Here is a 60,948-nt window from a genome sequence, read left to right on the forward strand (position 1 = left end):
TTCGGATCCGGTGAAATATCTAAGACTAAAAAGAGTTATATAATAGTGTACATACAAATTCAGAAATTATATAATTTTAAACAAGTGCCCTTCTTCGATATAATGACTTTGTAACAAAATAATGTACACTAATTCTAAAATACTGATTCACAAATTCTGTTTATAATCCAATGAAGAATCCGCGCTTCGAAATCTAGTTAGATTTTAAAAGAGAAGGTAGAGAGAGATAGAAAGAGAAAAGAAGAGAGAGAATGAAGATTTTGTTATTTTCTTAATTTTTGTTTTTTCTGTTGGTTATAAGGTGCAATTTCTCTCTATTTAGTTAATTACAAGCTGGTGCATGTATTAAAAAAGAGAGAGGGCGACGTCTGGCATAAGTTCCCCTTCAGTGTTCATAAGTTAGTTATTGTAATGATTACAATTTACTATTTTCTGTTTCGAAAAAAATCATATTCTAAATATATTACTTTTGAGATATATATATATATATATATATATTAGTTTTATGATTTACAATTTCCACAATTTTTGGCTAATAAAAATTCAATAAACAAAATTAATTTTTTGAAATTTACAGATTACCAATATTACTTAATAAAATATATTTAAAATATAAAAATTCCATTTTTGAAATAAAGTTTCTCTAAAACAAAGATATTTTGAAATGAATGTAATAATAAATAACTAGGTTAAGATCAGCGTCTTACGCGGGGTGAACATTTTATATATAAATGATTTTTTACATATTATTATTTATTTTTTGTTCATTTACGTATTATGTATATAATTAAATTAGAGTAAGTACAAAAATTAAAACAATACCGCTTGTTTATTTACAATAAATTTTAATAAATAAATAAAAAAAATCATTTTATTTGGTAGACATAGATATATAGTATATTTTAATACAAACATTTTTTATTAAGACTTTGTACTCATATGATTTTATTAACATTTGTATATATTCTGTAACAGAAATCTAAAACCATTAATCACGAAATTTTAAATGTGAGATTTTTTCAATACAAATTTCAAAAAAAAAGTATTAAGCTCTCGATATTTTTCCAATGCAAATTTCAAAATTATTTATTTATGTATTTTTATCAGGTATATAGTTTAATTTAAACTATATTTAAATAGATAGATATATAATATATAAATATTTAATATGAGTATCTATTAAATGAGACTTCATATTATACGATTTTATGATTATAATATCAACCTAGAATGGTCGGAACAACAAAGTGTTTAGCAATCTGGATATTGATCAAGGGAAACACTAAAAATAGCAGAATTGGAATCAACACTTTGGACCGAGGCATATGTAGTAAATGATCAAACGCGGGCACATCAGGTACATGGCAGACCCATACTAGCGACTCCAGGAAGATGGTGCTTCATAGACGGTTCATGAAAAGATAAGGTCTTATTTTCAGGGCAAAGCTGGTATAACACTTTACCGGGTTTTGATTGTTGGTTAGGGGCAAGGAATGTAAGGGCATGTTTCTCACCCCTTCATTTGTAGGTGGATGTATTAATTTGGGCAATGGATTGCATGAAAAATTTAAGACAGTTTCAGGTTAAGTTTGCAACGGATTGTTCTCAATTGGTGAAGATGATTTTGGAATCAGAAGAACGGCCATCATTTGAAAGTTACCTGGAAGACATTAAGCTTTTAAAAAGAAGCTTCCTCAGCTCAGACATCGTTCATGTACCTCGGACGGAGAAACTAAGGGCATATAGCTTAGCACGCAGTGCTATGAAACAACCGTCTTTCGTCGCTCACATGGATGCAGAGTTACCGATTTGGTTTACAGAGTCAACATGAGTCTGTGAATGCTTGTTGTAAAAAAAATGATCATAATATCTCGTTAGAAAAAAAAAAGTTAAACCATTGATCAAAATTTTCAATGTTAGACTTTTAACATTTTTAGTCATTTATAGTCGTTTTCAAATTTTCAAAATATAACATCTAAAACAAATTCTGAATTTTATTATATGATTAATGTGATTGTTTAATTTATTTTAATAATATAAAATTAAACAAAAAGGAGAGATGATGTAAATGTTCTTAACAAATCTTTGTATATTTATAGTAATTTCGTACCTTTTATTTTTTTGAAAATTGAGAATTTTCTTTTGTACATTACTAATTAATTCGATAGTTAGTTTAATAAAAATGTATAATATATGTTTAGATGGATCAACTTGTTTTTCTAAGGATTCTAAGAATCATCATCGTGATGATACATGACTATAAAAAAATGTTGTAATGCTTCTCAATTAGTATATAAGAGATTTCTAATGCACTGTATTCTTCCTATAATGATATATAATGGTGTATGTTTTGGAGTTTTCAGACATATAATAAGAACTTATTACATTTTGATTTTAAGTGCATTATTTTTTATGATTAACTATTTTTCACAATTTTAATTCAATCAAAGTTAATAAAAATAATTAATTTTTCAAAGTTTGCAATTTATGATATATTTAGTTAAAATGTATTGAAATTGATTTTTTTGAAACGTAGAGTATAGTTGATAGTTTTTTTTCTTTTTGGAAACGGTAGTTATCTTATCGAAAATCATCGACTTTTGCAGTTCTATTAGCATTGTATTTTTGAACATTCAATTAGAAGTAGAACTGTATTTGTACACATTACACTACAAGAAAACATATTTTTTACGAGGGCGGTATTCGTTGTAAATTCGTCGTAATAGGGGCTTTACGACGAATTAACATCGATACGCGTTTCGTTGTTAAACGCTCGTCGTAACGGAGGTTTCGTCGTAACGGAGGTTTCGTCGTAAAGTCCTAGTTACGTTTACGAGGAAGTCAATTCCTCGTAAAGCGGAAGGAAACTATTCGTCGTAATGCCCTCGTAAATGACGATGTAAATACCTCGTAATAGTTCGTTGTAAAAGCCACGTAAGGCTTCCACGTAAAGTCGATGTAAATTTTACGAGGACTTTACAACGACTTCATGTAAATTCCTCGTAAACGTTACGAGGACTTAACGTGGAATTTTACGAGTACTTTACAACGACTTCATCTAAATTCCTCGTAAACGTTACGAGGACTTAACGTGGAATTTTACAACGAATTTACATCTCCATATTTAAAATATTAATTAATTATAATAATTATATAAATTTTATAAAACAATAATTTTAAAATTTAAAATATTTGAAATAAAATTAAATATGAAACCAAATAATTTTTTTTAAAAAACTATAAATTCATTAATTAAATAGAATTTAAATTTTTTATACAAAACAAAAGAAATTAAAAAAGGAAACTAAAGGCCAACATCATGGTCATCGAAGTAGTTGGCTGAGGGGTTCGGGTCTGTAGACGTTCCTGCTTCGGGATCCGGCTGGCTCATCCCGAGAGCTGCTCGTCTCTCCGCCAAAGCTCTCTGCAAAGTTGGATTTCCCACCGCCATCACATCCAGCAAACCCTCGAGAGAGTCCAAACGCTGCTGCTGGGTATCCATGCGAGCCTGCATCCGGTCGTTGTCCTGGTCCCGTCTCGAATAGTATGACGAAGTCGCCCTTGCAACTTCGTTAACGGAACCTATTCCAACCGTCCTTCCCTTCTTTCTAGGAGCCACCTATATGTATATATATAAAACCGTATTTAGAGTTAATAATAAAATAAAGAAAAAAAATTAAAATTATTAAATTTTACCTCCTCGAAGATCCGGTCGACCTCTACGGTTGACAACTTGACGGGTAATCCATCTGCAGACTGTTGGGTAAGTTGCGTCTCTTGCTCTTCAACCCGAGACGCCACAGCGTTGAAGAGTTTCTCGGATGCAGGATCCACAAAAACCCCATCTGGTGAGGCGTGAGTCATCTTGAATAAGTCCGAGAGAGATGGCAAAACTCCCGTCTTCTCCAACTAATAAACAACAATAATAAATAAATTAAATATAATTAATAAATACAAGTTTAAAATAATGAAAATTATAAATTTAAATAAAACTTACAGCTTCGAGACGAATTCCGGCATGGGGTTTTTGGCCGGATCTATGAACCATGGGCAAATGGCCATCTTTATCCCTCGTTCTTCGGGAAGCGGAGCAGGAGTTGGCTTTGCGGATGGAGCTGGGTTCGTTCCAATAGGTGATGAGGCCATCCCATGCTTCCTTTGTGACCCCGCTCGGCTTCCCCTCATAGCCGTAAATCTCCCACTTGTCCTTCCAATCGGAGACGGTGTTGCAAAGACGAGTTTTCGCCTTTGCAATAAATTCGCTCTTCACCCTCTCGGTGATTCCTACGGACCAGTTCCACCTTTGCTGAAAAAACAAACATTTTAAAAGATTAGAAAAAAAAAATAATAATTATTTAATTAACAATATAAATATTAATAATATGTAAATATAATTACCGCAAAACATTTAAACCACGTCGTCTTGACGTGATCGGGAGTCATGGTCCAGTTGGGATAAGGGCCGTCATAATATCCCTTCATCGTCTCTGAAACGCTCCGGCTAACACGGTTGTTAGCCCCAAACCTGCAAATATAACAAATTTGTTAAAAAAATTGATCAAAGATTTTAAATTTAAAATTAATAATTTTATGTACTTACCAATAAGTACCCGGGGGTCTATCGGGGTCCAGAACGTGTAAACCCTCTCGTCCGGGCTGGGCAAGCAAATCCTCGACGGTGTATCTTGCGAATGGTGCATGAGCTGGCACCCGCAAATCGGGATGAACTGCAGCCGGTGGGGCAGGCTGATCCGGGGCGACAGGTGGAGCTCGTGGGGGAGGCATCTGAGATGGAAGAGGAGGAGGGGTCGAAGGAACTCTCCGAGATGTGTGAGAGTCTGGAACTGTCCCGGAAGAAGACGATGGACCGCTAGAGGAAGATCCATCGCCAAACAAATCCGCATACGTAGGTGCAGGAGCTGCTGGTCTCGGTCTAGGAGCCATCTAGAAAATTTAAAAAAATTAAATTAATATATATCCTAAACGAATTGTTTAAAATAATTTTCTAAACTAATCATCTAAACTAATTCCGTTAACTAATCACCTAAACTAATTCCCTAAACTAATCACCTAAACTAACAACCTAAACTATAAAAAAAAAAAAAAGATAGAGAGAGAAAGTTACCTGAGAGGGGGAGAGGAGTTAGGGAGGAAGATACGAGCAGTGCTCGTATCTTCGACTTCTCCCATATATATAAAAACGGTTTCCTCGTAACTTCCTCGTAACATTACGACGAAGTTACCAGGCCCGTGTTTTTTAATTTACGACGAAGTTACCAGGCCCGTGTTTTTCGATTTACGACGAAATTACGTCGAAACATTGGTTTACGACGAATTTACAAGGCCCACGTTTACGACGAAGTTACCAGGCCCGCGTTTTTCCATTTACGACGAAATTACGACGCTTAACCCTAAACACCGAGAATGAAATCCCTAAACCCCAAAGTCACATATCATCTAACATCATATCTCTTCTTCTCTACTACTTTGTGCTCTTTCTCCAACTTAAACTCTAAAACCCTAAAACTCCAAATAATTTTTTTTTTAAAATTAACACAAATACATATTATATAAAACAACATTTGTTACACATACATTAGGATGGTAAAAAAACAATATTTCTTTAAACATACGTTACAATAGAGAAATACAACATCAGAGACATATATTACATCACTCTAAATCGTTTTCGTTCTCATCAATATTACATCACTCTAAATCGTTTTCGTTCTCATCACTATCATTACAATCATCATCGTCGCTTCTCTCGAACTCGTCTTCACGTGCTTCATCTGTCGCATCTTCGGGAATATCTTCATATTGAAAGTTTTGCGGGTCGATCAAAAGGATTTCATCAGTTGGTTGTTCTGGTACCTCAACTTCATTGATAGCGTCTTCTTCTTGCAAGGGCGGTTCTTCTCCAGCGACAATGCGTCCACGAGGTGTAATTTTGATAGCAGCTAACCAGTTTATCCCGGAAGTTCGAAGCCGAGGATAAGGAAGGAAGCTTACTTGCTCGGCTTGTGAAGCTAAAATGAAAGGCTCAAATTTGTTGTATCTTCTCCCAAAATTGACATCCACAACACCAAATTTGTTATACCGAATCCCTCGGTTCACAACAGGATCGAACCATTCACATTTGAAGAGGACGCATTTTAGCTTCAATAACCCCGGAAATTCCACTTCAATAATCTCCTGCAAGATCCCGTAAAAGTCCGTTTCACCTTTCACACATATTCCGTAGTTACTCGTTGCCCGATGTCTCCCATACTCGTATGTGTGAAAGGTAAATCCTCGTGTGAAATACATAGGTGATGTGGTGACCTTTGCAATTGGACCTTGAACCAATTCGTGAAACCATACGGGATAATAAGGATCGTCGTAATCAACCTGCAAAAAGCAGTTATTCTTAATTAATATTGAAGTATCAAAACACTTACTTAATCAATGTATGAGATATATTACGTACCTGTGATTTTAACCACTTGACAAAGTGCTTATCTTTACGTGTGTCCACATCAGTTGCAGATATTCCTGGTATTGCTTCTTCAACTTGAGATACAAACATGCTGCAAATTAAACAAATAATCAAGTCATACATAATTAACTGCAATTCATATAATTAACATTCACAAAAATATTTACCTTTCAAAGTAACGGGTCATTGCATCCTCGCAGTTGAGCAGAATATAAGTGTGGGCACTATGTTTATCCTCTTCACATGACCACCATACTTCTTTCGTTTTACCACCAAACCTTGCAATTTCGCATAAAATGTCAGGAACACCATCAATTGGATATGATGTCGGTACTCCACCATCATCATATCTTCTAGGAACTCTTTTCCTCGTACGAACAGTTGGAGCAAAGTAGTATGATGTGAAGTTAGATGTTTCGGCTGTCAAACTTCCCGCAACTATTGAACCTTCCACCTTTGCAAGATTTCTTGCTTTCCCCTTCAAATGTTTCATCTGTCGCTCATACGGATACATCCATCCGTTGTGAACAGGTCCACGAAGCAATGCTTCATATGGTAGGTGGACAACTAGATGCTCCATGACGTCAAAAAATGAAGGAGGAAATATCTTCTCCAGGTTGCACAATATGATCGGAATGTTATGATGAAGTTGTTCGATGACTTCTTCCTTGAACGTACGTGTGCTGAGATCTCTGAAAAAAGCGCCGATGGCTGTATATTGCAAAAGTAATCAAATTAATAACATTTCATAACATATGTATATATATTAACGTTTTATAATTACCTGCAAGTGCTTCATGGACATTTGCTGGAAGGAGCTCGGCAAAAGCAAATGGAAGAAGTCGTTGCATAAACACATGACAATCATGACTCTTCATTCCGGAGAACTTTTGACCTCGTTCAACACATTTTGACAGATTTGAAACATAACCATCAGGAAACTTAACTTCTGATGCAACCCAGTCAAACAAGGTTGTTTTGGCTTCTGATGACAACCGGAAGATGGGAACAGGAACGTTTCCATTGCTCTTGATATGTAACTCACTTCTTGAGCAAATATCAGGTAAGTCCATCCTTGACTTTTTGTTATCTTTTGTCTTCCCAGGGACGTTAAGTAATGTATTCATGATGTTCTCAAAAAAGTTCTTCTCAATATGCATGACATCCAGATTGTGGCGTAAGAGAAGATCCTTCCAATAGGGTAGCTCCCAAAATATACTCTTCTTATGCCAATTGTGAGACACACCATATCCATCAGGCATATTTCCAGGAACATGCCAATTTCCTCCAACTTTAACTGTTTCCTGAGCTCCGTAATAATCAATGTCTGCTTCGATCTGCTGGCCGGTGAGATATGGAGGAGGACCGTCTCTGACAATTTTTTTGTGCCGAAACAATGTCTTATTTCTTCTGTACGGATGGGCAAGTGGAAGAAAGCGACGATGACAGTCAAACCAACAACTCTTCCTACCATTCTTCAGTTGAAAAGCATCCGTCGATCCAAGACAATATGGACAAGATAATCTTCCATGTGTTGTCCAGCCAGACAACATCCCATAAGCAGGGAAATCACTTATCGTCCACAGCAGAACTGCTCGCATCGTAAAATTGTTTTTCAAGGAACAATCGTACGTCCACACCCCTTCTGACCACAATTGCTTTAGCTCTTCTATCAACGGTTGAAGAAAAACATCAAGAGACCGTTTTGGATGCTTCGGCCCAGGGATTAATATGGTCAAAAATAGAAATTCTTGTTCCATGCACATATCCGGCGGTAAATTGTACGGCGTAAGAATGACTGGCCACAAAGAATATTGTCTACCAGACATTCCAAATGGAGAAAATCCATCGGTGCATAACCCAAGATAGACATTCCGAATATTTGTAGCAAAATCTGCGTGTACCTTGTTGAAATGTTTCCACGCTCTTGCGTCTGATGGATGTGCAACCTCACCATCTCTCTGGACATGTTCCGCATGCCACCTCATCGATGCAGCAGTCCTCTCAGATTGATATAATCTTTTCAATCTGTCTGTAATTGGTAGGTACCACATCCTTTGGTACGGTACCCTATTCCTCCCACGGCCTTGCGGTTTGAATCGTGGTTTTTTGCAGAATCGACACTCTTCTAACTTGTCATCTTCTTTCCAGTAGATCATGCAGTTGTCGATGCAAACATCAATCATCTCCGAAGGCAACCCAAGACTATAAACCAATTTCTGAATCTCATAATAAGATTCAGCAGACACGTTGTCTTCTGGCAAATACTCTTTAAACAACTCCGCCCATGCATCCATGCAATTCTCAGGTAAATTATGATCCGTTTTAATATTCATCATCCTAGCTGCTAGAGACAATTTAGAGAGACCTTCTCTACAACCAGTGTAGATTGGTTGATTTGCAGCATCTAGCATTTCATAAAACCTTTTTGCATCCAAATTAGGTTCTTCTACATTTCCAGTTCCATCAGCTATTGTTGTAGTTGTTTCTAAAAATGCATCACTAATCATATCTTGAACCCTATCATGATCTACCATCTGCTCATGATCTTGATGATAATTATATTCATTATGCAAATGATTCGGTTCTTCACTATGATGACCATCCTCAAAATTATTATTACTACTACTAGCTTCATTTCCCCCATAACCCTCTCCATGTTGATACCAAATGTAGTACTGTGGTGTAAATCCTCTGTTTACTAAATGCTTCCATACAGTTTCACTACGTGCAAATTTTGAATTCTTGCATTTCCGACAGGGGCAGAACATCTTACCGCTTTCCTGTGTGATCGGTGTACAGCCCGCCTGGTGCATGAATGTCTCTAGCCCGCTCAGAAATGCGTTTGTCACCCTCCCGTCGGAATCTTTGTGCAAATACATCCAACTCCGTAACTCGTAAATACTACCGCCACCGGCCATTTTTTCTTAGATTTTTTTTTCAAATCTTTTTTTTCTGATTTTTTTTCGGATTTTTTTTCTCCCGTTTGTGTGTTGTGAGGAAGAGAGTTGTGGGAAATGACATATATATAGAGAAATTTTCGAGTTGGGTAGTTGAAAAATAACAACGATTTTACAAGGAATATTTTACATGGATTTTACATGGTTTTAACATATTATTTACAACGAATTTACGACGAAATTAGGTAAGTTAAAGCACATTGAATACACGTTTTCACCTAAATATAACGGTAACATGATTCGTTGTAATGTCGATGTAAAGTTTACTTTTCGACGTACTTGCGTCGTAATATTACATGGCGTTTACGACGAAATTTGGTTTCGTTGGTTTCGTCGTAATTGCGTTGTTAAGCCACCAGTTACTATTTCTAAGACGACGATAAGGAACCTGTGTCGTTCGTCTGTCTGCCAATTCAGTGGAATGACAAGGAGAAAGTGGACGGAAGTGCAGCTGGTTTGTACTTGAGAGGAACCTTTGACGATGGTTGGAGGTTCCTTTCAAGTATAAACCAACTGCACTTCCGTCCACTTCTCCTTGTCGCTCCACTGAATTGGCAGACAGACGAATGACTCATGTTCCTTATCGTCATCTTCGAAATAGTAATTGGTGGCTGAATGAGGAACATAGTCTAAACGCCATCAGGTTCGAGAGGAAGAGAGTTGTGTGTTGTGAAGAAGAGAGTTGTGGGAAATGACATATATATATATAGAGAAATATAACAATGATTTTACAAGAAAAGTTTTACATGGATTTTACATGGAACATTTACAACGACTTTACAACGAATTTAGGTAAGTTAAAGCACATTGAATGCACGTTTTCACCTTTATATAACGGTAACATGATTCGTTGTAATGTCGATGTAACGTTTACAACTATTTCGCATTCCACGTACTTTCGTCGTAAACTTACATTGACTTTACGACGAAATCCTTTCGTCGTAAATTACCATGGAGTTTACGACGAAATAATGTCTCGTCGTAATTGCGTTGTAAAGCCCATGTAAAGTTACGAGGAAATAATTTCGTCGTAAACCGCCGTTGTTACTGCTACGTTTTCTTGTAGTGTTATATGATTATTCTGATAATCTAATCTCAAAGTTTTGCATACAGATTTGTGATAATCTTTGTAGCGACATAGTTTGTGAATAATTGTGTTCATTGAAAACTCATCCCAAATCAATATTTGTGACAAAAGTACTAAGATCTGGGACGGAAAATTGCGTCTTTCTGATGATTCTGTGTGTTTTCAAAATTACAAATATTTTATATGACTTGCTAAAGCAGTTATAAGTTATATCGAACTTTGAAAAATAAGAGAATGAAAACATGAGAAATTAGAAAAAGTGCTAATTATAATAGGGAATTACCTTATTACACAGTCTCTAAATAGCTTGAAATCACCAAATATCATCTGGAGTTCCTCCAAACACTTCAGTAATAAAAATTATTGACAGTTTTTTCAGTGAAGTGTTCGAAGGAACTCTTGAGAATATTTGATCGAGGTAACACTTTCGTGTAACTTACTAACTTATACACTGTTTTAGAGGTATTACAGATTTTTACCATATATAACTAAGAAAGAATTAAAGATATATTTGAACACAGACTTGACTTTAGGGTTTGAGAATATAGTGGAAGAGTGGCATTGTATTTATAATGAATCGGAGCCGTGATTAGATGTGAGGTGAGTTCTGAACGTGGACGTAAATTGGGACTTAGGAAGTTGGAGAAAAATAGAATCATATCGCAACGAGTTAAGGAATTTAATCTCTCTCTCTCTCTCTCTCTCTCTCTCTCTCTCTGTCTCTCTCTCTCTCTCTCTCTCTCTCTCTCTCTCCCCCCGTAAGATAAGTACCACATCTCGAATATTAAGTGACTAACGTATACGCCTACTGCTGCCTAAACTTGTAAATATGTACATGTAACATGTTTGTTTAATTTCCTCGAATGCTGCTTTTCTTCATGTTAGTTCGATATGAATGGTAAACTTATATATTAGCGAAGATTTATAGTTACAGGACTAGAGTCTGAGGTGAAGGTCTAAGGATGCTGATTGGTTATGTGATGAAAGACTATACTGGTAAACTAGGTTGACATTTTTGTTCCAGTAAATAGGATAAGCTTTATCTTTCTGTTGTTAGTAACTTGTCTCTCTCGTAGGAGTTGCCACAAGATATAAAATGGAAATCTTCATGGCCGAAGGATAAGTCTTGGAATGATACAAAACCAGGTTTAGAGATTGAAACGATGAATAATTAATAGCCTAAATAGCAAACACCGTGTGAAGCTCCCATCTATCTTATACCCGTTTTTTGGTTGATTCCACCAACTTTCAACTCGTCCTTTTTTGTAACTGAGTATATTAGAGACCCAACGGATTTAAGCAATTACAATCGGAGTTATGCTCGACAATAAAACGATTACAACCAGAGTTATATTTGGTAAGATGACCAACAAAAGTTGAAGAAATATAAAACATGGAATATAAATGCTCAAAAGGAGAGACTTGCTTATATGTAAAGAAACATGTGGAGAGACTTCACTTATACCCCTGAAGTTGTTGCTCCAACGAGCTTGATATAGTCAAAATCAATGTTGATGAATACAAACGAAAGAGTTTGAAAGAGGGCATGGGGAGAAGCTGGATTTGGCTAAATAATCTTTTAGACAAGCAAGATCAACGATAACATCGACAATGTTCTCTGGAAATATATACTAGGTGAATCTCAAACGCATCAGAGAACATATTGATGGCCGGCAAAAGTTAGAAAACTCAAGAATCGTAGCCAAAAGGTCTTAGATGCCCGGATCTGGAAATAATATTCAAGAACCATAGCCAAGAGACTTTAACTCGTCTTTAATTGTTTTTGTTTCGTTTTAACATTGGAATCGTTTGTCCGTTCAAATACTTTTAAATTGAGTGCAAAAGAAAAATCACTGAGCAGCTGTGCTCACATAGGCATCAACTATAACAGTCATGGGTTATTTATTTTTATTTTTGTTCCAAAACAACATTAACACAATTTGTTTTTTTTTTCTTTGGTCACTCCATCAATTTAAGCGTTCCTATATGTTTTATCATTCGTTTGGATTTCATTTCAAAAAGATGTAGTCCTTATAAACCATTTGAACCAGAGATGTGAGGAATAAGTCTTCAGTCATTCTTGGCCATCTAATTAAGCAGCATACATTTTTTTATAAACGTGGCCATATTTTTATAACATATGGTCTAAGGCCAATACTTTACATGCTCTATAAAGGGCGACGATGATTCTTCACTTCACTTCACATGTTAGAATTTGCAGTATGTAAGAGCTTTTTTGTTTTCTGATCGTACAGAATCATGAAATGACAAGTGTAACATTAAAAAAAAACAAAGTTATCTTGATAAAACTATAAAGAGGGAACACGGCGCTAAGCAAACGAAAAGAAGTAACATCGAGAGAAAAGCAGATAGAGATGAAGCATTTTTATGGAGGAAGATTGATCATTGCAAGGATACTGGGAGCCGGAACCCACCTAGGAGACGGTTGACGAGGTTGGTTGTTGCGTGCGTGTTGATGGAATACCCCCAGACCGTAATTTTTCGACTCTATCTAATTTGAGTAATTATTGAGATGATGCCTAAAATAAGGTTTAAAGTTATGAACGCCAATGCTCTTACATTTGATCCCTACATACTAAGAGACTAACTGGTTATCCTAATCTAAAACATAGACTATTCGAGGAATGAAGGAAATTTATACTAAAATAGACTAATTACATATCAAAAACAACAGTTCAGTTCATGCTTAACTGTTAATCGAAGATCAAACAGAAAATTTCCAAAAGAAAGAATCGAAGAAATTGCGGCCAAATTAAATTCTACACAAGAACAAAACAACTAATATTCTACGTATAAAATTATGTATATGCTGTATGCATGCACCGACCTATATACTTTTAAGCCATTCAAACAACAGTTAAAGTCTTAAACATCTAAAAATGTAAGATATGCTGTATGCAATGCACCGACCTATATACTTTTAAGCCATTCAAACAACAGTTAAAGTCTTAAACATCTAAAAATGTAAGATAAAAAACAAAAAAAATTAAACCAACATAATCTCAACTTAATCAAATTGAAATCCGTTGAATGGGTCCTAGAGTTCCCCCAAACACTTCAGTGGGTGATTGTCATTAAAAATGTATCCCCAATGAAGTGTTTAGAGGATCTCTAGGAGACATCCAACCAAAAATATTGATTCTTGTTTTATATATAAACATTTGCATTGCATGTAGATATGGGTAGCAATATGAATACAAGAGATTGATATAACTGAAGTTTAGAAGATGGATGTAGTTACATGTCAATATATAGTTAAAGGCGATGGGGATAAATTACAAGCTTCAATGAGAAAGAGATAAAGAGACAAATTATAGACGATGGCCAAGAAAAGCATTTTGAATATTGACGCAAATTGGGGTTAAAGGAAAGAGTAAAGCGAATAAGCATTTTGAAAAAAAAGGTCTTTACGGCTTTTCACAAGATAGAAAGGATGCATACACGTAGAGATTCTGGTTTATACATTATATGCTTATAGCTAGTGCCCATACTGGTCTTGCTTGTCCTCACTACATTCTCCTGCTCTTCAATATTTGATTTGTTATATTGTAAATTTGGAGAAAGGGTTACTGATGATGATATAAATTCCTACAACAAATCCATGATGTCCGCGCTGGTTAAAAAATGATGAAAAACCAGATCCATTAATATTTGTATACTACTTAACTAGCTACGTACGTGGCGCATCGCGTGATATGTACCAAATATATCGCATTGAAACGTCGAAAGTCAAATAGATGATGTCAGATACGATTAACAGAATTATGTGCATGACGGAAGAGCATAATACATATATTCAAGATATTTGTAAAGGTTCGCATTTACAGATTTATATCTCAGAACAAATTGATGATGACTAGTGAGCTATGGTCTTTTAATTTCTATATAAGTTTGGTGTTTTAATTTTTATTAAAACACATATCCAAATGAACATTAGTTTTTAATGAGAATACAAAAGGCTTATGTATATTTAATACAAATAGTGATTTCTCAATTTTTATGTTTACATTGTAAATACAAATAAAATTTCTCAGTTAAAAATAGGATTCTTTGTTTCAAATACACAAAAACTCAGTATAACGAAATGCATACTACCATTTACATTTTCTGTATGATCTACCACAACCCCACCGCCTCACTGGTAATCCAGAGCAGCGCCCACAGACCTCGGATCTACACCCCGATAGCAGATCTGGACGAACCTTCAGCGGAGCTCCGACCACAACACCAAGCATGTCAATGGCAGGACGGAAGAAGACAAAACGGAGAAAATAATAAACGGGAGAAAGTTTCTGACGACCACATGTGCAGAAGGTGGCTGGTTTGGAAGATAAGAAAGAAGTTGGAGGTTTGAGGAGAGAGATAGTTTGATACTTCTTAAACTAGATTTTGTATCTTTTGGATATAAACTCAATATTCTAACATAATGGAAATCATTTGCATTAAAGTTCTATAAACTAACTATTTAACATAATATTATTCCTTTTCGTTGAGTAACCACAAATCTTAAGTTTGGGTAATATCGGTACGGTGGATGGTTCATAGGTCCCTACATCTCAATATAATAGATGCGGATGAGTTTGGATGAATAGTTTGGGTAAAATTCAACTCATGGAGACGCGGAACTTAAGAAGGCGAGAGGTTGTTTTGCATATAGAATTAGAGGTATTGAAAAAGACTATGAAAAGCATGCTCTAACATTCAACATGTCAAATTTTTTGGACAGATTGCAAAAACATGATTACAATGATAAAAGAATCCCAAGCTTGGCCAAGTTTTGCAACATAATTGGAGACGATACAGACTTTTCAGATATGCTTTTCGGACTTCAAGATTTTTCACATTCCAAGGGCCTAGAATGGAATTGTTGATTCTTTATCTAGGTATGCACGATCTTTTTTATAGAGAGCTTTATTACATTGGTTATTCTATTCCGGTTTGGTTACCCAGACCACTTCAAGTTGAATAATAGAATAACTATTTGTCGTAAAAAAAACAATAATCCTTTTCACACAATTTGGAAATGTAAACAATCTCACACTCTATATTGTTTAGACGCATTTTGCATGGGAGACTAAATGGACAATAATTGTTCAGGGCAGCAATTTGATGAAGGGATGTCAATAAAAAAGAAGGAGAAAGACATCTCAGAGGAAGAGTCCAGTTCATGCAAGGAATACTTCTGTCCAAAAAATTTCAAGCAAATGGAAGGCCAAAATAAAATATTCGGTCAATTATTTAAACAAGGACCAATATTTCGACTCGATTCATCTTTCACATAATCAAAATTTTCGCACGTTCTTTAATTGTATGATTCGAATATATGATTATTGGTCCCAATATCAAAATTCTTATTGGAAAATTAAAAGTAAGAATTGGAAACCCTTTGCACAGATATATAAAATAAAGCATGGCTAGTGTTGTTTATCAGGGAAAGAGCTAGAAAAAGAGAGTCAAATGTCCCCATGAGTTCCCTTTAACGCTTCATTGTTAATACTCTCTTTTCTTAGTCATTGTTAATACTCAAAAACCACATTTATTTTCTTAAACGTTTGGTCAGTTTTGTATGGCTGAAGGGCTGGGTACAATTACTCGTTACTTAGCTCGTATTCGTTACTTGGTTGATACTTGACTCATAAAGTCGAGTAATTATAATTAAATATTAATCAAAAATAATTTGTATAAGTAAAAAAATCATATATAAATAATTTGATGTTTGATTTAAAACTTTTAATATATAAATAAAATTTTATCATACTGATTTTTCTGAATTAATAAAATATAAACTAATAAATGTTCACAAAAAGATAGGTTCACATGTTCGGGCAAAACACCTAGTTATTAAATACTTGCAAATTATTTACAAGTAACAAGTAATGAAACAAGTCAAGTGCCCGGCTCGTATAAACCAAGCCGAGTACCAAGTATACCGAAAATACTAAGTATCCGGGTTGTGTACACCCCTATTTGTACGTAACACTGAAGTGTTTGGGGGGGGGGGGGGGGGGGGGGGAGAGGGGACTCTTGGTGCCATTATGGCCTTCCTAAGGTGGACGTTGCAAAGGTTTTATAGTTTTTTTAAAAGAAAAGGTTTTATAGTTTCTTTAAATTGCTAAATTCTCTTAGAGTTTCAAATTATTTCATGGATTTTAGATTTCAAATGGTGTTGTTTAACATATATTTACTATATATACTTCCTTTTCTTTTTATATTTAGTGCTCAACACTTTCTTAACTATATAGTTAGCATACACATAACCCATAACTGAAAGTGGATGAAATAACACCTGAAATAATCAAACCGAACCAAACTATGTTCATACGTTCAGGCAATTTGGAAAATAAAGTCTAAATTTCATTACAAAAAAATATTTATATTCTAAGTTTTATAAAATATAAAATAAATATTAGAATGCAACTAAATTTCATAAAACATAAAACAAAAGATTACAGTGTGGGAGTATATTCTAAACTTTGAGAACATCAACCAAATAGTAAAATATTTATTCTTGACTCCGTATAACACAGAAAAAACAACACAATATATAGTCTAAACATCGTAAAAGGTTTTATTGTGAATTAGTAATGTATTTTATGGGAAATTTAATTTCCTTTTTCTATCTTTTTAAAATTTTGACTATTAAAATATTATTTTAATATAATAAATTAAATTAAATTTTGTATATTCATAATTTGGAATAAGTCAAGTTAAATTATCTTAATTTTCTTGTACCTGAAAACCTAGTTCTCTATCTTTTATTTCTTAAAATGTAGTTATAAACTTTAAAATTGTGTTTGAGCAAAGGTTCATTAATGTTTCTACAGGAGGTCTGAGTTTCAATTCCCGGAGAAAAACGGAATTATGCGAATTAATGGAAAAATAGCATACAATAGATTTGCAGCATGTCGCAAAGAGTACCGTCGAGCATGGATCCGATAGAGCGGTTTAGGTGTTGCAGTCAGGCGTGAATTTTCATAAGGCAGGTAAAATTGTCGGCTGTAGAATCGTCTGTAATATTTCTCAGAGCTTGTAATAGCATATTATATCCGACGTTAAAAAAAAATAAAAAACTTTAAAATTGTGTTTAAGATCTATTTTGGAACTTTATAAATTTTTATTTAATCTCCAAGAAAAAAAACCAAAACTTCGGTTTCCACCTCTTAATACCAAAATTAAATTCGATTGCAGTCTAAAACCTCAACATACCGGCGACAGTGTGTAAACAGTCGGAGCCGTGGCGATGCATGCCGAAATTGGCTTATCCGTAGCAGGTATCTAACTCGCTTTTCTCTCTTCTCTCCTTTCGTCTTACTGTTTACCTTCTCCGCGACTACTAAGTATGATTGATCTGTGTACTGTTACATTGATTGTGATTTTGATCTCCTTTGAACTTATTGTTCTCTGGATAGTCTCTGGTAAAGTGAAGTGAAGTGTGTGGAGGGTTCTGAGGAAGATTTTGATGATTCCGATGATGCCATAGCTTCTCAGGTCAATTTTGAATGGAGTTTCTAGTGGTATGTGAACTTCTTTAATGTGGTTTCATTGTTGTAAACATTTTCGAAGGGGACTCTCGTTCATGGCTAGTGCCGTGTGGCTAACTTGACAAAGAATCTGGAGCAAGTTTCTGGTGATGTATTAAGCTGCAGATATAAAGGTTGGATCTTGATCAGTTGGAACAGTTTTGGACTAACGAAATGTAGTTTTTGTTATGAGGAGAGCATTGTTTGAACCGAAAATGGTGTGTTTGTCGGATTCATACAATGAAGAATTTAAGAAATAGATTTCTTAGATTCTTGAGGCTAAAGAGAAATCAACATAGAAATCAAATGGAAAAAGAACATCAAAAAGAATTTATTGATTAAAGATTATATTATATGTATGATTACAAGTGTCTTTAAATCTAAGAATCAATAAGCTCTTTGTATGAAGTGTTTAATATCCCAAATGGGAGAAGAGAGACCCTCAATCAAGAGAAATATCTCTTTATTTATACAATGATATGTGTAGGATTTTCTAGCCAAATGGGCATAGTACATTGTCTAATGGGCCTCGAGGGAGGATGTAAATCCACCCCCAACAGTAAGTCCCCCCAAGTTCGTTGAGAGAGATGGAATCGATCTCTGCGAAGTTTACGAATAGGGTTTATTAGACAATGAACTAGACACATTCATGCCTATGACGGTTTAGGCGAGTTTATTTCGAACTTGTGCCTAGTAAGAAGCGAGTTTGCTTTAAACTCGTGCTTAGCAAAAGACGAGTTTACTTGACTCATGCTAAGACAGAGGCGAGTTTACTGAGAGCTCGTGCCTAGTGGAAGGAGAGCTTCTGTAAACTTATGCCTAGCCAAAGATAAGTTTTTGTAAACTCGTGTCTAATAATAAGCGAGTCGACCGCAAACTCGTGCCTAATAAAAAGCAAGTTCAATTTAAACTCGTGCCTAAAATGCATGTTTACCGAACTATTGCCGACCCGAAGTCTCGTGTTGAGATTGTGTGTGTCGAGCAAGTTGTTGGCGTGTATGCTCGTCAGGCTATGATGACGTGAGAAAGCACCGGCCTGTGCTGTTTCCGATAAGCTCGTGGCTGAGAGCCATCTTTCGAAGCATGAGGACATATGGTGGTGGCAACTGCTTGTTGGCTCCGTTTTTCTCTTTGGCTCTGGTTAACAAAAAGCATGATCATGATTAGACCAATATAAACCAAAAGAAATGACCAACTGTTGCATAATTAATATGCAAGCTATCGAACTTGTTCTTGCTTAGTGCTCTCAAATGCATATGATGATATAATAATTGTCCACCAAGAGCAAACCAATCACAAGAATCATCTCATAAAAGTTATATGAGTGAGCAGCTTAGAGTGTTTAATAGTTTTAACCAAATTCACAATCTTTACCTTAACACTAATTTAAAAGTGATTAAAGTATGTGGTGATTTAGTAAAATAACTTATCTTTAGTGTGGAGAAGAAACAAACGTCCGAGGTTGTCAGAGGTTGTCGAACTTTGTTCGTATCTTGGTGAAGAAGATTCAAGACCTTGGTGCCGTCATATCTTCATTTCGAGTTGTGGCTTCTCGGGAAGTGGTAGCCGAGAAGGAAATAATGAATCAAACTCTCCTCATCCCTGTGACTGCAAGATTTTGGAGTTGGAAGATAATGCACCAGAGCTCGGGATGGAGCCTGAGAACATCGTCACTGATAGAGCCTAAGACGTTGCGCCTCCTTTTCACTTTGATGAGAAGCTTTTGTGACGTAGAGGCAAGAGCTTGATGAGATCGTGCAGAGATCATGGTGCGATTGGTTCCATTCCATCTGAGCTAGGAAACATGTTACGCCTCAGCTACTTGCAACTAAACCGAGAAAAGTCTTGATCTTCCCGTTACACCACTTATTGCCGAGAAGGACGTTCGTCGGGCTTCGATCATCATTGGGCTTGTTGGTTCAACGATCGTGTCTGATGCCTCTGGATGGATGGCTAGTTCTCGACCTCGGTGAGATCGGAGATCTCGAGTCAAACTGATGCTTTGTCTGAACGGAAAGCTCAAGCTCGATGCTCTCCACCAACGAGCTCTTCTTGGACATGAAGCTCGTGCCTTTGAAGATCTTTGGTCCGTTGATGAGCTTTCACTGTCAATGCGATGAACTGACCCACTCGCTGGATGTCAGGCGGAGGCTAGAATGGAGACCTTCACGACGTCAATGCTGCTCTTGTTCTTGTCTCTGCGGTTAGTCATGGTGATGAATCAAGGTCTTGAGGTCAGCTTGCCGTAATTGGCAAGAGCTTCTCAAACTTCTCATGAGACATCATCATGGCCCTTGGCATTAAAAAGCTTCTTGAGGCCCAAAGGCTCTCGCCATCTGGTCTCACATGATAAAGGAGGAAGCTTTCTTATGTAGCCTTGCTTGATGTCACCGAAGACCCACCGACGAGCCTGGAACCGAGCCGAATCTCTGAAACCACGAGCTGGAGGCACAGAGGGAGGAACCGAGCCGAATCTCCGCGTTGTATCTCGCCATCTGGTCTCACATGATAAAGGAGGAAGCTTTCTCATGGAGCCTTGCTTGATGTCACCGAAGACCCACCGACGAGCCTGGAACCGAGCAGAATCTCTGAAACCACGAACTGGAGGCACAGAGGGAGGAACCGAGCCGAATCTCCACGTTGTACGACCATCTCATTGTCGGTTGCAGTTGAGTGGAGCTCGACGGCTCTGAGGAAGCAACGACGGCCTCGTCCATTTACAAACTCGCCGGAGATTAGAAGTTGTCTGAATCTTGTCGGCTCAGGAATTGACCCACGACAGCCTCTGTTGCCTTTGTCGGAGCTCTATCTGGACGGTACGGCTACTGCAGGAGAAGCAGGCCGATCTCTCCTCCCGTCACATGCTGGTTTGTCGTCGGGACCATCGAACGGAACTCAACGGATCTCCGTTTTGACCGGCGACTCCGAAATCCGATAATAAATTTTTTTTTTTTTTAAATCGTTCCCAAGTTTGATATGCTATCAAGATTGTTCTCTTTGGCCCCCTCCTTCTAGCGCCAACTGTTTGAACCGAAAATGGTGTGTTTGTCGGATTCATACAATGAAGAATTTAAGAAGTAGATTTCTTAGATTCTTGAGGCTAAAGAGAAATCAACATAGAAATCAAATGGAAAAAGAACATCAAAAAGAATTTATTGATTAAAGATTATATTACATGTATGATTACAAGTGTCTATAAATCTAAGAATCAATAAGCTCTTTGTATGAAGTGTTTAATATCCCAAATGGGAGAAGAGAGACCCTTAATCAAGAGAAAGATCTCTTTATTTATACAATGATATGTGTAGGGTTTTCTATCCAAATGAGCCTAGTACATTGTCTAATGGGCCTCGAGGGGATGTAAATACACCCCAACAAGCAGGTAACCTTGGCTCGTCAGGATATCAACTCACTTGAGATTTGAATTGAGAGCATTGCAAAATTCGATTACTGGACTGGTGGTGAGTCCTGAGTTTTATTTTTGTTTCAAGGCATATATGAGCTGACGACCACTAGCTGTTTCTCTTGGATCGATTTGATCTTTTGCGTTTATGTGACATTTCCTTTTTATTCTTTTTGGATGCAGACTTTAATCGGACAGGAGCAGCTTCAACTTCCCTGTAAATCAGAAAGCTCGTAACTTGCTTGCAGATGTTGAAACCAAGGTGGTCTTTTCTTATTTGAGCAGTCACATCAGCTTGAAATTACTGTGCTTATTCACTTTAAGTCCAACGGGTTTAAAGGGCAAACTTCTTCTCTTTCTGTTTTACAGTATTTCGTGTCCAATCTTTTGCACAGGTGGTTGAAAAACTTTGCTGACTGCCTGCTTGAAGGCAATCTCACAGAGGGAGCGAGCAACCACGGTGAAAATAATCGGTATAGCTAAGGCCCATGACAAGTCGAGGCCATTGTTATCAAGGTTTGTTGATATTTCAAAGCAATCTTGTTCTGTATCTATCCCTCTTGTGAGTTTTGTGATATATAAAGACGTGACAAAGGAAATGTGAATGCAGGGTTGCTTTTAGCTAGCTGTTGTTGATTTGGGAGTTTCCTGATGGCAGTTGCCTTGCGGATGGATGTATCATGTATATATATAAACTGGTCTCTCTTATAATTTATTAGCTGGCTTGGTTTGTTTGTTCTTCCCCACGTGGGTCTTGTGATGTTTTGTTTTTACTTAGGAGGGTCTTCCGTGAGGAGTTTATTTATTGACATGGACATTTGCTTTGTTCGGATTTAGACTATGAACCAATTAAAACACAAAGTTGATGCGTGGGGAGAATTATGTTATATACACATGGGATGTAAAAGTGGGCAATACAAGCCAAGTGAAGAGAAATAATATGGTTTGAGAAACATGTTTAATTTTGTCAGTTTGATGAGATTTGAGATTAAGATTCAAGGAAAACATATTGGACTGGACCACTGAGACACTAAGATGACACAATTGTATTGCTTTTGGAGTGTGAATTGTCACGGGTTCGTCATGCTTTTGATTTTGGATTCTGCGTGCGAATCATAAGATGATACAGTTGTATTGTGGGACTGAATACCATAAATAAGAGCACAAAAACATTCTCTTAACAAACATTTTTTGCTCAAAAAAACCCAAACAACATTTAGTTATATGTAGCTAAAATTCATCAAAATAAACCATTATTGACGAATCGCGATGGTCCATACGCATCTAGCGCTTAAACCATTTAGATAGTCTTTTTTTTTAACACTAAAATATTCATCGTAATCAAATGGTGGGGTGCCTACGACATGCCACACCGAAACCAGAGTATAAAGTACAAAAGAAAGAAAAATAACATGAAAACAAAGACAGAAAGTAGAAGCCCGATACCCATAGGCATCATAACAGAGGGCAAGAAATAGTAAAATTCGGAAAAAACCAAAGCTGGTTATTGACCATGTCTCCCTTTTTCAGTAAGCACATGATTTAACCATTGAATACCCATAGGCTATATAGGATTGGGTTCGGTTGTCTTTCGTGGCACTTTCTTCAATGCGAATTGCATGCATATTCTTTGACGTATTGACATGAGAAAAATTCCAAGCCTCCAGATCATTCAGAAATTGTAAGATAGCTCTTGTGTTAGTCATCCAACTCTGGAAAACCATTCAGATTGAGAAAAACCTCTCTAGCACGGAAAAAAGACGGTTCAAAGATGACGTTTATCTGTCTTGTGCTTCTCATGCAATCCACTGCCTAGTATATAAACCAGAGTTCTGCTTCTCGTAGAGATGAGATCACAGAGTAGGATCTGCGGCTATGAAGCATTACCGATCCGTTGGATTGATGTAGGATCCATGAAGCTCCACTTGGTGTGTGAGCTATTTATCCACGAGGCACCTAAATTAATTTAATAGCATCCCGAGGAGGGCGCTTCCAGCCTAATGTTGACCCTCCATTAGGACCTGTCAAAGTAACATACTCTGTATCAGAGCAGTTTGTTGACTACCACATGTCTGCATCCTCCTTTGCACGAACTAAAACTGATGCAGATTCATATCTCATTTGTTCAAAGACTAGTGCATTTTGGGCCTTCCAAAGGTGCTATAAAATCCAGGGAAACGCTCTCAAAAGAGTGGCATTCTCTTTCTTGTATTGATAACCACAAGGTGGAACAAGTTCAAGAAAACAGACCCTGGCGAGAAACCATTTGCTGGAAAAGGAATTCCTGACGACGACCACGTATCGACTGTTGTGGCACACTGAAACAAAACATGACATATGCTTTTAGAGTCAGCTCCACACGCAACACAAACTGGGTCCACTGGGATGCACCTAGACCTTAAGCGCTCTTTAATCGCTAGAGCTCCTGACAACGCCTTCAAAGGAAGTGCTTTAGTTTTGCGGGACATTTGGTTTTCCAGATCGCTCTCCACAGCTGTTTCTCTATGGGTGGAGTGGTTACAGCTGGGGGTGATGATAGTTTTGCAATGTATCTAAGAAACGGCAACCAATCTGTGATGTATATCCATGTTTGGTAAAACCCTAAATCACCTTATCTGAATTTCTCGAGGATGGCTTAATGCTGAGAATTCTAACTGCATCTTCCTCAATAAAGGCATCTCTCACTCGCAAATCATTCCATCTCCTTGTGTTGTTATGCATTAGATTAGAAACCTTAAGAGTCAGATAAACAAAACTATCTTGGGGTTACATAGGGACCTTGGTATAGTGTCAAGGATCCAATTATCATGTCTGTGGCACCCCCGGTCGTAATTGACCGGAAATGACATGGTCGCTGTTCCCCGAAGGCCGACCCAAGGTTCTCGGATTCTTCCGATCACCTTAGACCAACATACCGAGAACACCGACGCTCCTATCGGATATCACTCTAGGCTTTTCAACCCGACAAGCAATACCCGATAGTTGGTTCGTCCCGGACAAAGACTATTAACTTATGAGAACTCGTAATTTATAAACATTATTTATACATTATTTATTTATTTTAAAACATCTTACAAACCGTTATAGTTTTAACCTACGGTATATCACCCAACAACGTTTTACAGTAAATGTACAACAAAAGATTCGTTGCAAGGACAACAAAAACTACCGCTGATTACGCCGTTCCTTCAAATCCAAAAGAGTAAGTCTCCCGCGTAACGGTTACCAGCACACACGAATGAGTCGTGAGTAATAACATACTCAGTGAATCTAGAATCATGACACATTAAATCATCAACACAAACAATCACAATAATAATAATGCATAAGTATGATCACTCAAGTACTAGTACATATTCCATCCTTATGAATCTCGTCCTATACATCACTTTATATCACCCGTCATGGGTTCATAATTTTATTTTTATATATAGGCATATGCTAAACCCGAAACCACAAAAGGCTAAGAGAAAATAATTAAAAATGATTAAAACTCATCTCCTCCGGATAATCGCTTTACAAACACCCGAAACTGGATCGTCACCCAGTACACGGCCCTAGTCTGCAATAACGTAACTCTGTGTCTTCGTACATCTTGATACGTCACGTGAACCACGTACGAACAAGAGACAGCTCTTCGTATTACGGGGATATTTAAGTAGTGTGTATTGACTAAAACTTCATATGATATTACTTCCATGAATTATTAACTATATGAATGCATATATAATTATTACTTGGGAACAAGTAATAAGTCACAGATGAACCTCCATGATCACTTAAGAACATTTCCTAAGAGTTCACATGAGTTTAAGGCTTCAAGAATTTTCAAGAATAATAAGACAACACTTAATCATTCGTGACTATTCACTGCAGCTAAATCATGCTACACTCATACATGATTTATTCATTCATCCAACTGTCTAGACTCACCTTGATACAAGTCTTGAAACCGAATTTAAGAAGGCCTGAAACCAGTGGCGGATGTAGGATTTATATTCGTTGGGGGCAAATAAAATATAAACTTAGAAAACAAGGTTAAAAGATAATTTTAGTAAGGGGCAAATCAAATATAAACATAGAAAACAAGACTAAAGTTCATACATGTTATAAAGAATTAGAAATTTTCATGGGGGCAAGTGCCACCAACTTGGCTCACCTACATCCCCCACTGCCTGAAACTGATCTCGAATGAGCTAAAACGATCCTGAGAATGGACAAGGTATTGAAGCCCAAAGAAAAGCCCAACCTTATGATCCGTTAGAAGCTTTTAGACTAGGGTTATAGACTCATATATATATGTTGTTAACAGTTCTGAAGTTGTAACTTTGGCTGCGCTTTCTAGCAGCCTCTCTTCTCATCTTTATGAATCATCAATACAACTCTTGAATCTCTTGCAGACAACCCAAAGTCTTTCACTTTCTGTTCTTTATATTTCAATAAAGCTCATTGAGCTATCTTAGTTTATGTTTCAATAAAACACAACTCTATCTAGTTCTCAAATGTTCACACAAGGTTCATGACAGTTAATAAGGTTCTCTGATCACCACATCCAAACCACTTCACTGCAGCTTACCAAAACAACTAGAAGGCTTGATCTTGGCTGAACACTCCTTTCAAGCTAAGCTCACAATCTGACTATCATCAAAACAGAAACAAAACTTGGTTCAGAACAGAGCAAGGCTGGTGATTTGATCTGATCAGCTTAATTACCTTTCTTCTTCCACACATCAACAACAACACAGCCTGGTTGAAGAAAACAACACCCAAAACTCTCTTGATTTTTCTCCACTGATTTTTCTCTTCTTTCTCTCTTGAATTCTCTAAAAATGCTCTCTGTTTTTTTTTTCTTTTGTTTCTCACGATAGGAGAGAAGAAAGTGGTGACTAATTATCTGATGGCTAAGTTGAGTTTCTTCAGTTTACACAAGTCTTGGTGAGAATAAGTCAGCTGGCTTCCTGGTTCATAATCATCCACTAAGCAGCTCAGTAATTTTTTCCTTTGAAGAAATCTCTCCCAACCACATGATTTAATTAAATTTTTTTTTTTAATCAAGCAAGCAACCAGACTGCTCACCCCTCCGCCGCTGCCTCTCTTGCTCACCCTTTAATTTTCGCTTCCTCTACTCAGCCTTTCATTGCCGTGATCCCTCTCGATATGTGTAGAAACACCGTAGCTGCTGAGATCGAGGAAAAACTCACCGGATCTGCTCCTCCTCACCTCCTCGATTCGATGCTTCAGTGGCAAGATCTACCGGCGTCTATGTCGTTGCCTTCGTTTCAAGTTATTTTTGGACAAGAGATCGTCTCTCCGCTACGTCGGCACGGCCCTCCGACGTCTTCCCTCTGCTCTCTCCCCTTCCGACAGCCGTTACTCTTCCGTCGCGTCGCATCGCATCGCTGAGCCCCACCATTCCGACACAGATTCTAGACTCCCTGACAAATGCTTTTGGTTGGGCTTGACCCATTTATGGGTTTGCGATGTCTTCTACCCAAGGCCACTAAAAAATCATGGCACAGTAAGATTTTATCTTTGCCGGATGATTATGAACTCGGGTCATTGATCCTTCTCCCAAGCATCTTGCTGGTCTACGATCTGTCATCTAGATTAAGTCTACAGGGTTCACCTAGCCAAAGTCGTGATGATGTACTTAGTTTTGATCCACGATTTCTTCAGCCTTCACAGGTCAGTAGAGATTTGATAGTCTCTGCTCTATTGCTCATGAGTACCACAGTAAAATTTAAGCAAATGAGGCATTTTTTTACAGCTATTACCTACTGTTCTGGAATCACTCACATTTTCTTGCCAGCTATTAACTTTCATCTTCGACAAAGGTCCTTTGGGAACTCAGTACGAGCTCATCCTCCACTCCTATCAGATACATAAACTTTATTTGAAGCTAAGGAGACTTTGTCATCATCAGTGTTGGTGTCTACCAACCGTTATCAAACCCTCTTTCTAGGATTTCCCGTCGTCGGTTCTTGTACCGACTTTAGCACTTTCTTCTAACATCAGTTTCAAGGTTTCAAATGAAGTATCTCTACGGGTTTCTTCACCCCTTTAACACTTCTATCTTTCATATTGCTGTAACTTTAGTTTATCTTCTAGCCGTCGAGTATACTTCCTGTTGTAATATTTAACTTTTAATTTAATATAAATTGTTGTTAAAAAAAATGATGTACCAGTGTTAAAAAAAAATGTTAAATTATTCCGTGGGACATTAACAGAAACAGAGCCAGGTTTAAAAAAGCAAGTACGTAAAACTCTCGTGATTTGTCAAAACCAAATATAGCGATGATTTGTCAATTTGGCCCACTACCACTAGCTTCATAACATTTATTTCATTTTTGTCTGCTAGTAATCATTGTGAAACATTGTGATCTTGGTCCGTGATTCGACCCATACTTTTTCTAGGTAATAAGTATATTTTCTTATTTCGAGATAATTTATTATATAAGAACAATCGAGCAAATCTGTTTCTCATCCACATCTCAAGGATCTTTCCGCATGGGTACTCTCGATTTACCTCATGTATCATTGTTCAAGGTTCTTTTTTCAACTTTGATTTCTATGAAGATAATAAATTATCACTACCATAATATATAATTTCGATGCACAGGGAGGAAGCGAAACATTTCTTAGGAACGTGTTTGAGAATATACTGAAGACGTATTTGAGGAAGAACCCGACCGCGAAGACGATATGGGAGCTCGTTCAGTCCGTGGACAATGAGAAGATCTGCTATGACCACTTTACTTTCAGGACACTTAAGGTACGTACCAATAATAGTCCTCAAGATTTGTTGAAACTAGTTGTAAAAATCGTTTTTCTTTGGGGTTGTAATTGACATACCGTATGTTTTATAGGTAGATGGATATGGAATAGATTCCTTGTCGAGTTTTTTCATGGATTATGGATATAAAATTGGAGGCGGACTTGATTTTCCTAAGAAGAAACTGCGAGTTCTCTGGTTTTCTCCACCGGATGCTCAAGTTCCAAATGACGGTCACGGTCTAGCCAATGGTCCTTTGCCACGACTTGTTATAGCTGAGGTTCTTGTGGACGAACTAAGCCTTGAATCACAGGTATTACTTGTTACAAGGGTGTTGTTATTCTTTAAATTAAAATATCTAAAGGCTGATTCCAGATATGTGCAAGATTACAGGTTTAAGGTCTAAAATTTTCACTGTGAACAAACTTTGAAAAAAACTGTGGTTTTTTTTTTTGGGACAAGAAAAAAATTGTTGTTATGATAAACCATTAAAGATATATAATTTCACACTCTCCTAATTCATGGCTAACTAGGGGATAATAAGGAAGTATTTGAAACCACTAGGTGGTAAACAAGCCGTTCTTTCAAGTACTTTGGGGTCTTTAATTTGGGAGAAGCCTACATGGGCCGACTTCACGCAACTTGCCAAGTAAATGTTATTACTTTCTGATCAGTAATATATCGCTTATAACTAATACAGTTGGTGGTCAGAGCTAATTTAATCTTGAATTGTATGCATGCAAGTAAAGAGAAAGCGAATTTGCGGCATGGACACTTATCCACGGCTATACAATGAACCATCTTGCTTTTGCGGTTCATCGATTTAAACACCGTTTCAAATGTGTGTGTGTGAGTGTGTTTTTCTAGATCCTTAGAGCACCTCCATCAGAGGTTATTAAGCAAGGGTTCTTAAGAGAAAAGCCCTAAAAATAAATCAAAAAGGAAAAAAATGACAACAACCGGTTCCTAAAAAAGAGGTTTTAGAATTGTTAAAAACCTCTAACGTGTCTGTTTTTTATTGGTTCTTCTTGTCTCTCTCTCTCGCCTCTTCCTCTCTTGGTCGTGACTCTCTCATTCGAATCTGTCTGGTAAATCATTCTTCTACACAGCTCCCAAACCTTGATTATCTATTCTTCATCATGTTTGATTTCGTGGGTATTATCTCAATTTAGGGATTTTGATTTTCTGATTTGGGAATTTAGGTTTCTTCCAATTTGGGAATAAGTCTATGAAAAGAGACATTCACACTTGTATTGAGAGGATCTTTGGTGGTTTCCCTGAAAATCTTCAGAAAAGAGATAATTACACTTGCCTCTGCAAGGTTTCGATCAAGGCACCAAGGTTCGTCTACTTCATTCTCTCTCTTTCTCTGTAATCAAAAATCAAAATATGTCAGCTTTATTTTCTAAGAAATGAATCTGCAAAAGGTCTGGATAGATAAAAGAACCGGTGGTGTTTACTTCTTTTCTGCCTAATATGTGTGTTGGTTTGATTACTTTATGTAAGCTCTTCAAAACTATACTCTTTTCCTCCTGAATTGGTTTGTTGATCATGTGGTTTTATATAGACCTCTTTTCAGTCAAAGTTAACATTTTTTTCTTTGGGTCAATCGATTAATTTTGAGTGATAGATGAGTATTGAAGTACATAGTCTTGTGGTTGCTCTTGTATTGCATTGTGTTTGTGTTTGTGTCTTGGTCAATCGATTAATGTTATTGTATTGTGTTTGTGTCTTGGTGTTGTGTATATGTGGCATTGTAATGACATTGGTTATGCAAGTTTAATCACACAAATCTCTTGTGTTTTTCTATTTTTCTTCAGATAGAAGCCATTGGTCTCGGTTAGGATCTGTGTAGTTGATTCCGGTTCATGTTTGCTGTTTTAATTATACAGACAAAGGAACCAAAACAGGTTCAAGGGCGAGGAAGAAAAGGACATGATGTAGAAGTAGAACATGAAGAAGATGATGCCACGACATCTGAGCAACAGCCAATTGAGAAACAAGCTGAGGAGTTCTCTGGAGAATGGGATACAAATGTGCCTGAGCAGGCAGTGATAGTAGTAAGTAACACACCAAATATGTTCTCGGGTCTTTGCATTGTTTCTCCATGGATGATTCCTTAACTTTAAGAAATAACAGGGAGAGGAGCAAGGGATGAAGGGAATGAGAAAGCGGGTGGGCAGAGAAAAGGGCGTAGCGTGGGAATCATCATAATCATCACCATCAACATCAAGTTGGAACACCACCTTCAAACCATCCAATGAGCAGCATGGAGTAGCCAAAACAGCAACCACCGGGACCAAGGATGCCTGATGGGACCAGAGGATTCTCGATGGGAAGAGGAAAGCCAATCACGGTTCAGGCAGACTGATCCAGAGCTGAGTGAGTTGTGTGATCATGAGTCGTGTGTATGAGCTATTTTCATAATCAAGATTATAGCAAAACTAAAAAATGAGAGTTTATTGATGAATTTAATTATCCAGAAAATATAAAGATTATAGCAAAACTAAATTTAATAATTCAATTTCTAAAAAATAAAAATAATAATTAAGAACCTCATAGGAGTTCTTCCATTGGACCTTCTCAAAACTAATTACAATATTAAGAGTTCTAAACTACTTAAAATACACAATTAATAATTAAATTAACCTTAAGAACCCATTAAAGGTTGTAACCAATGGAGGTGGTCTTATGTTGTTCTTTTCTTTTGGAGTGAAAATTACTTTTATATATAACATCTCGTGATGGTTATATATTATTGATAAGCGTGCCAGTTTGTACAATGAATCACATGGTTCATGAATATGGTTTGTAATATTTGTTGTTTTTTTTTTTAAATTTGTTTTCAGTTATAATAATTTGTTCGTGTGAATGTGATTTATTGTGTATGTTATTTATATATATTAAAACATTCAAGAAGTGCTACGCCGAGTCGATCCCATAATTTTTGTAGGTAAGAGAAAAGAGGTGTTTTTAAATTTCTTCCCTACATAATCTCTACGTGTATTATTCAGTTAACACAAAATTGTTAGAACTTTAGATGTTGTAAAGGTACGACATTATATTATTCAACCTCATCTCTTGTTAAATATGTTAAATGTATCCGTATATGTTCACTTGTAAAAACCTCAAAAGTTGTAGAGATTATTAGCTTAGGTTACTTAGATTAGAAGTTATTTTGACTTAGGTCTAGTATTGAAAGTAAAGACAAAAACGATTTAACGAATTCCCGGCCATCGACGCGGTATGTCTCGTGGGAGAACTTCTGTTCCCAAAATCCACTAGATCAAAGAGACACTAGCTAACAACACCAAATCAGTGTGATAGATAGAATGTTTACAAAGAACCAAATAATCCAAGCTAGAGGATACAACAAAGCCCTTAGATAATAGACTTAGGCCTAAGCTATGTATCTTGTATTGTTGTCTCCTTCCTCTTGCTTATTAACCTTTGATTGATCTGATTCTTGTTGCCGTAAACCCTTAGTTTCCTTGATGCTGCTTCACAACCATAATCAACCATACTAACATATATATATGCTTCATAAGTGATTAGGTTATAACTGGAGTGGGCTTGCATGCTTGCTGGCCCAGAAGAGATGTTGCTGTCACTGGCCCAGGAGCTTTGCTGAGGCCCAAAACCTCACAAATCTCCACCGTTTTGACTGAAGCCCATAAGCCCAGCTCACTGCCTCTTCTGCCGACAACCCTACTCTGTCTCTTTGTTTGAAAGTCGAAGAATCACTCTCGGCCGCTTCTCTCTCTCTCACCATCTCGAATCTTTGTCTCCTTCCGACGTTGAATCCTCTCTGAGTGAGATTCCGGTCGATGGAGTCGTTATGATTACATTTCTCTTCTCAATTAACCTCAGGCACATCTAGTCTCTCTCGTTGTTAGAGATTAGGATCATCTGCAAAGTCAATCGAAAGTTCTCAACTTGAGATTCCGTTGATTCTTCACCTCCTTCTAGCTTCTCTCTCTCTTTCCTCTCAACCCTCTTCGCTGCGAGTACTTGAAGCTTCACCGAGCTCCGTCGAGGGAGATCTGTCTGCCATGACGGTGCCGCTTCTCCTCCTTCTCTGTCCTCAGGTACATCTACCTTCTCTCACGCTTCGAGAAGATATGATAATCTATAAAGACAAGAAGATGTCTGATTTAGCGGTTTACTAACCCCTTTGTTTTCAGTTTTGCAATGTCTCCTCCGGTGAGTGATTCACCTCCTCCGACATGTCTGTAGCTCCGAAGTGAGCTCCGTTTCAGAAGCGATTGGGATTCATTGTCGCTTGTGCTCATATTTGAGCTATGTCATCATGCTCCACCTCTTTCGTAAACCAAGTAATCCCCTTTCTCAGCAAACCCTCTGTAATCTGCTTATCGTTTGTCGACCTGACTCCTCTGTGATGTTTCAGGAGTCGCTTTAGCTCGATGATGAGCTGTCTCAGTTTCTATCTTGAAACCCTTCCTCAATCAGACATTTGATTCAGCTCCTTGAGTTGTTAACACACTACCACGTTCCGCTGGTAAGCCATTCTAACATGCTTCATTGCTTCGTAACGTTTTTGAGTTTGTTACTCACACTGTAGCTCGTGGCTTGATGTAGATTAGCTGGTTCTGAGATGTTGGTGATGATTTTCTGATGTATATGACTCTGAGACTTGCCCACGACGACGCATGGAGCTCTCTGAGTTTGTTTTTCCTCTACTCGGGAATGTCTGGTGGCTCACGATTACTCCACCTGAATCGAGTACTCTTTCTCGATTCTTATTATCCTCCAGGTGATTCCTTGTTCTTTATTGACACTCCCTGTTGACTTAGATTCACAATTGCACACATACTGACCTCTTGTTTGTTGTCTGTTTTGTGCGAGGGTGGACCCGTTCAACTTGAATCACTTGGAGTGCCCTGCGTCTCCTCAGTTCACATTCAAAAGCTCACAGCAAAGCTGGAACTTCTGACCAGGTACCGTCTTAGTTAGGAAGTATGATGGATTAACATTAGTGTGTATCTTGTTTAGGACAATATCCCCTGATTACACTAGGTCTTGAATGAAGTTGAACTTGGTAGCTATATGCTTTGTCTTTTCGTGATTGACTGGATTTCTTGCTAGAGCTAGGGCACTTTGAGAATCGCAGTAGAGTTTGATCCCCTGTTGTTTGAAACCTAGTTCATCGCATATTTCTTTTAGCCACATTGCTTCTTTAGCTGCTTCATTCATAGCCATGTACTCTGCTTCTCTAGTAGATAGGGCAACCACTGATTGTAAACATGACTTCCATGAGATAGTGTTACCTCCAAATTTGAATGCATATCCCGTAACTGAGCGCCTTCTGTCTATGTCTGTTGCATAATCTGAGTCTGAGTATCCTTCCACTAGGAGTGTAGAGTTCTTCTTGAATGTTAAATTCGAATCAACTGCTCCCTTTAGGTACCTTAGAATCCACTGAACAGCTTTCCAGTGTTCTCTTCCTGGTTTACTCATGAATCGGCAAATATAGCCTACTGCGAACCCTAGGTCAGGTCTGGAGCCTACCATGGCGTACATTAGGCTCCACACGGCGCTGGCATAGGGAATTCTTTCCATCTGAGAAGCCTCCACTTTCCACTCGTCATCTGTGAGACTTCTTAGTTTGAAATATGATGCAGTAGGAGTAATCACAGACTTAGCGTCCTGCATTCCAAACGTCCTTAGGACTTTCTCAATGTATTTGCTCTGAGATAGGATCAGGTTTCCCTTCTCTCGATCTCTGGTGATATCCATGCCCAAGATTCTTGAGGCCTTTCCCATGTCCTTCATCTCAAATTCTCCACTCAGCTTTTCCTTCAGGTCTTTGATCACCTTCTTATTTCCTGAGGCAATCAAGATGTCATCGACATATAGGAGTAGATAGATCTCCTTATTAGTTTGAACATCCCTCATGTAGACACATAGGTCCTTACTACAACGTTCAAATAACTGATCCTTCATGAAGTTGTTGAACCGATGGTTCCATCTTCTTGGGAATTGCTTCAAGCCATACAGAGACTTCCTTAATAGGCATACTTTGTTCTCTATCCTTGGCTTTATGAACCCCCAGGCTGTTCTATAAGGATTCTTTCCTCTAGGCTTCCATGTAGGAAAGCAATTTTAACATCCATCTGTTCTAGTTCCAAATTCAAATTCACTACAATGCTGAGCATAAGTCTGATAGAGACATGTTTCACAACAGGTGAAAATATTTCATTGTAGTCAATCCCTTATGTCTGAGAATATCCTTTAGCAACTAGTCTGCCTTTGTATCGTTCATCCTCAACACCTGGGATTCCTGGCTTTAGCTTGAATAGCCATCTGCATCCAACAAGATTTGCCTTTGCATGCCTATTAATGAGATCCCAGGTTCTGTTCTTTCTATGATTCCATTTCTTCTTCTGCTACCTGCTTCCATAGTTTCTTTTCTCGGCTTCTCACAGCTTCTGCGTAGCTTTTTGGTTCCTGAACTTCAAAGTCCTCAATTACATTGAGAGCGTAAGCTACAAAATTCCCATCTTCATATCGTGATGGTGGTCTCACGTTCTGTCTCCTTTCCCTATCTTGTGCCAGAACATAGGTGTCTAGAGTTTCAGTGTCACCACTCTCACTCTCAACCTCGTGATCACTTTCACTATCAACTTCGTGATCTTGTTCTTGGTCACTTGAGCTGTTAGAGCTAGATGATGATGATTCTTCTCCACCTTCATATCTTGATGATGGTCTCACGTTCTGTCTCATTTCCCTATCTTGTGCCAGAACATAGGTGTCTAGAGTTTCAGTGTCACCACTCTCAATCTCAACCTCGTGATCACTTTCACTATCAACTTCATGATCTTGTTCTTGGTCACTTGAGCTGTTAGAGCTAGATGATGATGATTCTTCTCCACCTTGATCAGATGTGTCTTTGGATTCGACAGAAGGAGAAGGCCCTCTGATCAAATCATCACTGAATGAAACCTTCTTCTTTGCTCGTTAGTCAGTTCCTTTGGTCACTCATATGCTTCGTTTTTCTTTAGCAACAGTGTGTTTGTACAGCTCTTCTTCGTTAAAAACAACGTTTCTGCTGGTTCTGCATCTTCCTTCGTCCTCTATCCAAAATCGGTAACCTTTAGTACCCATAGGATATCCCACGAAGACTCCCTTGATGGCTCTTGGTACCGTATTCTCCTCAGTTATATGCACATAAGCAGTGCATCCAAATGTTCTGAGATGTCCCAAGTCGGGCTTAGCACCTGTCCAAACTTCTTCGGGCATTTTGAATTCTAGTGTAGAGTTAGGTGACCTGTTAATCAGATGGATAGCAGTAGATGCAGCTTCTGCCCAGAAGCTTTGGTCTAAGCTAGATTCGGCTAACATGCATCTCACTTTATCCATGATGGTTCTGTTCATCATTTCTGAGACCCCATTTTGTTGTGGCGTATAGTTGCAGGTTCTGTTACGTTTAATTCCAGCCTGTTTGCAGTAGTTATCAAACTGTCTATTACAGAATTCCAACCCATTATTTGTTCTTAGACATTTGAGTTTCTTCTCTGTCTTAGTTTCAACCTCAGCTTTACATTCTCTAAATTTAGAGAATACCTTATCCTTAGTCTTCAGAAAATAAATCCAGACTTTCTTTGAAAAATCATCAATGAAAGTCACAAAGTATTTGTTTCCAGCAAGACTGTCTGGTGTAAAAGGAGAACCCCAAAGGTCAGAGTGAACATACTCTAGAATCCCTTTAGTCACATGCTTAGCCTTAGGAAAACTTTGCTTGTGAGATTTCCCAATTATGCAGTGTTAACAGAAATCCAATGCCTTAACCTCCTTGTCAATGATAAATCCCTGTTTGACAAGTTCAGACATATTATTAAGACTCATATGACCGAGGCGTGAATGCCAAACATTAGTCATATTCTTCTCAACTTTAGATAGATTAGCCTCTCCTCCAGAGACTGTTCCCTGTAGATAATATAGTCCCTGATGATATTTCCCTGAGATAACCTTTTTATCATTCTTGTAGAGATTGACCATAAGATCCTTGCCTTCATATTTGCATCCTGATGTTTCCAACATTCCATAGGAGATTAAGTTTCGTCTCATACCTGGCATATATCTTACGCCTGTTAGAATGACAGTAGAGCCATCTGGATTTAAAATTTTAATCTTCCCAATTCCTTGAATGTTGATGTGTGTGTTATTTGCCATTAACACTTTTCCACCTTCGAATTCCTCCACGTCAAACAGAAAGCTTTTGTCTGGAGTGATGTAGAACGAGTAGACAGGGTCCATTACCCATTCATCAATGGATTATTGGGTGCTTACGGTGATAATTAGAGGTTCCTTAGACTCTGCTACTACATTAGCTGACTCTGGTGTTTTGAATTGCTTCTTATCAGGGCACTCACGCTTCCAGTGGCCCTCCTTACCGCATATAAAGCACCCCTTGGTGTTTTTGTTGTTCCTGGGACGAGACTTAGATCGTCCATTTCTGCTCTTGGACCTGCCCTTGTGGTTCTTCCCACTTCATCTGCTGTTTCTATTGTCTGATCGGCCTCTCTCAACCATCAGACCTTCTCCACCTGATCTGGTAAACTTACCACTCTCGATCAACTCTCTTTCTTTTAACTTAGCAGCCCCAGTCACCTCAGCTAGGCTCAGTGTGTCTCTCTCGTACTTGAGAGTCTCCTTGAGTTGATCATACTTGTTAGGTAGAGAACTTAGCAGTAGAATAGCTTGAACTTCCTCTGATACTTCAACTTGCAATTGTTTAAATCTGCCACTAGTTTTAGGAAGTCATTCACATTCTCATCAATGGATTTTTAATCAACCATCTTGAAAGTGTAGAACCTGAGCTGTAGATAAATTCGGTTTGGTAACGAAGTCTCTGTGTATAGACTATTCAATGTATTCCACATTGCAGCAGCAGTCTCACAGTGTTGAATTTTTCTTAAGACTTTGTTCCCAACATTCAGCACAATCAGGTCCTTGGCTTTCTCTGATTTTTCGAATTTCGCAGGATCAATAGCAGGTGTGGGTGCAACGATACCAGCTAGCCCCTTTCCAGTGTCTTTCATGGCAGACTATGGCTCATCCTTTGTGTCAGGATTATCCTTTAAAAGCTTCTCGTCGGTGAGAATGGCTTTCAATCCGAGTACTCCAAAGTGAGCAAGCATCCTCACTTTCCATAGTGCGAAGTCACCGTCACCCTCGAACATGTCAATCTCGATGCGTTCTTTTGACTTCACCATCGAGCAGGTACAGAATGCGCACCTCCTCTGTCTCTTTGTTTCCTAAGCAGCCTTGATGTAAACCGGAAGCTATGATACCACTTGTAAAGATTATTAGCTTAGGTTACTTAGGTTAGAAGTTATCTTGACCTAGGTATAGTACTGAAAGTAAAGACACAAACGATTTAACGAGTTTCCGACCGTCGGCGCGGTACGTCTCGTGGGAGAACTTCTGCTCCCAAAATCCACTAGATCAAAGAGACACTAACAACACCAAATCAGTGTGATAGATAATCAGTGTGATAGACAGAATGTTTACAAAGAACCAAATAATCCAAGCTAGAGGATACAACAAAGCCCTTAGATAATAGACTTAGGTCTAAGCTATGTATCTTGTATTGTTGTCTCCTTCCTCTTGCTTATTAACCTTTGATTGATTTGATTCTTGTTGCCGTAAACCCTTAGTTTCCTTGATGCTGCTTCACAACCATAATCGACCATACTAACATATATATATATATGCTTCATAATTGATTGGATTATAACTGGAGTGGACTTGCATGCTTACTGGCCCAGAAGAGATGTTGTTGTCGCTGACCCAAGAGCTTTGCTGAAGCCCAAAACCTCACAATAATAAATAGGAAATTCACAAAATCTACATGGTACTAGAATTTTAACAAAAGAAAAAAATACATTGTACCAAAGCTCTTAATCGACATCCCTATTATTTTCTTCTCATTTTTTACGTCTAATTTTCTTCTCAATTAGAGGTGGTATCATTGTACAATGAAACATAGTCGATTCATATAGTCATATGCAATGCCGATCCTGAGATATACGAGGTCCCATACAGAATAAAAAATCGGGCCCCTAAATAATATATTGAAAGATCAACTAAATTCAAGTTTACAATAAAAACAAATCATAATGTCCTAAAACCTAATAAACTATATCAACTTAAGAAATTAAATCTTCTTATATTTTTTTTTGATAAATCATCAATTTTTTATTTCATAGTTTTTGGATCACATTATTTTGTACTCGACAAGATAACCAAACCAATTAATATTACATGTGATGTATTTGATTGTAAGTAATACTTTATGAAAATTGATTTTAATAAGACAAACATAAAAACTGAATTAAAAAATTGGAAACAAATTTCTAAGATTTTTTAGTTTTTATTTACTATGTAGCTAAGACTACTTAAAATGGGTACAGTTAAAGGTTTAATTAATTATTATTTACTATTCACCATCATATCGAAATAAAAAGAAAAAAAAATTAAAATTTAATTTTGTTACGTGCTTAAATACGTCCCACAACTTTTTACATTTCTCACGAATAGAATACAAATTAGCAACAATAAAAATAGACCCCAAAATTTAATTAAATTATGGGCCCATGCATTTGTTTCTTGAGCATGTATCAGAACCAGTCTGGTCATATGGGGTCCACTGAACATCTTTGCATAGAGGATTTACAAGTCAACTAAACTAGGGTCGAGGTCCTGAGTTCAAATATGCACCGCCTGATAAATTACTGAGATTGGACGTAGTTATATAAGCTAAAAATGTGAGTCTTTGCAGCTAAGTCCATTCGGATTTTTTGAGTTAAACCTATCTAGATTTTAGATATTTGTGTTTACGCATATCTAGGACAGAACCGACTCGAAAAACTAAAAAAAAAATTATATTTTCATTTTTGCAATTGTAGTTGTTTTTTATATTGGAATATTGTTTATTATTCTTGATCCAAACTTTAGAAAAACAAATAAGGAAGTTGTAAATGTATTTTACAATTTGATCATTACAAAATCGCATAAATTTGACACATGTGTCTTTTTCTTTATGTAATTTTCTTTTCCGGAACATAGAGTTGGATTGGTTTATTATATTTTTTATTCTCTTATACAAGAGAGGAGGAGTTAGTGGAAATATAATTTGCGTAGAGTTGGTTGATTTTAAAAGTCAGAAGATTTGTAGAATTTATAAATACTTTTAAAGAATTTTTCCTATTTAAATAGTTTTTAAAAATATTTTGATTCAATGATTTTAAGAATCTAAAGACAATATGCAAGATTTTTGAAGTTTTTTTTTATGAGTGAAATTGTGTAAAATTCAATTCTCAATAACAATAGAATTGATGGGATCTTAGAATCTTTAAAAAAAATTAAACAACAACAGATTTATAAGTCATTAAACAATCATCAAACCAATAACACTAGATTTTAATAAAAATGTTAGAATCCACTAACCAACAAAAATAGAATTTGAGAATTTTAACAATCATTACAAATTCATATCACAGTAGCACCCTCTAATTTGTTTTGATTTATATATGGTTATTTAAATTTTATTGAATTTGATTTATTTATAATATAATTTTAAAGTGTATAAGAACATTTTTGTTAAAGAAGAAAATTTAAACTTACTTGTTTGAAGACAAAAAGTTGAAACTGTTTTCGTCAGTGAAAACTTACAAAATTTAAAAAAGATGAAAGATGTAAATACAACGTTATAACAAATTATTTGGAAAACCCCATAAAGTTTAAAAAGTTTTAAAGTCCTATTTAGACTCAACCGGGCTTTACAATATAGATTCTAAATATTTATCAACCAGGGTGAAATGGGATCAAATATTTATGGATTTTGTAGATTTTAGATAGGCTGAATCGCCGCACGAGAGAGAAAAGAAGAAGAAAACTCTACAGTCGCCGATCTCCCTCCGTGGTTACGCTACGTGAGGGAGGATTTCCTTTTTTCTTTAGTTTAATCTAGGTTTTGTATGGTTTATAGTGATTTTGGGTGAGAGTCTCCTTCTCGTTGGTTTATACCTCTCACTGGTTTCGACGATCAGGATCTATAGAATCGTTTTTGTTGACAAGTCGAGGGTTGCTTTAGATTTGGATTGTGGTGCTTCTGTTTCTTTTTGGTTGCTTGCAGTGATGGTCAATTCATTTTTCGCTTTGTTCTAGTTTTTTTTGGATTCGTCGATGTGAGGTGTACTTGCTGTGGAGGTATCTACTAGGCCTCTCCTTTATCCACCATGGATTGGGCGAGCGTTTCAAGATGAAGTAGATGAAGTAGTGGGTTTGATTTGCATGTTTTCTCTTGCGAGGAGGTGACCAGTTTTTGCTCTGTAGATTGTTATTCTGCCTAATGAATGTCCGCATGTAAGACATGTAAATCTTCGCCGGTATTTTTCCTTGTAGTGTTTCAAGTTCGTGTGTCCTTAAGCCTAGGTGTTTGGTTTTGACTTGGTTCTACCTCGGCTCCGGTTTGTAACAGTCTCTGTACTTGTACCGATGTTGTGCATGTATTGGCTTGGTGGTGTACCCTTCAGGGTTGGGTTTGTTTAAATCATTGGTTATTTGGTTATTTTTGGTCTCATGTTCTTTATGAGTGTCTGCGAGTTATGATCAGTCCATCAGTTCTAATTTTAATACATGTGATTCTGTAATACTTATTTCTCGTATTATCCTATCTTATTGTTATTATTATTTTTTTTTGGGTTATTGCTTCCGATATTATCATTTTCTGTCGGTTTTTATAATACTGTGTTTTATTATAAAGATTTAATAAATTTTGAGTAAAAAAAGTGATAAGCCATGGGCTGAGCCAATCTAATTGACACCCCCAAAGCCCACTAAGCATTTTCTCAATTCTTTGCGAGGGGATTGAATAGAACTCACGTACTCAATAATATTGCAGAAGTGATAGTGCCCCATGCACTACCGAATCCGAAGCCCAATAGTCCTAATTATTTCAAAAAGAAAGATATGTAATTTTCAGATTATCATATCGAATTATGTAGAAGAATAATTGGAGCCGAATGGTCGGACTGTATCGACGGGTGGTTCCGGATTTAACCAAATGAAGCATTTAAAATGAATTTCCAAAAAGATATAAAATTTACCAAAAAATTATCAAAATTATAAAACTTTATATCGAAAAAGATCTTCAAATTTGTAAAATTAATTTAGAAAAACTCTTTTACTAAATTGTTTATGATCTCAATAATCTCAGGACTACCTCTGACCATTGGCGCAGCCAACCTAATTGGTTACAAGGATCGAGCTTAGGATTAATATTATTTTATAAGGGTCAATTAGCTAATTCTGTAATATTTTTCCAGCTTTTTCATAAGAAGTAAAAATAAATTTGAGAAAAAATAAAAACACATGGGTAGCTCAGCCACTGCCTCGGACTGTATTAATTGTCTTTAGGCTTAAGTTTCCATCTTCAACCTAAAATTACCAGTAATATTTTAATTATTTTTTACAACTATTTAGTTTTTAAAATTAAAGCCAGAATTATTATTATTATTTTTTATTGATGTAGAAAAATATAATTTATTTTAATTTTTAAAGCCAAAATATAACTTTAATTAAAATTAAAGCCAAAAATCTAAAGAAAAAATATTGATGCAGAAATATAATTGCTTTTTATTTTTATTTTTTAGCTCTACATTAAATACAACTAGACCAAAAATGTTACGGACTTAGTTATATGTTTTTACTATTACAGTTCAACTGGTCATGTACAGTGACCGACAAAAAAAAATATCAATATTACATCTTGGGTTTGAAACCCCAAATATTTTACTTGGCGAAGAATATGAAACCTAGCAAGATTCATAAACCTAGTCATGATATATGCAATTATTTAAGAATGGGACCGGTTCTGAGATTTAGAGGGTATATGGTGATTTATAAAAGATTGCATCTAGTTTTTTTTTACAAATTTAGAAGCCTAAAACATTTTTTTAGAAAGGAAAAACCTATCTCTATGTGGTTTTCGCAAAAAGTTTATGTTTTCAGTTATCATGATCGAGGACTGGTCCTATTCAAGACTAATTAAGGAGGAGCAAGTTGTATTGGTTAACTGGTCATTCCTCAATCTATTCAGATCACCACTCTGTTTTGATAAAAATGAATTTGGCCTTAAAAAACTTTTAACTGGTTGGTAATACTAATTATTTAGGTCAGGGATATATCCCAAGTTACTAAAAAAAATTCCTAATGATTTCGGTAAAGAAAATCACGTGTATCATGTCTAAATATTTGTGTCAATAAATAAATAAAAGAAGTGCATAATTTTTTTTTTTTAAAGAAGAGGGTTAAACCGGTGTCTATTAAAGACACACCTAACCTCCGGATGGAGGTATAATCCACAGATAGATCTTTTTCTGGACATTCAAATGAGCCGAAAGCAATAGCACATATCTGTGTGCCCAGCGGGATTCGAACCAGGGTTCGCCGTATTGAATTTATTTCCTTAAGCGCCACTAAACTACCACCACTGGTTAGAAATGCATAATTTGATGAGGAGGATAAGTCGAATGGTTATAATTTAATCCCAACCTATCCAATAAAACTATATTATCTCGCAGGAATCATAGTAGTGGAGCTCATTTTGCATTGGTAAAGAAAATCTCATGCTGTCGTCACTACAAGAAAACACAGTTTTAGCAAGGAAATTTAACGAGGAAAACTATTCCTCGTGAAATTACGATGACTTAACGATGAAATTGCGAGGAAATAAAGTTTCGTCGTAATGGCCTTGTAAAATACCGAGTAAAGATTTTCCTCGTAAAATCGTCGTAAGTTAACGTGGTTTTTCCGAGAAAAATGTGTTTCTTCGCAAATTCGTCGTAATTTTAGCATGATTTTTACGAGGAAATAACTTACGAGGAAAGAACGAGAAATCCACCAACTTAACACGTTTTTTTTGCCACCAACCTAATTTTTCGTCGTAAATTCCTAGCAAAATTCAACTACCAGATTCGAAAATTTTCTATATATATGGAGTTTGAACATAATTTTAAGCACACCAACAAGAAAAAAAAAAGTGAAAAAAATGTCGGGCTTGGGAAATATTTTCGAGTTGCGGAGGTGGATGTATATGCATAGAGATGCTAACGGGAGAGTGACGAAAGAATATCTTGCTGGGTTGGAGCGTTTTATGCATCAAGCAGATTCTACACCGCTCGCCCAAGAAAGCGGTAAAATATTCTGTCCTTGTAGGAAATGTAACAATTCAAAGTTGGCAAATCGTGAAAATGTTTGGAAGCATTTAGTAAATAGAGGTTTCACGCCAAATTATTATATCTGGTTTCAACATGGAGAAGGTTATAGTTATGATCAGAATGAAGCTAGTAGTAGTAATAACAACTTTCAAGAAGAACCGGTTGATCATCAATTGCATAATGCACATAGTTACCATCAGGAGGATCAGCCGATGGTAGATTATGATAGGGTTCATGATATGGTAACTGATGCATTCGTAGCTCATGATGATGAAGATGAAGAACCTAACATAGATTCAAAAAAGTTTTATGAAATGTTAGATGCGGCAAATCAACCACTTTACAGTGGTTGTAGAGAAGGTCTCTCTAAATTGTCATTGGCTGCTAGAATGATGAATATTAAAACTGATCACAATCTACCTGAAAGTTGCATGAACGAATGGGCAGATTTATTTAAAGAGTATTTGCCGGAAGACAATGAGTCTGCTGATTCTTATTATGAGATTCAGAAACTGGTTTATAGTCTTGGGTTGCCTTCGGAGATGATAGATGTTTGCATCGACAACTGCATGATCTACTGGGGAGATGATGAGAAGTTGGAAGAATGTCGATTCTGCAAGAAACCACGATTCAAGCCGCAAGGAAGGGGACGTAATAGGGTACCGTACCAAAGGATGTGGTACCTACCAATTACAGATAGATTGAAAAGATTGTACCAATCGGAGCAGACTGCTGGAAAGATGAGGTGGCATGCCGAGCATACTCAGACGGATGGTGAGATGACTCATCCATCAGATGCAAGAGCCTGGAAACATTTTAACAAAGTACATCCGAATTTCGCTAGCAATAGCCGAATGTGTACCTCGGATTATGCACAGATGGATTTAGTCCATTTGGAATGTCAGGGAGACAATATTCATTGTGGCCTGTCTTTCTTACGCCATACAACCTGCCACCGGAGATGTGCATGCAACGGGAGTTTTTATTCTTGACCATATTAATACCCGGTCCGAAGCATCCAAAAAGGTCACTTGATGTTTTCCTACAACCACTGATAAAAGAGTTGAAGGATTTGTGGTCAACAGGGGTGAGGACGTATGACTGCTCAACGAAGAAGAATTTTACGATGCGAGCTATGCTTTTGTGGACCATAAGTGACTTTCCTGCCTATGGGATGTTGTCTGGATGGACTACACATGGGAGATTAGCTTGTCCATATTGTAATGGAACGACAGATGCATTTCAACTGAAGAATGGTAGAAAGACAAGTTGGTTCGATTGTCACCGTCGATTTCTTCCAGTTGGCCATCCGTACCGAAGAAACAAGAATTTGTTTAGGCACAAAAAGGTTGTGAGAGACACTCCTCCTCCATATCTAACTGGAGAACAAATTGAAGCGCAAATCGACTACTACGGAGCTAACGAAACAGTTCGCTGGGGTGGTAATTGGCATGTCCCTCGTAATATGCCTGATTCTTACGGTGTTCATCACAACTGGCACAAGAAGAGTATATTTTGGGAGTTACCATATTGGAAGGATCTCCTTCTGCGCCACAACCTTGATGTGATGCATATAGAGAAGAATTTCTTTGAGAACATCATGAATACAATATTGAATGTCCCAGGGAAGACAAAAGACAACATAAAATCGAGGTTGGACTTGCCGGATATTTGCTCAAGAAGTGAGTTACATATAAAAAGCAATGGCCAAGTTCCCGTTCCAATTTTTAGATTGTCTTCAGAAAAAAAGTCGGTTTTGTTCAATTGGGTGGCATCAGAAGTGAAGTTCCCTGATGGGTATGTTTCAAATCTTTCAAGATGTGTTGAAAAGGGTCAAAAGTTCTCCGGGATGAAGAGTCATGATTGTCATGTCTTTATGCAACGACTTCTGCCATTTGCATTTGCGGAGCTACTTCCAACAAACGTACATGAACCACTTGCAGGTAGTTTACAATAGGACAATAATATTAAATTGGTTTAGTTTACAATAATAGTATTTGACTAACAATGTGTTTAATTGTTTTTGGAATAGGCATTGGAGCATTTTTCAGGGATTTGAGCACACGCACTCTTAAAGAAGAAGTCGTAGAACAGCTTCAGGAGAACATTCCTATCTTATTGTGCAACTTGGAGAAGATATTTCCTCCAGGCTTTTTTGACGTGATGGAGCATCTAGCTATCCACCTCCCATATGAGGCATTGCTTCGTGGACCGGTACATTACGGATGGATGTATCAGTACGAGCGAGCCATGAAATATTTGAAGGGAAAAGCAAAGAACCTCGCCAAAGTTGAAGGTTCTATAATTGCTGGAAGTTTGACAGAAGAAGTTTCTCACTTCACATCGTACTACTTTGCGTCAAAAGTACGTACACGAAGAAGAGCTCCAAGAAGATATGATGATGGTGGCGTTGCGCCCACATATGCAGTTGTTGGTGTTCCAGAAATCTTTAGCCAGATTGGACGACTTGGTGGGAAATCAAAACAGGTTTGGTGGTCGAGTGAAGAAGACGCTCATAGTGCACACACCTATATTCTACTCAATTGCGAGGATCCATTGATGCGTTATTTTGAAAGGTAACTTAAATTGAGTATACATTATATAATTGAGAGAGATTAATTCATGTAAAATGTGAATTTACAGCATGTTTGTTTCACAAGTCGAAGAAACATTTCCTGGTATATCCACAAGTGACGTAGACAAAAGAAAAGATCAACACTTTGTTAAGTGGTTGAAGAATCAGGTATTAATCAAATACTTTTAAAATTTTCATACATGAATGATTTGTATTTCAACGTTCTTTTTATTTTTAAATAGGTTGATTATGACGACGATGCAGATTATCCTAAGTGGTTACACGAAGTAATTCAATCTCCACTTGTAAAGGTCACCACATCACAGATGTATTTCACACGAGGCTATACTTTTCACACATATGAGTATGGTAAACAGCGGGCAACCAGTAACTATGGAATTTGTGTGAAAGGAGAAACAGATTTCTACGGAATCTTGACGGAGATTATTGAAGTCGAATTCCCAGGGATATTGAAGCTAAAATGCGTCCTCTTCAAGTGTGAATGGTTCGACCCCGTCGTCAATAGAGGTGTTCGGTTGAACAAATTCGGTGTAGTAGATGTCAACGGTGGCCGGAGGTACAACAAATTCGAGCCCTTCATCTTAGCTTCACAAGCAGACCAAGTTAGCTTCCTTCCATACCCACGGATGAGAGAGTCGGGTATAAATTGGTTAGCCGTGATCAAAGTTACACCTCGAGGACGAATCATCGTAGGAGAAGAACCACCATTGCAAGAAGAACAAATAAATGAAGTTCATGAACCTGAACAAGAAATTGATGACATCCTTCTCATTGATCCGCATAATCACGAGTATGAAGATCTTACCGAAGATCCCACGGAGGAAGCTGTTGAAGACGAGTTTCATGTAAATGATGATGTTTCAAGTGATGACGAGAATGTCGATGAATCCGATTAATGTATTTCATATTTGTATGAGTTTGATTTATTATATATAATTAAAGATAATGGGAGTTTATTTATAAATAAGATATCGACATTAATTATAAGTAAAGGAATTGTGTTTTTATAATTTTCGGTTTGGATTAGAATGAATTGCTTGAGGTTAAAGGATAGAAGTGTTTGATATATGAAGTAGAAGATAAAGAAGATGTGGTTTGGGATTTGGGGTTTCGTTTTAGGGGTTTAGAGACAGTCGTCGTACTTTCCACGTTATCTCACGGGAAATTTACGACGATTTATAATACATTACCTCGCATATTCCACGGTAACAGTAAACGTCGTAAGAGCCTCGTTAACTTACGTGGAATAAGAGACGATTTATAATTAAAAAAGCGGACCTCGCTTATTCCACGTAAGACTAAAACGTCGTAAGAGCCTCGTTAACTTACGTGGAATGAGCGAGGTTAGCTTTTTTATTTTACTTTTCGTCGTTAATTCGTCGGTAAATATACTAAAATGAAACCCAAATCCCTAAACCCCAAATGTGCAAACCCTAAAACTCCCCATCCTACTTCATATAAACTAAAAAAAAATTAATTTTCAATTTTTTTTATGTTTTTAAACCTTTCATATATGATTTGTAGAGTGTGTTTGATTTGTTGTGTGATATGTCAAATTCAAAATTTGTAAAATTGTTTTCCAACGTATTAAACCTTTCAAATTCAAAAAAATATATATATTGAAGTTAAAGGGTTAGAAATATATGAAGTATAAGATAAGAAATATAAGGAAGATAGGGTTTGAGGTTTGGAGATAAGAAAGATAGGGTTTGAGGTTTGGGGTTTAAAATTTTAGGGGTTAGCAAAAAAAGCCTCGCTATTTGCACGTAAAATCGATGATAAAAACAAAAATCGTCGCAAGAACGACGTTAAATAAAACACGGGCCTCTGTATATCCTCGTTAATTTGCTTGGGCCTTGCGACGAAACAAAAGACGGGCCCACGTAAAATCGATGATAAAACAAAAATCGTCGCAAGAACGACGTTAAATAAAAGACGGGCCTCTGTATATCCTCGTTAATTTGCTTGGGCCTTGCGACAAAACGAAAGACGGGCCTCTGTCTTTCCTCGTTATTTTGCGACGAATTGTCGACGAACACTAATCCTATATATAGGCGAAACCGCAGCCCTCTTCATTTCCTCTCTAATTCCTCTCTAGAGCCTTTCTATTTCCTCTCAACATGGTAACTCTCTTTCCTCTCTAAGTAGTTTAGGGAATTTAGATTAGGTGGTTAGTTTAGGGAATTTAGTTTACGAAATTAGTTTACAAAATTTAGGTTTCCTCATTTTATTAATTACGTAGTTAATACTGTTCATAATTTTTTATTTACTCTTGAATTTAATTTAGAAATTTAAATTTTGCAGACTATTCGTAGGCACCAGCGTAGTGCTCACTACTCGCAGATGTTCGGTCCACCGGGTAGTCGGTTAGACCCGTCTTCACTTCCCGGTTCTTCTTCAGCTCCTGGTTCTTCGGGTCAGCAGGAGACCGTCCCCGAGACTCAATCTTCTCAGAGAGTCTCGCCTTCTTCTACGGCATCGCCATCAGTTCCTCATGTGCCTCCTCCGGTAGCTCCTCCTCCGATGCCAGCTCCTCATGTGCCTCCTCAGATGCCCGCCCATCAGGTTCATGCTGATTTGATGGTGCCAGCGAGTTGTCCTTACTCTCAGTACACTGTTGAGGACATTCTCGGTTTGCCAGGCAGAGAAGGCTTACCGATCATAGACCCCGACCGACCTGAAGGAACTCTTTGGTATGTATGTTACATTTATTTTTTAAAATTCATTTGTGACTTTAATAAATATTTAAAACTTTGAATTTGTTTTTTTTTTCCAGGTTTGGGGTTGATAACTGCCTTGCAACAGAAGTAACCGAGACGATTAAAGGTTACTTCTCCATGGCACATCCCAACTGGAAATCCACTCCGATCTACATCAGAAGGACGTGGTTCAAGATTTACGCTGTAAGTTTTTACAATTTATTCCTGATTTATATTTTTTTAAATTTTATTTTTCTAAACTAATTATTAATGTTTTTTTTTTGCAGCAAAAATTTAATTGGTCCATGGGGGTCACTGAGAAGGTGCGGAAAGAGTTTATCGACAAGGCGAAGAAACGTTTGTTGGACACGGTCTCCAACTGGAAGGGTGACTGGATCGTGAAGGGCTATGAGCGGGGCAAACCCTCAACCATCACCACGGACGTGTGGGATGGCCTCATCCGTTACTGGAGGGATCCTGATGCCATGAGAGTCGCCCAGTCTTGCTCCGCCTCCCGTAACTCGGTAGATGAGCATGGCCACAGGGCGATGCAACATAGTACGGGCCAAAAACCACACGCCCGCGTCCGTTTGGAAATGGTACGTAATTTAAATATTTAACTTTTTGATTTTTAATATATATATATATATATAATAAAAACTTTCTTAACTATTTTTAGGCCAAGGAGTTGGGACGTTTACCGACTCTTATGGAACTTTTCGATCGGACCCACAAAAACAAGGCGGGCGCATTTGTAGATGAGAGGTCTGAGAAGATCTACAATGATGTGGCAGCTCGTATTGACGAGCGTGAGACCCAGCTGGCGCAGGAGTCCGCCGACGGATTACCCGTCGTCTTATCCACAATAGAAGTGGATAGAATTTACGAGGAGGTAAATTTTATATAAATTTTTTATTAATTCCATTTTACTTTAAAATTTAAATTTTAATATATATTTTATTGTTTTTTAAGGTCGCTCCTAAGAAAAAGGGACGTGTGTTGGGGATTGGTTCCGTCAACGATGTTCCGAGAGCGACTTCCTCTTATGGCCAGAGACGGGATGATGAAGTCTCTCAGCTGCGCGACGTGTTGGAGACGACACAACATCAGCTGTCGTCGACACAAAACGAGTTGGCCTCGACAAAATCGTCGTTCACAGCTCGTATGACTGGTCTCGAGAACTTCTTGGACGTCATAGCGGCCACAAATCCGGAATGGGAGGCCATGTTCAGGACCATGAGACAACAAAACCCCATTCCAGGCGAGACATCCGTGCAAGTCAACGAGGAAGATCTCTCGAGAAGGAGCGAGGAATTCTACGACGCGGCAATGCAGCATTAGTTTTTTTTTTGTTATTGTATTTTAAAATTCAAAACTTATTTATATATTATATAATTTCATTTTAATTCGGCCAAAAAAATTTTTCCTATTCGATTTAATTTCAATTAAAATTTTATTAATAAATTAAATAAATATAATTTTTATTTATAAATTCAGTAAATAGAAAACAAAGTAATTTCGTCGCTAATTCCCGATGTATTAACGAGGAAAATTAACGACGAAATATCGAGGAACAATTATCGAGGATTTTACGTGGATTTACTTACGATTCTATTACGACGAATTATTTTCGTGTTTCTTACGTTTTTATTACGACGAATTTATTTAGAGGTTTTTGCGTGTCTTTTACGACGAATCATTTACGAGTTTCTTACGAGGAAGCACAACGACCGCGTTACGTGGAAACCCCACGTGGTCTTTACGACGAAAACTTAATTCTTCTTTACGAGGAAAATATAACCTCGCTAATTAACGAGGAAATGGCGACGAATCTTCTCTTACGACAATCATATAACGACGAAACGCCTTTCATCGCCATTTCCTCGTAAGCCTTCTTTTCCGAGGAAATAACGACGATTTTGGCCGTCGTTAAATTTGTGTTTTCTTGTAGTGCGTGCATTATGTCTAATTTATTTATTAGCAAAACAAAGTACGCTCATAAAGCTGATAAGATTCTAGGGACTAGGGGGAGACGGGGAGTTATATGAACATTAAAATCTCGTGTATCATTTCTGAATCTTTTACTCCTTATTATGTAAAAGAAAGACGTGCATAATCTGATAAAGAGGATTCCCTGAATGATATATATATATATACTATTGAGCAAAAGAAAGACGTGCATAATCTCACCTTGCCCAATAAAACATTAACAATCCTAGTAATGGACATCATGACTCCTTTTCCTCGCATAGAAATGCGTTTATAAATAAGAACAATCGCGCAAAGCTAGGTTTCTCATTCACAAAGTCAAGGATCTCCCTCACATGGATTCTTTCGACTTGCCTCACATTTCATCTTTTAAGGTTTTTGATTCATCTAAAATTTGAAAAAGAAAGCATTTGTATACTCTCTAGTATATGATAGATTGTTTGAATGCAACAGGGAGGAAGCGAATTATTTCTACGGGATGTGTTTGAGAACATATTGAAGACGTACTTAAAAAAGAACCCAACAACGAAAAGAATATGGGAACTGGTTCAGTCGGTGGACAATGAGAAGATTTGCTACGACCACTTCACTTTCATGACACTGAAGGTATTGTCCATAGAGTTTACGGTATCCATTGTTATGATAGATTAGAGTTTTCACAACAAAAAATGATAGTTTACATTGATTAAATAGCATCACGCAATAGTTTTATGTTTCTGCGATATTTTAATAAAAATTCACTTATAAATCTTTTTTTGTTCCACAAGTAACCATAGTGAAGATAATCATAAATCTGGATTCAAGCGAAGGCAACGGTAACTTAGTCAAAAAGTTTGCTTTATATGTTGGTATAACGTGGAATAGAAAAGAAAAGTAATTAGTTGAATGTTATTTAATCTAATCACCTAATAGAAGAAAATTAATTAAGAGCTGTGAATCTGACTCTATAGCTATAATCTTCTTGCCAAAACACTTGTAAATGATAATCCAAACGGAACAACGTTTACTAACAAGACTATTTAAATAGAAAAATGAAAACTTTCCTTTTGTGTTGAATATGGGGAATATATATCTTATAAAAAGCGGGAAAACTTGTTTTCAAACAAAATTCTTATAAAATGATACTCGTTAATTGTTTCTCTTTGTATGGATAGATCGAAGGTTATGGAATAGACTCCATGTCCAGTTTCTTCATGGATAATGGATATAAAATAGGAGGTGGGCTTGATTTTCCAAAGAAGAACCTGCGAGGTCTCTGGTTTTCCCCTCCCGATATTAAGATCCCTGAGGATGGCCACGGCCTAAGTAATGGACCCTTACCCCGACTTGTTATGGGTGAGATTCTTGTGGACGAATTAAGCCCTGCATCACAGGTATGAGTCACAAACACATAGTTAAGAAAGACCAAAGTATTGTTGCGTGAATTTATCAAATAGCAATATAGTTGTAAAAGTAATAAGTTAGTCAGAAATTATCTAAGGTATTACTCTGAAATAGTGTCCAAATGAAGTTTAGTTTAACTTTAAAAAAAGTTTAGTTTAACTTTTGTACTTCATTTAAATTTTATGGGAAACATGACTTTTCCATGTATATCATGTTAGTTTAAAGGTCTGATTGGAAACTTTAGTAAAGTAAATAGAGTAAACAGAAGAAAAAACAAACTGGGAGACATTAATTATTTGTTATGTTACTCTAATTTATTCTACATTTTTTAGAGTAAAAAGAAGGTGAAAAATCAGAAAGAAGTCAAAGGACCAACAAAAAGTTCTTTTCTAGCTTAGTGGAAAGGAAAACCATTTTTACCTTTTTCATCCTGACTGGATGTATTTAAGCGGGATTTAGAATTAAAAAAATTACTCCAACTTTCATTACTCTAACAATACATCCAATCATACTGTTCATGTAGCGTTTAGTTGATACCGTAACAAATCTGAACTTGTAATCATTAACCTTAACATCTATCTAATACATAAATGAAAGGTATCTATCAAAATATAATATGATATGGTAAAAAGAAGGCATAATCATTGAAAATATACCAAGTCATTTTTTTTAATATTCTCTTCATGTAACGTAATCATATTTTCATTTAATTTATTTCCAAAATACCTATCACTCGTTATTGTTTGGTATCTTTGTTGGTTCTACTTCTAAAATTATTCAGTGGTTAAACAGGAAATAATCAGGAAGTATCTGAAACCAGCAGGAGGCAAGCAAGCCCTTCTGTCAAGTATTCTTGGGTCCTTAATATGGGAGAAGCCAACTTGGAGCGAATTTAAGCACATTGCCGAGTATATATTATTCACTTTCTAAATCATATTTCTTTACTTACTAAAGACATATTGATTTAAATTAAATTAACTACTGTTGTGAACGATGAAGAGAAAACGAATTGGCTGCTTGGGCGTTTATCAACGGCTACACAATGAACCATCTTGCGTTTTCTGTTCATCGACTTAAACACCGTTTCAGTGACATCAATTGCATCATACGTTATCTAGAGGAAAATGGATTTGATCTCAACCAGGACGGAGGAGTTCTCAAAGGTTAGATTTCTAATTATATGTGTGTATAAATAAAATCTCTTCCGTCCACCAATGATTGAATTGTTGATTAATTTCAGTGAGTACTGATGGGCTACTGCTACAAGTGTCGTCACTCTCGGAGCAGCTTCCGGTAGAATTTTCAGACGGCATAATCAAATCGGTCCCTGCTTCATACATTGAGTTCACTGAACGTCTCGTTTTGCCACAGTTCAAAAATCTGCCTCATGATCAGGTAAGCTACATAAAAGATGCGATGCTAGTGCACTGGTTTGTAACAAAGTTTTCACAAATTGTTAGATTTTTAGGATTTTAATTTGTTTATTATAGATAAATAAATACAAAGGGATCTATAATGTTTTCTTCTTGGATGGAATTCATATTTTTAATTAATTATATGAGTTAGTCGGTACTCCATTATGATCAAGATCTATATCTATACTATTTGGTTGCAGATTAAAGAGATCCATAGACGTGAAGACTTTGCACTCAATAACGCCGACAACATTTTAGAAAGCTCCCGTTTTATGTCAGATGTTTAGAATCACTTTGGTTTGGTCCAATCATGTATGAAACAAAAAGAGTATTAATAAGCTTGGTTTTGTATGTTATAAGTATTATGTTCAATCTGTGTGCCTTTCTTCTCCATGAAAACGTGAGTCTCATGTTGAGTAATGATTACTCATTGTGAATATAGCTTGGGCTTCGGCAAAACAGATAGGCCAGAATCAATGTTGGTGTGACTTGGGCCAAGAACACGTAGGCCCACTCCAACTGAAACACCTAATCACATATAAACATAATGTGAGTATGTTGATTAGGTTAAGCCGTAAAAACACAAGCAGAGGGTTACAGAGCATACATCAACAAGTATTCAGATCAAGGTGAAGTGCAAGGGGAAGGAGACAACAATACAAGATCAATAGCTTAGGCCTAAGTCTAGTTGATCTAAGGGCTTTGTTGTATTCTCTTGTGAAGAGTATTTGCTACTTGTGTAACAAACTATCTAGAACACTACTTTGGTGTTTCTAGAGTCTCTTTGATCTAGTAGAGTTTGGGAGCAGAAGTTCTCCCACGAGACGTACTGCGCCGAGTGACGGAAACTCGTTAAATTGATTGTGTCATTACTTTCAGTTTAAAACCTAGATCTAAGACTAACTTGGAACCTAAGTAACCTAAGCTAAATTCTCTTACAAGTGGTATCAGAGCTTCCGAGTTATTAAGGCTACTTAGGAGAGAGAGAGACAGAGTCATATCCATTACCTGTTCAATGGTGACTTCGAAGGAACGTGCGGATATTGACAGGTTCGAGGGTGATGGTGATTTCGCCCTATGGAAGGTGAGGATGCTTGCTCATTTTGGAGTGCTTGGACTTAAATCCATTCTCACTGACGAGAAGCTTCTAAAGGAGGGATCAGATGCAAAGGATGAACCCGGGTCTGCCATGAAGGACTCAGGAAAGGGACTTGCTGGAATTGTTGACCCTGCACCTGCGATAGACCCTGCAAAATTTGAGAAATCAGAAAAAGCGAAAGACCTGATTGTGCTGAATGTTGGGAACAAGGTACTAAGAAAAATTCAACATTGTGAGACTGCTGCTGCAATGTGGAGTACACTGAACAATCTCTACACAGAGACTTCCCTACCCAACATGATTTATCTACAGCTCAGGTTCTACACTTTCAAGATGGTTGACTCAAAATCTATCGATGAGAATGTTGATGACTTCCTAAAGCTTGTAGCAGACTTAAACAATCTGCAAGTTGAAGTATCAGAGGAAGTTCAAGCTATTTTATTGCTAAGTTCTCTACCTGCTAAGTATGATCAACTCAAGGAGACTCTCAAGTATGGAAGAGACACACTGAGCCTAACTGAGGTTACTGGTGCTGCAAAGTCTAAAGAAAGAGAGTTGATCGAGAGTGGCAAGTTCACCAGGTCAGGTGGAGAAGGTCTACTTGTAGACAGAGGCAGATCAGAACAAAGATCCGGAAAGGGCAATGGAAAGACATACAAAGGTAGATCTCAGAGTCGACATGGGAGATCTAAGTCTCGTTCCAGGAACAACAAAAACACCAAGGGATGTTTTGTATGTGGAAAGGAGGGTCATTGGAAGCGTGATTGGCATTCACGCCTCGGTCATATGAGTCTTAATAACATGTCAGAACTTGTCAAAAGGGGATTTATTGTCGACAAGGATGTTAAGACACTGGATTTATGTGAGCATTGTATCATTGGGAAGTCACACAAGCAAAGCTTTCCTAAAGCTAAACATGTGACTAATGGCATTCTGGAGTATGTTCATTCTGACCTATGGGGTTTTCCTTCTACACCAGACAGTCTTGCTGGAGCTAAGTATTTTGTTACTTTTATTGATGATTTTTCAAAAAAAGTCTGGATTTATTTTCTGAAGACTAAGGATGAGGTATTTGCTAAGTTCAGGGAATGGAAGGCTGAAGTTGAAACTAAGACAGAGAAGAAAGTAAAGTGTTTGAGAACAGACAATGGTTTGGAGTTCTGTAATAAACAGTTTGATGATTACTGCAAGAAGGCTCGGATTAAGAGGCACATAACCTGCACTTACACTCCGCAGCAGAATGGAGTTTCAGAAAGAATGAATAGAACAATTATGGATAAGGTGAGATGTATGTTAGCTGAATCTGGTTTGGACCAAAGCTTCTGGGCAGAAGCTGCATCTACTGCGATTTATTTGATTAATAGATCACCTAACTCTACGCTGGAATTCAAAATGCCTGAAGAAGTGTGGTTAGGTTATAAACCGAATTTAGGACATCTCAGAACGTTTGGATGCACTGCTTATGTGCACATAACCGAGGAGAAAACGGGACCTAGAGCCATCAAGGGAGTGTTCGTAGGATACCCTATGGGCACTAAAGGTTACAGGGTTTGGATAGAGGAGGAAGGCAGATGCAGAACAAGCAGAAACGTTGTTTTCAACGAGGATGAGCTGTACAAACACACTGTTACTAAAGGAAAAGAAAGCACAGAAGTGACCAAGAAAGAAAAACGAGCTAAGAAGAAGGTGTCATTTAGTGATGATTTGATCAGAGGGCCTTCTCCTTCTATCGAATCCGAAGGCACATCTGATCAAGGTGGAGAAGAATCATCTTCTAGCTCTAACAGCTCAAGTGATGAAGAACAAGATCACGGGGTTGATAGTGAACGTGATCACGAGAGTGAGAGTGGTGACACTGAAACTCTCGACACCTATGTTCTAGCACGAGATAGAGAAAGGAGACAGAATGTGAGACCACCATCTCGATATGAGGATGGGAACTTTGTATGCGCTCAATGTGATTGATGATTTGGAAGTTGAGGAACCAAAATCCTATGCAGAAGCTATGAGGAGTCGTGAAAAGAAGCTATGGAAGCATGCTGCAGAAGAAGAAATGGAGTCTCACATAAAGAATAGAACCTGGGATCTCATTGATAGGCCTGAAAAGGCAAAGCTTGTTGGATGCAGATGGCTATTCAAGCTAAGGCTAGGAATCCCAGGTGTTGAGGATGACCGATACAAGGGCAGATTAGTTGCCAAAGGATATTCACATAGAGAAGGAGTCGACTACAATGAGATCTTCTCTCCAGTGGTAAAACATGTCTCCATCAGGCTTATGCTTAGCATTGTGGTGAATCTAGACTTAGAACTAGAGCAGATGGATGTGAAAACAGCTTTTCTACATGGAAGCTTGGAGGAAAGAATCTTAATGGAACAGCCTGAAGGCTTTATAAAACCAGGAACAGAAGACAAAGTGTGCTTGCTGAGAAAGTCTCTGTATGGTTTGAAGCAGTCTCCAAGAAGATGGAACCACCGGTTCAACAACTTCATGAAGGATCAGCTATTTGAGCGTTGCAGTAAAGATCTATGTGTCTATATGAGAGACGTTAAAACCGACAAAGCCATCTATCTGCTCATCTATGTCGACGACATGTTGATTGCTTCAGGAAACAAGAAAGTGATCAAGGATCTTAAAGAAAAGATGAGTGGAGAATTTGAGATGAAAGATATGGGAAAAGCATCCAGAATACTGGGAATGGATATCATCAGAGATAGAAAGAAAGGAACATTGATTCTGTCTCAAAGAAAGTACATTGAAAAAGTGATAAAGACGTTTGGAATGCAGGACGCCAAGGCTGTAGTCACTCCCACCTCTTCTCAGTTTAAGCTTCGGAGTCTAACATAAAAAGAATGGAAAGAAGAGGCAGCACATATTGAAAGGATTCCATATGCTAGTGCCGTAGGAAGCCTAATGTATGCAACGGTCGGATCGAGGCCCGACCTAGGATTTGCAGTAGGCTATGTTTGTCGCTTCATGAGTAAACCAGGAAGGGGCCACTGGTCAGCAGTCAAGTGGGTTCTACGATACTTACAGGGAGCAATGAACTCATCTCTAACATTCAGAAAGCAGTCTACACTAGAAGTTGAAGGCTATTCAGACTCAGACTATGCAACAGACATGGACAGGCGACGCTCAGTTACAGGCTATGCTTTCAAGTTTGCAGGCAATACAGTTTCATGGAAATCATGTCTACAATCAGTTGTTGCACTTTCAACTACAGAAGCCGAATACATGGCTATGAATGAAGCAGCTAAAGAAGCAATGTGGCTAAAAGAGATATGCGCAGAGCTAGGATTCAAACAACAAGGGATCAAACTCTACTGTGATTCTCAAAGTGCCCTAGCTCTAGCAAGAAATCCAGTCAATCACGAGAAGACTAAGCACATAGCTACCAAGTTCAATTTCATTCGAGACCTAGTGGAAGCAGGAGACATATTGTTCTAAACAAGATTCATACAAATGTTAATCCTGCAGATTTTCTAACTAAGACGGTACCTGGTCAGAAATTCCAGCTTTGCTGTGAACTTTTGAATGTCCACTGATGAGATAGGAAGACGCTACAGGTGACTCTGGTTGTCTAAACTCCACCCTCGCAGATCACAAGCAACAAACTAATGTTAGTGACTACGAATGAGGAGTCAATTGATGGCTAAAAGTATCGTGACAGAAGAGAGGAGATGTTACCTGGAGCAGAAGCAGAATCGAGAAGTGTTCTCGGTTCAGGTGGAGAAGTTCACCAAACAGCACCAAACAGTCACGGGTTTGGCATTATGGAAGTCGTTACCAACCATTTTCTCAGTACAATCAAGCCTACAACAAGCTGCACAAAGCATATGTCAGTGACTAACTCGAGTATGTTACAAGACAAAAGGATTTGTTGAGAAGTTTAGTTGAAGGGAAGCAAAGCGTGTTGAGAGCTCACCGAGCTAATGAAGATTACTCAGATCAAGCTACAGGATCATCAGGATCGTACTAGGGTTTCATATTTGAAATTGCCCTGAAACGTCAGAATGGTCAGATCAGAGTAGATCGGAAACACGCAAAGAGGGATGAAAATTTATCAGTTCATACCTCAGTTCACAGAAGAGGTGGAGCGTGATGGTGGAGCTCAAGTAAGAGCCGTAATCATGTCGGAGAAGACATGCAAGCAACAAGGAAGTGAAGGATCAGTTAAATACCCAAGAAAGCTCTCGACTTTCTTTACAGAAGACCCTAATCTCAAAGCTAAAAATGGAGATTGGATGTACCTGGAATAACGGAGGAGCAAAGGGACGTCGGTACGACGGAGCTGATCGAGATCTCTCGGAGAACGGAGCCGAGACCATTTCTCCGGTGGAGGCTCGCGAGAAGAGAGACGGCGAGAGAGAGAGAGAGAGTAGAGACTGATGTGTTTCTTTTGCAAGAAGACAAAGAGACAAAGGCGTGAGGATGTCGGCACGAGGGTTTCATCGAGGTGGGCCAGGATCGGGCCTTAACCAAGCTGGTGGAGATTTGTGAATATAGCTTGGGCTTCGGCAAGACAGATGGGCCAGAAGCAATGCTGGTGTGACTTGGGCCAAGAACACGCATGCCCACTCCAGCTGAAACACCTAATCACATATAAACATAATGTGAGTATGTTGATTAGATTAAGCCGTAAAAACACAAGCAGAGGGTTACAGAGCATACAACAACAAGTATTCAGATCAAGGTGAAGTGCAAGGGGAAGGAGACAATAATACAAGATCAATAGCTTAGGCCTAAGTCTAGTTGATCTAAGGGCTTTGTTGTATTCTCTTGTGAAGAGTATTTGATACTTGTGTAACAAACTATCTAGAACACTACTTTGGTGTTTCTAGAGTCTCTTTGATCTAGTGGAGTTTGGGAGCAGAAGTTCTCCCACGAGACGTACCGCGCCGAGGGCCGGGAACTCGTTAAATTGACTGTGTCATTACTTTCATTTTAAAACCTAGATCTAAGACTAACTTGGAACCTAAGTAACCTAAGCTAAATTCTCTTACACTCATAAGTTTAATTACATATATAGAATAATAATCTTCTCCTAATGACCTGCAACATATACAAGCGCTGATTGTTAAATTTTTTGTTTTAACATATTTCTCTCTTTTAATGGAGTCTGGCAAGTATTAAGTAGCTAGCAAAAAGCTGCGAAGAAAAGAAGCTTGACGCCAAGAAATAAAGAAAAAGAAACAGGTAATCAAGACTGGGTGAGTTTATAGTTTCTCAACAAGAACAAAGATGTGATCATTAAAAATGAATTATAGGGTTGTAAGGCCCTAAGTCACAACTCCATCTACACTACGTTAATTAATCATATATGGTTTTCACGTCTGGTGACTCCTTGTGTTCGCTAGTAGTCTTATCTTTTTGTTTTTGTTTTATTTGTTCATCCTCTGTTTTCACTCGTGGTGCAAGTCAAAATGTCCTCTATCTCGGAGAGGAAAGAGAAGAGTATGAATAAAAAACAACCAAAGTTTTCCGCAATCAATATTGTACGGTTTTCGCAAGCCAGTTTTCTGCTCACTATAGGAAGACTTGGTAAAAGGAGTGTTGAAAGAAAAATATACGGTTGTTTGGAAACAATGCATGACGAAACAACCCAATTCATTGTGAAATACACTTTCAAAGCTATTGTCTACATTTTTGTAGAGAAAAACTGCAGAAGATTATGGTGATGCTCCGTTTAGTTCAGTGCAACTCATAAAGATCATTGACAAAAAAGTGAGAAATCGACTCAGTTTAACAGAAATGTTGAGAGACTTGGGATATGAGGAGGGATTAAGAGCTTGGTTTGAAACGAGACCAGCACCAGAGGCTTAACTATAACCATCCTTTTCAAAATAGTACTTGGATTTTTCTTTTATTCTTTCTTTATTTTTCAAATAAAGATTAGAAAAGTTGCACAAAATAGTTGTTATTGAATAAACTTTCCTTTTTTTGAACAACCATATATTAAAAAGCAGAGGCTTAAAGCCTTGGAGTCTCAACATAAGTGTAGCTTGACATGATAGATTTCACAATCTAATTGGCGAGAGAGTTTTGATGTCTAGGAATAAAAGAAAAGCAAATAACAGAGAAAGTAGATGATAGAAGAGCGATGTCCATGAGAACTTCGTAGAGCTCCATGGGCCAAGTCTTCGAGTTGATAGCTAGAACGAACACCAGAGAGTCTGACTGAATCCAGACATGAGTGAGGTTGTGCGCCTTTGCGAAGAAGAGAGCCGCACGGACCGCCATAGATTGCGCCATTAGGGGTGAAAGAATGTAGCACTGAATAAAC

General features: G+C 37.4%; 3 protein-coding genes and 2 long non-coding RNA genes across 8 annotated transcripts; 4 read left to right on the forward strand and 1 right to left on the reverse strand.

Moving 5' to 3' along the window:
• The first annotated feature begins 16,563 nt into the window (after positions 1-16,563).
• LOC106371028 lies at positions 16,564-22,424 on the forward strand. Of its 2 annotated transcripts, XR_001274418.3 has the most exons (5): positions 16,564-17,817; positions 17,956-18,200; positions 21,653-21,731; positions 21,865-21,985; positions 22,080-22,424. It is a non-coding gene; the product is annotated as an uncharacterized LOC106371028 (long non-coding RNA). The 2 variants fall into 2 exon arrangements; XR_001274417.3 differs by lacking the exons at positions 16,564-17,817; positions 17,956-18,200 and adding an exon at positions 19,145-21,527.
• Positions 22,425-25,877: 3,453 nt separating this feature from the next.
• LOC125589957 lies at positions 25,878-27,611 on the reverse strand. Its single transcript, XR_007326127.1, has 2 exons — positions 26,183-27,611; positions 25,878-26,103 (listed from the first exon to the last, which is right to left on the reverse strand). It is a non-coding gene; the product is annotated as an uncharacterized LOC125589957 (long non-coding RNA).
• A 160-nt stretch (positions 27,612-27,771) lies between these two features.
• On the forward strand, positions 27,772-30,760 carry LOC106371029. Of its 3 annotated transcripts, none has more exons than XM_013811049.3 (8): positions 27,772-28,015; positions 28,089-28,241; positions 28,336-28,554; positions 28,775-28,890; positions 28,986-29,329; positions 29,444-29,582; positions 30,134-30,301; positions 30,381-30,760. In XM_013811049.3, exons 1-5 carry the CDS (start codon positions 27,977-27,979, stop codon positions 29,035-29,037), a joined length of 579 nt encoding a protein of 192 aa, XP_013666503.2. In that variant the 5' UTR covers positions 27,772-27,976; the 3' UTR covers positions 29,038-29,329; positions 29,444-29,582; positions 30,134-30,301; positions 30,381-30,760. The 3 variants fall into 3 exon arrangements, with proteins under 3 accessions (XP_013666503.2, XP_022561203.2, XP_022561201.2); XM_022705482.2 differs by having other exon boundaries at positions 28,991-29,329; positions 30,062-30,301; XM_022705480.2 differs by having other exon boundaries at positions 28,991-29,329.
• A 19,426-nt stretch (positions 30,761-50,186) lies between these two features.
• LOC125589958 lies at positions 50,187-54,026 on the forward strand. The gene is made up of 6 exons (XM_048762676.1): positions 50,187-51,376; positions 51,925-52,143; positions 52,946-53,061; positions 53,153-53,316; positions 53,394-53,548; positions 53,769-54,026. The coding sequence occupies exons 1-6, from the start codon at positions 51,215-51,217 to the stop codon at positions 53,853-53,855; spliced, it is 903 nt and encodes a 300-aa protein (XP_048618633.1). The 5' UTR covers positions 50,187-51,214; the 3' UTR covers positions 53,856-54,026.
• A 3,552-nt stretch (positions 54,027-57,578) lies between these two features.
• Positions 57,579-58,112, forward strand: LOC125590506 (secreted RxLR effector protein 161-like). Its single transcript, XM_048764092.1, has one exon. The coding sequence runs from the start codon at positions 57,579-57,581 to the stop codon at positions 58,110-58,112; it is 534 nt and encodes a 177-aa protein (XP_048620049.1).
• Positions 58,113-60,948: the final 2,836 nt, after the last annotated feature.

This window comes from Brassica napus, chromosome C7 (assembly GCF_020379485.1).
Source record: "Brassica napus cultivar Da-Ae chromosome C7, Da-Ae, whole genome shotgun sequence".
Classification (NCBI taxonomy): domain Eukaryota; kingdom Viridiplantae; phylum Streptophyta; class Magnoliopsida; order Brassicales; family Brassicaceae; genus Brassica; species Brassica napus.

Bases quoted from the DNA above. Each gene is read 5' to 3' on its own strand.
- LOC125589958 (XM_048762676.1), top strand. From the start codon at position 51,215: ATGCAACAGGGAGGAAGCGAATTATTTCTACGGGATGTGTTTGAGAAC. The intron at 51,377-51,924 runs GTATTGTCCATA...TTGTATGGATAG, and splicing joins TCACTTTCATGACACTGAAG to ATCGAAGGTTATGGAATAGA. The intron at 52,144-52,945 runs GTATGAGTCACA...GTGGTTAAACAG, and splicing joins AATTAAGCCCTGCATCACAG to GAAATAATCAGGAAGTATCT.
- LOC106371029 (XM_022705482.2), top strand. From the start codon at position 27,977: ATGGGTACTCTCGATTTACCTCATGTATCATTGTTCAAG. The intron at 28,016-28,088 runs GTTCTTTTTTCA...TTCGATGCACAG, and splicing joins CTCATGTATCATTGTTCAAG to GGAGGAAGCGAAACATTTCT. The intron at 28,242-28,335 runs GTACGTACCAAT...TATGTTTTATAG, and splicing joins TTACTTTCAGGACACTTAAG to GTAGATGGATATGGAATAGA.
- LOC125590506 (XM_048764092.1), top strand. From the start codon at position 57,579: ATGTATGCAACGGTCGGATCGAGGCCCGACCTAGGATTTGCAGTAGGC.